Below are 60,334 nucleotides of genomic sequence, written 5' to 3' on the forward strand. Positions count from 1 at the left end.
ATCTAAATAAATGGAGTAACACATTATAGTTATGAATTAGAAGACTTATAGTAAAGATGTCAATAAGCTGATAAGCAGGTTTTATATAATTCCTACTAAAAATTCTAACTCAGACTTTAAAGTTTGGCATATAGTGTTTTTATTAGTATTATTTCCCCAAAGTGTTATAACTATAGTATTTTCCCCAATGAAATAAAATTTTTTTTTTTTATTTTAAAGATGTGGGGTACAATTCAGGGTTAGGTCTACACATATTCATTATGCAGGTACCCTTGTTGATGAGGTGTGCCCCTCCTCCCTGGCAGTTTCCCTCAACTGCCAATCTCACTCCCACTCCCCTGGCAGTTTCCCACTACTGCCAATCCCTTTCTTATAGTATTATGATAATTGGTTAAGGTCCTCTTATGAGTGAGAACATATGGTACTCTGTTCTTTGCTTCTGTATAGATCACTGTGTATGATAGACTCTAAGTCCATCCAAGCTGCTGCACAGTTCATATGTTTGTCTTTCTTTCTGGCTGCATAATAGTCCATTGTGTATGTACCACATTTAAAAAAATCTAGTTCAGTTTTGATGGGCAGCACGGTTGGTTCCATATTTTTGCTATTGTGAATAGTGCTGCAATAAACATGCATGTGCAGGTAATCTTTTTTTGGTAGAATGATTGAGTTCCTCTAGGGATATTCCCAATAGAGGGATTGCTGGATCATATGGAAGGTCAATTTCTAGTTTTTTCAGAAATTGCCACACTTTTCCAAAAAGGTTGCACTAGTTTGCATTCCCACCAGCAGTGTAGAAGTGTTCCTTTTTCTCTGCATCCTAGCCAGCATCTGTTGTTGTTTGCTTTATTAATGATGGTCATTCTTTCTGGGGTTAGGTGGTATCTCAGTGTGATTTTGATTTGCATTTCACTGAGGATGAGTGAGGCTGAGCACTTTTTCATGTGTCTGTTGGCTACCTGTATATCTTCTTTTGAGAAGTGTCTATTCATGTCTTTTGCCCACTTTTCAGTGGGGCTGTTTGTTTTTTTCCTTTCGGCATGTTTTTTTCCTTTCGGCATGTAGATCCTAGACGTTAGGCCTTTTTCAATATACAGTTGGCAAATATTTTTTCCATTCTGTGGGCTGTCTCCCCACTCTCTTGATGGTTTCTTTAGCTTTGCAGAAGATTTTCAGTTTGATGAGGTCCCACTTATCTATCTTATCTCTTATGGCATGGGCACTTGGGGTTTTGATCAGGAATTGGTTGCCAGTTTCGATTTCCATAAGGGTGTCTCCTGCATTTTCTAAGATTCTTATAGTTTGTGGTTTTACATTTAGGTGAAAAATTTTAAATAGCTTTATGGAGGTATAGTTGACATATAAAACTGCTTGTATTTAATACATATAGTTTGTTTATTTTTGACAGATACATATACCTGTGAAACCATAAACTGCTTATATTTAAAGCATACAGTTTGTTAAGTTTTGACATATGTATATACCTGTGATACCATCATTTCTATCAAGGTAATTAACATGTTCATCAACCTCCTAAATTTTCTCTTGCTCCCTTGTAATCTCCCTTACTTTCCCCTTGGGTCCCCCATAAACCTTCCCACTACATCCCTAAGCAACCACCGATCCACTTTCTAACACTATAGTTTTCATTTTCTAGAATTTAATATACATAGAATCATAGAGTATGTATGTTTTTGGGGAGACTGCTTTCAATCAGCATAATTATCTTGAGATGCATCCTTTTTTGTGTTAATAGTTTCTTTTTATTGCTGAGTAATATTCTGTTTTCCAGATATTCCATAATCTGTTTACGCATTTACCTGTTGATGGGCATTTGGGTTCTTTCCAGTTTTTGTCTATTACAGATAAATATGCTGTGAATATTTATGTACAAGTCTTCATATGGACATATGCTTTCTTTTATTTTACATAAATACCTAGGAGTGGAATGGCTGAATTATATAGATAATTTCTTAACTTTTGAAGAAGTTGCCAAATGGTTTTCCAAAGTGGTTGTACCATTTTACATATCACTAGCAGATAAGAGAGGTTCAGTTCCCCTACCTCTTGGTCAACACTTTGTTTTTTTATCCATTGTAATAAGTACGTGCTGGTATCTCATTGTGTTTTAATTAATCTTCTTCTAATGACTAATGATGTTAAATTTTTTTTCAGATGCCTTTTTGTCATCTGTATATTTTTAAAAGAGAAATGTTGGTTTAAACCTTTTGCTTTTATAAATAATAAGTTGTTTCCTTTTCATTGGATTTTTAGATATGTTTATATAGTCTGGAAACAAGTTTAAACAAAAATTTTTTTAAATTTTAAAATGTGGAGTACAATTCAGGATTCGGTATACAAGTGGTCATTGTACAAGTAAAGTTTGTGCCTCCCTTTGGTCCCTGCTTTGCCTGGTTTGAGATCAGGTACACTTATTGATGTTGTATCCTCCCCGCCCCCCCGTGCAGTATCCTGCTGCCAATCCCTTTCTTATCGTATTATGGTAAATGTTCAGGGTCTGCTTATGAATGAGCACATGTGATACTCTGTTCTTTGTTTCAGTGATAGATCACTGAGTATGATAGACTCTAAATCCATCCAAGTTGCTGCAAAGTCCATATGTTTGTCCTTCTTTATGGCTGTGTAATATTCCATTGTTTATATGTACCACATTTTTTATCCAGTTCAGTTTTGTTGGGCAGCACAGTTGGTTCCATGTTTTTGTTATTGTGAATAGTGCTGCAATAAACGTGTGTGCAGGTATCTTTTTGTAGAATGATTCAAGTTCCTCCAGGTATATTCCCAGTAGGGGGGTTGCTGGGTCAGATGGAAGGTCAATGTCTAGTTCCTTCAGAAATTACCACACTGGTTTCCAAAGAGGTTGCTCTAGTTTGCATTCCCACCAGTAGTGTAGAAGTATTCCTTTTTCTCCACATCCTTGCCAGCATCTATTGTTTGCTTTATTAATAGTGGCCATTCTTCCTGGGGTTAGATGGCATCTCAGTGTGGTTTTGATTTGCATTTCTCTGAGGATGAGTGAGGCTGAGCACTTTTTCATGTGTCTGTTGGCTGCCTGTATATCTTCTTTTGAGAAATGTCTATTCATGTCTTTGCCTACTTTTTGATGGGGCTGTTTGCTTTATTCCTTTTGGCACGTTTGAGTTCCTTGTAGATGCTGTATGTTAGACCTTTGTCAGATATACATTTGGCCAATATTTTTTTCCATTCTGTGGGCTGTCTCCCTGCTCTCCTGATGGTTTGTTTTGTTTTGCAGAAGCTTTTCAGTTTGATGAGCCCCCACTTGTCTGTCTTTGAAAGGTCAGGGGAGGGTAGATGCTAGAAGGTAGGAGGAGTGTATAAAGTACAGTCTTTGTCTAGACAGCATTTTTGTTTTGCTGCTTCCCCTCTTTATGAAGGCCAGACTCCACCAAGGCTTTTTGTCTTATTCTTTGACCCTCTTTTCATAAGTTCATTCTCACTCTCTCTCTAAAAATCCTGCTTACATTATTACCTTTAATAAATCTGGAATCCATCCACTTCTCAGTGTCTCCCACTTCTATTTTTCTGGTCTAAGCCACTGCCTTTTTTTGTCTTTTATTTTACTGTGGGCTCCTAACTAGTTTCCCAGTTTGCTCCTTTGCTCCCTTCAGTCTATTCTCAACACAGCACCCAGAATGATTCTTTTAAAATGTATGTTAATATCACTGCTCTGCTCAAAACCCTCCAAAGTTTTCCCACCTCACTCTGAGTAAAGGCAAAAGTCCTTAGAGTGGCCCTGGGACCCTACATGATCTGACTCCCCAGTTCCTCTCTCGTCACGTAACTGTCTGCCTTGCTCATTCTCTTCCAGCTGCACTGGCTTCATCCCTGCCCCTGCAACTTGCCTACTGGCCCCGTCTTAGGTCCTTGGTATTTTCTGATCTTTTCTCTGCCTGGAAATGCTCTGTGCTTATATACTCACATGGCTACTCTTTTGCTTCTTTCAAGTCTCTGCTCAACTGTCTTCTTACTAAAGAGGACTTCCCGGACTACTCTCTATAAAATAGCAACTGCCTCCCCCTACTTTTAAATTTCCCATTAGCCCTTATTATCTGACACATCACACAGTTACAAATGTACTAAATGCCTTTCTTTCCTTGTTCTTGCTTCTGGAGAGTAGGAACAATGTTTTGTTCACTGCTATGCCCACAGAACTTAGAACAGTACCTGACACACAGTAGGTGTTCAACATCTACTTGTGAAATGAGTAAATGAATGGCTCCACCTGCCAGGGCAGCCTCAGGGAGTGTTTTTGTTTTTCTTAGTAATTTGTAACAATCTAGAGAGATTTAATGAAACAAGCCCAGCAAAAGATATTTGTGTGTTGTGGGGGATGGGTGGGAAAGGGCCTGCTGGGTGGTGATGGAAGTATACAATACGAAATGCTCTGCAAAGCCATATATAATATCCAACTGTTAATTGCTAGGTGAGAACTATATGTGAATATTGATCATTTTACAAATAAAAATATGAAAGTGGTTTAATTTATAATTTGACGGTAGTTTTTATTTATTCAGCATTAAGAGAAAAATAAACATCATAAAACAAGTGACCAAAGGTATCACATTTTGTGCGTGTCTTCAGCCACTTGGCAACATCAGGCAGATGTGTTTACTCTGCACTGATTTTTGTGTGAACCTCCCGGTTTCTCACCCGCAGTTTGTTGACCTGTGATTCCGCGATGTCAGCCCGTTCCTCGGCCTCTTCCAGCTCGTGCTGGAGCTTGCGGAATTTAGATAGATTAGCATTGGATTGTTCCTCCTAAGAGTAGAGATGAAATGGTGAGAATTAGACTTTGTAGTTCCCATTGCACTTGACACAAGACAGGATTATTTCTTCAAATCAAATAATTCCTTCTTATGGTCAATTCGCCATGTCTGACTTCAAATCTAGACAGAATTTTTAACTTCAATTACATTTTTTACTTTAAAGAATGAAAGGAGAAATAGTTTTGAAGTGGAAGGGGACAGCCACATGTAAAGCACATTATCGGTTCATGATGTCTGTCTTGTGTGGAAAGGAGGAAGAGACCCGTGTATTTTTTATAGCGTTCAGTAAGTAAATATAAGGTCAAATCATAACTTTGGGGAAATCTCACTTAAAAATATATATATTTTCACTCTGTTGTATAGAGAAAGGGAAATAAGTGAGGCTGGGAAAAGGGAAAAGTCTACCTCTGTTGGTTTGACTTACTACCACTGTGTTTTCCTTTTCTTCTTCCTTTTCCTCCCTTCCTACCTGTCACATGTGTCTGGAATAATGGAGGGACAACCAGGAAAAACATAGTTGTAGAATCCTCAAACATGTTCTTATAGTAGCTACAGTAACTGTGGGGAGAAGAACTCTAGCTGATGACACTGATAGTGAATGAGTCAGTTGGGGCAAAAGATTTATATTTGGCTTGTGAGAACACCTGATTTTGTGTATGTCCAGAAGAAGAGGAATATTTATCACAGTGATAATTAGAGTTTCTACTATATATTCTTTGCAGCTATCAAGCAAGTAGGTTATTTGGAACTCCCTCCTTTCAACCCTTACAAGTTATTTAATAATAAAAATATCGCCTTTTGAAGTCTTATTCTGTAATTAGGATTTGGGGGACAGATTCATATTTATAAAATCACCCCTCTTAAAATATGAGTGGTAGATTTTTATTTTGTCTCCTTCTTTCTTAACAAATTCTTTTAATGCACTTTCTACTACAAAAACAAGTTTCCTTCTTTCCTCAAGGGCTTAAAGATACTTACAGCTTCCTCAGCTTGTCTCTTATATGATTTCACCTTTGCCTGTAATTTATCTACCAAGTCCTGCAGCCTGAGAACATTCTTGCGATCTTCTTCAGTCTGAAAGTTTGAAAACAATCTGCATTCAGCTCAAATAAATAAGCCTACTATGGGTCCTAAAATAAATTGTTTAGTATGATGGCAGGTGGACCTGGGGTAGAACTTGATCAACTCTGAGGTTTTCTTCATAGAATTCCCAGTAGCACTCTTGTTAAATGTTTACAATGTGTAGGCACTGTATTAGGGAATTGCACATATCTTCCCTAATCTTTACCTCCCTATGCTGGAAAATAGATGCTGTTTTCCCTGTATTACAGGTGAAGAAACAAAGATTTAGAGTTTTAAGTTTAAAAAACAAGAGATACTGAAACCAGTATATCTGACTTTAAAACCTGTATTCTTTCCTCTCATATGCTATTTTCTCAAGGCCTCCCTCTGTGATAAGCAACTGTGTCTTTTACCCCTTATATGTATCAAGTGAATCTGTATCTGTGAGTGCCACATAAATAGTCATCAGTTTTTCAATTTCCCTTGGGCAGGAAGACTGGATATTCTGGAAAGCGATTCCCTTTACCTGGTAGGTGAGTTCCTTTACTCTCCTTTCATGTTTACGTAAACCTTTAACAGCCTCTGCATTACGTTTCTGTTCATTTTCAACCTCTCCTTCAAGCTCACGTACCTGTAGCCAAGAAAGATGTGTATATGGTCAGTCTTGGGGGATATTAAGTATCCCAGGTCTACTGAAGGTTTGGGGTATGTGTCCCCAGCCCCAGGACAGGATGGGAGTCCATATGTAGGACAAGAGAAGGGTAGGAGAAGTGTTCTTTTTCCCTTCCCAGATTCAGAGCAATCAAGACACCCACTCTGGCCTCCAGTTTCTGGATCTGCTTCTTCCCACCCTTCAGTGCCAGCTGCTCAGCCTCATCCAAACGGTGCTGCAGGTCCTTCACCGTCTGTTCCAGATTCTTCTTCATCCGCTCCAAGTGAGCACTGGTGTCCTGCTCCTTCTTCAGCTCCTCGGCCATCATGGCTGCCTAATTAGCAAATAAATCAAGAAAACAATGAAACCTGATGATAGCAGGTCGTGCATGTGTATCAGCAAAACAAACGCTCATCTTGCTCACATCAGTAATGGCCTTCTTAGCCTTCTCTTCTGCATTGCGCGATTCTTGGATTACTTCTTCCACTTCGGTCTGGAGTTGCGAAACATCATTTTCCAGTTTCTTCTTGGTGTTGATGAGGCTGGTATTCTGTTAAAAATAGTAAAAATTTACAAGATTTGCAGTTTGTCCTCTTGGGATTTTATAAATGTCTTAGGACAGGGGACCTACTAGCAATGTTTCACTACACTTTAAGTATTTGTTCAGTGCAAATATTTTGCAAGGTTGGAATCCCCTCCCTGAATCTTCCCCAGTGTCCATCTAATTTATGCATAAGGACTTCTCAGGTTTAAAAATGCCTGTGTTGGTGGACATTAATTAATTTCTCTTTCAATTATATTTCAACCAGACATCACTAGTTATTCTATTCTTAAGAGGTTGGAGATGTTAGAAAACAGATTATTTTTGTGCATGGCAAGTACTGAGAATTTCTCAATTAGGAGGAATCTCTTCTCTGTGAATTTTTAAGGTTTGCTCCCTTGGAGAATACTGAATTTGTCTTATAAAAATATATTTTTAAAATTCAACTCAGTGGTTCTCAAAGGTAAGCAATACTGCCTCAATGGGTATGTGAAAATATTTAGGGGGTAGATGTTTTTGACTGTCAAAGTGACTAGGGAGTGCTACTGCATTTAATGCCTGGGAAAATCAGGGATGCTAAATGTCCTGCAAGGCATGGGGACAGTAAACCCAACCATGTTAAATGCTTGTGTGCCCTGATGAGAAACATTGCATGGAACATGTTTAGATTTTGGAGTCAACAGGTAATCTTTACTCAATTTTATTATACCTCATGGTTTCCAAATAATCTAAAGAGCCAAACCTTATTTTTAAATAAAAAATAATAGCCCTTTTGGGGGGAGCAGATAATCTAATACAAGGCAGAAATAGGAACACACACACACACACACCGCGCATAATTCGATTACCCCAAGACAACCATAATGAATATTTTAAAGCATATCCCCCATCCTTGTTTATATACACATATTTATAAGAATGGGATACTTTCACTTTATAATTCTGGTTTATCCCCTACCAGTACACCAGCATTTGTTTGATGGGAGGGCCTCACCTGGGTGTGCAGGAGCTGGACACGCTCACTGGCATCCAGAAGCTCCTGTTCTGCAATTTTCCTGCTCCGCTCTGTCTGTTCCAGAGTGGCCCGCAGCTCCTCGATCTCAGCCTGCAGCAGGTTAGCTCTGCGCTCCACGATCGCCAGCTGTTCTTTCAGGTCCTCCTGGCCCCGGAGAGCGTCATCCAGGTGGAGCTGGGTTTCCTGTTAAGATTTTTTTTTTAAGGCCTTAGAGGTTCTGAAGAGGATTTGGGAGAATATACTGGTGCCGGGAACAGGAGATGACATGCCTGATCTTTGCTTAGGGTGAAAGCGAATTATCAGGAGATATAGATTCTTTTTCTGTTTTGGCCATTAACTGTTTTTCGTTTCCTGTGTGTCACTGATGGCTATCATTTATAGACCATTTTCTATATGTTCTACCTGGTATTGGATATCTGTTATTTCATTTGATACCCACAGTTACCCTGTGAGGTTGGTAGTTTCTTGCTTTGAAGAAAAAAACAGAGTTCTGAGAAGTTGAATAACTTGCTTAAAATCAGGCAGCTAGTAAATGACAAATCTAGGACTCAGCCTCAGGTCTGTCTGGAGCCCAAGTCTGTGTACTTTCTCCCATATCATATCTTAATCTCTGGGCTTCTGTTTTTTCTTCTACATAAAACTTCCTTAAAATATTATAAGTTAAGATAGACGACAGGTAACTTCCCTGACTCATCTGAGACGCTAATGTGGACCCATTTACCTTCAGGATGCCTTGAGTGTTCCTGTAGTTCCTTAAGCTCTCTGCAGCCAAGCGATTGGCATGGTTCAGCTGGATTTCCATTTCATTCAGATCTCCTTCCATTTTCTTCTTGACTCTCAGAGCATCATTTCTGCTTCTAATCTCTGCATCCAGTGTGCTCTGCATTGTCTCCACAACTCTAATGTGGTTTCTCTTCAGCTGGTCAATTTCCTCATCTTTTTCTGCAATTTTTCTATCAACATCAGACTTGACTTGGTTCAACTCAAGCTGGATACGCAGAATCTTTCCTTCTTCATGTTCAAGAGATGCCTTAACAAAACAAAACAGGGGTCAATTAATGAAAAAGAACTTGAATATTTGGAGTATATTTCCTTGTGAGCCAAAGTCTTGCTAATGTCAGTTTGTTTCAGTTTGTCTAATTTTACAAAGCAAAATACAGTAGTTCCAGAAACCTGCTAGGTAAATCATCATTTGCTTGTTTAGTCTCAGATTATATAGGGCAGCTCTGCAATAAAGGTGTTTTGCACTATACAAATATTGTTCATATTAGTACTAACAAAATTATATGATTAAACTTGTATATGGCAAACATAAACCCTCAGTATGCTTTGTAGATTAAAATGTTCATTTGTGATATACTAATCCCTGCTGTAAAAACAATCAGTTTTTAAATATATTTATATTTTTTTCTGATTATATAATACATACTCATTGTAGGGTGTGGGAGCAATACAAAAAACAAAGAAAAACTACTTATTGTGCCCCCACTCAGAGATAATCATTTTAATGTGATGTATTTTTTCCTACTTTTGTATATTTTTACATAATCAAAGTTATATTATATATGAAAACTTATGTCTTAATAAATTACTGCACATTGTAAATTTTTCCCCATAACAATAATATTTATTGGCTAGATAAAATTCCATGATATGGAGCCGGGCTCGGTGGCTCAGCCTGTAATCCCGCGCCTTTGGGAGGCTGAGGTGAGTGGATTGCCTGAGCCCGCGGGTTTGAGACCCGCCTGGGCAGTGAGATCTCATCTCTACAATAAATCAAAAAATCAGCCAGGCATGGTAGTGCATGTCTGTAATTCCAGCTACTTGGAAGGCTGAGGCGGAAGGATCGCTGAATCCCAGCAGGTCGAGGCTGCGGTGGCCGGGAGCGGCCACTGCACTCCAGTTTGGGTGACAGAGTGAGACTCCAACTCAAAAAAAAAAAAAAAAAAAAATTCCATGATATGGCTGTTCTATAATTTGCTTATTTTTGTTCTTAGATTTGACATCTTTGTTTTAAAGCTTTGCCTTCACTTAAGATTATTTTCTTGGGATAACTTCTTAGAATTATAATTGATGGGTCAGAGTATTTGCATTTTTTTTACCCCCCAACACCCACCCCGAGTATTTGCATTTTTAAGGTTTTTGAAAACTATTGCAAATCATTCTTCATAAAAGTCTTATGAATTTAAATTGTCACCAGCTCCATGGTAATGCATCCATCTCACAGTACCATTGCTCACTTTGAGTGTTTTTACAGAGGTTTGTCTTTTTCTTTTTTTCCCCCACAAAACATAACACAGGATAATATGTACCTCTGCTTCCTCTAAGGCAGCCTGAATTTCACATTTCTCTTGTTCCACTTGCTTCTTTATTTTCTCTAACTCGTGAATTTGCTTTCCTCCCTCTGCAATCTGCTCTGTGAGGTCAGAAATCTCCTCTGTGGATAAACAGACAGGGGAGTAGAGGTCAGAAAGATAGCAGCAAGGAAAGGTCCTCCCAAGGCTGCGTGGGGTAGGAATGTCATGAGGACTCACGCTGCAAGTTCTTATTTTCTCTTCTTAGCGTTTCAAGTTGGTCCAGGGATTCCTCATAGGCATTCTTCACCTTGAACAGCTCAGTGCTGAGAGAACGCGACTCCTTTTGGGAGGCTTCAAGTTCAGCCTGAGTTTCCTCATACTTCTGTTTCCATTCTGAGAGGACCTGAAAAGCAATAAACTATCAGCAAATGCAAGGAGAAAGGAAGACCAAAGCAAGCACTCATAAAGTTTAAGTGGGCTGGGCCACCTTGTCAAAGTTCCTTTGCTTCTTATCAAGAGCCGCGCAGGCTGCATTCGATCTTTCCACATCAAGCATGAGGTCTTCAACTTCATTCTGGAGCCGCTGCTTTGTCTTTTCAAGGGAAGCACACTTGGCATTCACTGCTTCTACGTGTTCTTCAGCTTCCTGCAGACGCTGGGCCAGCTTCTTCCTGAAAAGTTAGGCAGTCAGGGGAGTAGCCAAGACCAGGAGCAAAGTGATAACCTCCTTGGTCTCTTTTCACAGTACTGTTTCTATACTGGCAGATAGCATATGGCTTTCAAAACTGTGGTAGCCAGAATTGCTTTCTAAATTGATAAACTGTGTGTAAAGGTCCAAAATGGTGAACAGTTGAAATCAAGTCCTTGGTATGTTTTTGAATTCTTAGAGGCTGCCGTTGGTGCTTCTATTTTATGTACCTTGCTCCATAAGCAATTCAGGATTTCAAGACTTCTAGTTGAGTATGGTTGTAGAAAATGATTAGCCAGGACAAATTTGTTGATTTATTTATATTCTTTCACATTCTAAAAAGGCGTTGAGGCTAACTAAATATTTTATTGGGCAGAAATATAGTGAGCATATTCATTTGCATTCTCAGACTATCCATATCTCTTTATGTACTCTTTCTCTAGAGAATAGCCAGTTTCTTCTAATCATATATATTTGGACACTCTCACCAGATAAATAAATTGATGAATAAATCAGGACAATTCATGCAGTTGAAGCAAAGGCAGGCTTTTTTTTCCTTTCCAAATTGTCAACATTCTTGCTTCTTTGCTAATTGTGTGCCAAGTATACATCCTTAAGGTACAGAAAAGCCTTTGGTTCTGATGGCCAAGAAGATCAACTTGAAGGTCTCCTTTGGTCCATATGTAGACTAAGACTTTACATTATTTAGACCAGTCCTAGATATTATGTACAGTTTGGTGATGCCAGCATGAGTTTTAAGAGGTATGTCTGTCTGCTCAGTGCTTAAGAAGGTGAGCACTGGAATTAGAACATCTGGGTCCAATCCCAGCTGTACCAATTAAGTATACACCCTTAGGTTAGTTGATTAACATCTCACAGCCTCAATTTCATCATTTGTAAAATGAGGATAAGAAAAATGATACTGGCCAGGCGCGGTAGCTCAGTCTCTAATCCCAGTACTCTGGGAGGCCAAGGCGAGTAGATTGCCTGAGCCTGAGGGTTCGAGATCAACCCAGGCAACTTGGCGAGACCTTGTCTCTACAATAAATAAAAAAATTAGCTGAGCTTGCTTGTGTGCCTGTAGTTCTGGCTACTTGGAAGCCTGGGGTAGAAGGATCGCTGGAACCCAGCAGGTCGACTCTGGGGAGTCGTGAGCATGCCACTGCACTTCAGCCTGGGCGTTGGAGTGAGACTCCAACTCAAAAAAAAGGAAAAATGATACCAACATACTAATGTTAAGAAAACTAATGAGCTGATTATCTATAGTACTATAGAGATACAGATATAGTATGTGCACAATAAATGCTAGCTTTTGTTATTGTTATGTCATCCTCAACATCATCAGCTGCTTCCAGGGGTTGCTGAGTTGAGCAGCTGAGAAATGACGTCTTTTTCCTTTTCTATCGTTCACACCACATACTTGGCCTCCTCCAGCTCCTCTGTGCGCTGGATGGCATCTGTCTCATATTTGGTCCTCCACTGGGCGACCTCACTGTTGGCCTTGGACAGGGCCCTCTGCAGCTCGGCCTTGCCTTCCTGCTCCTCCTCATACTGTTCCCGCAGCAGGTCACAGTCATGGCGGGAGGACTGCAGGGCATGCGCCAGGGCATTCTTGGCCTGCAGAAGGCAGCAGTTAGTGACTTATATTCATGCATTCAATGATATTTAATTGATACACCCCAAGTAGAACCTAACTGGACATGTTTAGATGTGATTAGTCAAGATCTTTGGTAAAACTCACTTTAGTTTCTTCCTCTAGCTGACGTTTCAGCTCCTCAATCTGCTGAGTAGATGCTTGTTTGCTCCTTGAAAGCTGAGAGACTAAAGCATCTTTCTCATCTAGCTGTCGGGAATATTCACCTAAGAATAACAGAAGTAAAGGAATTTTTTAATGGCATAAATTATAAACCTATTATACATATATGTATATAAATGTATATTCAAGTTGTATGCCCCTTTTGTGAGCTGTTTGGAACAAGAAGTGTTTCCAGAGTTCAGGTTTTTTTGGATTTTGGAATATTTGCATTATACTTACTGGTTCGGCATCTATAATCCAAAAAATCTGAAATCTGAAATTCTACGATGAGTATTGCCTTTGGGCATCATGTTGGCACTCAAAAATTTCAGATTTTGGAGCATTTTGAATTTTGGAATTTTGAATTAGGGCTACTCAAACTGTGTGTATGTATGTGTACAATATACATTACCTGTTTTTAAATATTGTTATAGAACAGATTAGAACTGGAGATTTAAAAGCAGAATTGCCATAGTAGTACCACAAGTAAACTTTGCTTAGTCTTGCTTTCTTTTTTTTCTTTTTGACCTTCTCAGCAAATTCTGATCATTTGTTTATCCCCTTCTAAAATGGAAGTATTGCTCTTTGTTAGATTTCCTGGAATCCTTTTTATCTAGTTCATGGTTTCAGGACCCAGAGAAGGTATCTTTACCTGCTTCTGTCTGCAGGCGTGCCCTCTGTGCTGTCAGGTCATTGATCAGCCGCTGCTGCTCTTCTTCCCTAGTCTTCAGTTCACTCACTTGATCTTCTAGAGTTCGGCACATTTTTTCAAGGTTTCCCTACAGGACATGTGGTAATAAAAAATGAGACATTTAATGCAGTTTTAAAAAGGTTAAAACTCGATTCTTAAGATATTTTTAGAGTGAATAAATTTTGTCATGTGAGTAGAAAGTTAAGACATATACTCTATGGAACATGCCAGAATTCAAGCGTGGCGAGTACATAATGTCCCCAAATTGATCACTGTTGTCAATATATTGTTAATGATATTGACACTTGCTTATAGTGAGTTTTGAAATTATCTTTTATTTTTGAAATTATCTTAATTGGTCATAATCAGCATTTAACAAAATGAAATAGAATGGAATATTTTAGGATAGGAAATACTTGAGTAGTGCTATAAAATACCTGCAAACAATGTTTAATGACAGAGAAAAATGAGTGTTCTTGTAAGTTATTACCACTTTTTTAGGCAGTATTGATTACCTTGGCTTTGGAAATGACCTCTGCATTACTACTAAGGTCGTCAATCTCCATCTTCAGCTCGCTCTTCTCCTTCTCCAGTTTTTGCTTGACCCGCTGCAGGTTGTCAATCTGCTCCCCAAGCTCAGCCATACTGTCTGCATGTTTTTTGCGAAGAGCAGCTGCTGTGGCTTCATGTTGCAGGGTGGCCTCCTCTAGGTCCCTGCGCAGTTTCTGGAACTCAGACTCTCTCTTCTGGTTTAATTCCACCTGAGCAGAAGTTGCCCCACCGGCTTCTTCTAGCCTCTCGCTGATCTCTTCCAGTTCCCGGGAGAGGTCAGAGCGCTGCTTCTCTGCTTTGGCTCGGGAGGCCCGCTCTGCCTCGATTTCCTCCTCCAGCTCCTCAATGCGGGCCTGGGAGTGAAAGTTAGCACATTAGCACTAACTCATCTCAACTTTAGTCTTGTGTGTGTGTGTGTGTGTGTGTGTGTGTGTGTGTGTGTGTGTGTGTGTGTGTGTGTGTGTGCGCGCATGCGTGTGTGTATACAGAAAAAATAAAGATTAAGTGAGTCACCTGCAACTCTTTGATCTTCTTCTGTAGTTGAATTTCTACTGCTTGCTCATCTTCAATTTTGCTTATCAAATTGCTAATTTCAAATTCTTTCCTTTAGAGAGAGGAACAAGACATATTAATACTCATATGAATTGAAATGTGGTATCTCATAGATTTTTTTTCTTTTAAGAAGCTCCTACTTTTTAAGCTTTTCATCAAGTTGCTGCTTGTCATTTTCTATATCCATTGTGGATTCTTGGGCTAATTTGAGATCACCCTCCAGTTTCCTCTTTGCTCTTTCTAGATCCATTCGAAGTTTTTTTTCTTGTTCCAGAGACCCTTCAAGCTGTTGAAAAGGTAAATATGTTAAAAATGAAAAGTAATTAAAAAAAAAATCTTTCAAAAGAATATTAAAAATATCATCCACTTACATCATCCACTTGCTGTTCCAGCTTGGTTTTAGCTTTGGTCAGGCTGTTGACTTTGTCCTCCTCTGCCTGCAGGTCATCCAGGGTCTGCTGGTGGGCCTCTTGGAGGGCTTTCTTCTCCTTGGTCAGCTTAGCGATGGTTTCGTCAAGGCCTGCCATCTCTTCTGTGAGGTTTTTCACCTACAAAGGTTAAGAGAGCAGCTTAGTTGCTATATAGCAGCTTAGTTAGGTAGCAACAGCCCTTTATAATGTTGGAGAATATGATCCATACCTTATTTTCCGTGGCATGTTTCTCCTTCTCAACCTTGGCCAGTGTCAGCTCAAGGTCATCAATGTCTTTCTTGAGTTCTGAACATTCATCCTCCAGTTTCCTCTTCTTGGCTGTCAGCTCAGCATTGATCTCTTCCTCATCCTCAGCTCTTTCAGTCACCTCTTTGATTTTGGCTTCTAGCTGGATTTTGTTTTTAATCAGTTGCTCACACCTTTCCTCTGCATCAGCTAAGCTATCTGCTTCCTGTGGAGAGATTCATTCAGATATTTGAGAGTTTGTTACTTATTTTGAAACTCGTTTTGTGTAAAAATAATAGTATTTTAGTGACTTTTGTTGGATTTTTCAGTATGAAGATAAATTCAGTTTAATTGAACATAATTCCATGGCCTGGTGGATATAGTTAATTAGAAGTAAAACTATAGCTTTAGAAGTAAACTAATTTGAAAAATGATTCATGGATTAGAATCAGTAACTATTTAAAAAATAGTATGCAGAACAGTAGAAAGATCTCCAGATAAGATCAAAGGAAGGCTGGGTTCTTGTCCCCATATAACCTCCATATGTATGACCTTGGACAAGTTGCTTTATTCTTCTTATTGTCAATTTTTATACAAATAAGGAGATTGGAATAAGTGATTGCCAGGAGTTTTTCAGCTATAGTATTCAAATTAGTGAAATTGATTAACTTTGGTTTTCCTTATTTCCTATTTTCTTCCTACAACTTGTTTTTAGATTGAATTAAAAAAAGAAAAGAAGAAAATTTATTTCCATGGCATTTCATACACTAAAACCTTCCTGATAGTCTATAACGGTGCTATAATTGTCCAAAATTTACTTTTCTATTTAAAGCATTATCTATAGTCTCAGAATGAATTTTAAAATGTATAAGAACATGTAATTCTGAGAAATTGTATAGCTCAATGAAGTTTTCATAAGTGACTAATTAAAGGGCTCAAATAAATATCAGTTCATTCACGAACTTATGGAATTACTCCATCCTGGGGAATTTCACTTCCCAGTGTTTGTTTTGTTCATAGTTTAAGTTTTTAAAATGTTTAAGTGAATGATAATGGGGACTACCCAAGTGGGATTCCTTTTTTTTTGTATTTAATAGGGATACATTCAATACATATTTACTTATGAACTCACGGTACTATGAAAAGAGGTTAAGATGGCAAGGTGGTGGTTAAGATGGAGAGGTGGTGGTCTAGATGGAGAGGTGGTGGTCTAAGATGGAGAGGTGGTGGTGTTATGTTTTTAGAAAAATGTAACTTTCGTATAAATAAAGCTATGAGGAGGAAAAGTTAAAAGTAGCTTTAAAAATTTAGGGAAACTGTCTTTTTTTTTTTTAAACAGGTTACTTCATGAGATTGGTTTTTTTTTTGTTGTTAGTTGGAGTCTCATTCTGTCACCCAGACTGGAGTGCACTGGCATGCTCCTGGCCACCACAGCCTTAACCTGCTGGGCTACAACGATCCTTCAGCTTCAGCCTTCCAAGTAGCTGGAACTACAAGCGTGTGCTACCATGCCCAGCTAATTTTTTTGATTATATTGTAGAGATGAAGTCTTGCCAAATTGGCCAGGTGGGTCTCGAACCTGTGGGCTCAGGAAATCCATTCACCCCAGCCTCCCAAAGTCCTGGGATTACAGGCTGAGCCACCGAGCCCGGCTTGTTTGGCTTATTGAAGCAAGGAAATGGAAGATTATGTTTGGCCAAGGTGCTAGTACCAAACTTATACCCCACCCTGAATTCCTTCCTGAATCAATAAGCAGAGGCCTTAAAAACTCAAGATTTGTCTCACAGGAAGAATCAGGGAGGACACATTGCTTTACCTTACACACTGGTAGTTCAGTTCAAATAAATACAAATGAGTGTATTGAGCTAAATCTTGGGAGTTGGGGAAAGGAGATATAGAGACAAAGTTATCCTTCTTTTTTGAATTTAAATGCAATCTTATAGACTTGCATTTAGAAAATTGGACTATACTTTTAATACTGGAATGAAGCAGCCAAGGTGAAATATTTAATATTTGGGAACTTGGTTTTAAACTGTTTCTTTCATGACTGTTAAATTTTATGATATTATTGAATAAATTCTTCAATATTTCCTTTTCCCTTTATAACTTTGAAGTAGTCATGCCTGTCTTTTGTTGTAAAATATTGAAAGATAAGTGAAATACTAAAAAAAGCAACTTGAGATTTCTTTTTTCAAGAAAAAGCCATCTGTAAATCCAAAGTGTATGAGTATCCCAGAACAGCTTTAATAACATGGTGCCTTCAAAATATGGAGTACTCACAGATTGAACCTGGAGTTGCAGGTCATTTTTCTCTTTCAAAAGAGTGACCATTTTTTCCTCCAATTCCTTCCTTTTTGCCTCTGACTTGGCAAGTTCATCTTTGGTTTTCTGGAATTCTTCCTTCATAGTGGCCATCTCCTTCTCAGTCTCCGCACTCTTGAGGAGGGGCTTGATCTTGAAGAAGAGTTTCATCCAGGGCCAGTGCTTGACGTTCATGAAAGCACGGACATTATATTGGATGCAGAAAAGAGCTTCTCTGTAATGACATAAAAATAGTGTAGATTGATTTTATTGATATTATTATGTATTACACACAAAATCCCCTTTTAATGAATGCCTCCCACATATGCATGATATATCAAGTTCTGAATCTACTATATATGAGCTTTACACACACACACACATACGCATACACTCTCTCACACTCACACTCATAGTCAGTAGTCCTCAGTATAACCACTTTGCTATTGTCAATATTGTTCATATTGAATAAATCTGTGTTCAATCCTTGTCAAACTAGCAAGGAAGCTTACTTTATTGGGTGAATACTTTAAATGTATGAGCAGCACACATCACTTGGCATATTATAATGTTAGAATTTGGTAGTGGGCATGGCAATTATAAGTTGATTGTGCTGATTGACTTGTAAGCAAATGGATGTGAACTGTGAAATGGCAGAGGTTGCTTTCTGAATTGCCCTACTTATACTGACTTATTATTTGTCATCTCTTCCTTGAAGCCGCTCCTCTCATTCTGAACACCACTGAATTGTCCACTCTATAAACTTCTTTTGTTATCTTCCTCCTCAGTTATCCACTGGCTTGTCTCTGATTTTTTCAGGTGCCTGTCTTATCTGCTTAATTAGATTGTTAATATTCAGAGGGCATTTAGCATTGGTTACACTCCAAAATTTGTTTTATTTAAATAAAATGGAAAGAATATCAATAAGAAATATTCCTTCTGCAAACTATAGTCATAGACTGGCTAGGTCTGACTACCTTGTAGCAATCTACAGATCTCTTCAAGCTTGTTAATGGAAATTCTATTTCTATAGGTCCAATCTTTGATTATTGTGACTTTGTGAAAGCAGATACCATGACACAAACCATAATGTAGACACATAGAAAAGACACAGGAGCACTTATAATGCAGACCTAATTAGTACATGTGAGCAAAATGAATGCACAATGTGTGTGTAAGGAGAAAGAATGCAGTAGTGCTGGGCAAATAAGCTGGAGGAAGTTAATTACAGAAAGGAGAAATGGAATTTTTGAATTGGTAAATAGATAAATTAGGATGAGGGGAGAGGGCTTGTCAAACATAAGAATAGGAGATAAATTGTTTAACCTGCTGAAAAAGACTATGTGGTTGAACATGATAGATGAGGTAGGAAATAGAGAGGCCCTTGACAGCCAAGCAAGGCAACTGGCATGATGAAAATGGTGCTTACTGCAAACTATTCCCGCAGCTGTATGTGAAATAGATGGAAAGGGAGAAACTAGGGGTAGGAGAGAGGTTGTGGAGGGAATCCAACAGTGAGGGCTGAAGCAAAGGCTGATGTGATGTTGGGGTGAGTTCTGAACTTGGAGAGAGGAACATATTAGCCACACGGTGAATGAATGAGGAAGGCTGACTGATAGTCCCTAAGGGACCTTATAGTTGTGGTATTCTGTGGTTATTACCTTCTTTGCAACATCTTCTGATATTCTACCCTCATTAGGAATCCCCTACAGACGGCTTGTGTTCTTGTTATAATCTGGGCCAATTTTTCATCTCTCATTTCTTCCAAAAGACCCAGAAGGCCAGCTTTGAAGAAAACCTGGAGAAAGGGAGAGTCACAAATCATCCTCATACCACAGGAAATGGCAGAAGTTACGGGAATCAGGTGTAAATAAATAACAGCCATACCTTGGTATGTCCAAATTTATATTGGGTATGATCAATATCAATAGAGGCAAGAAGTTTCTCAGAGGCTTTCTTGCTGTCAATGAACTGTCCCTCTGGAATAGCACTTGCATTTAAAATCTTGTATCTGTTCAGTTAAACAAAGACTGGTTAGGAAAGTGTGATCATCATATGTAATCAAATGACACCAAAGTAAATATCAATAAAAATCTGAGAGCAAAAGTGAAAGTAGAAAACCCAACTGTCCTTTAAGGTTAGATAGTAAAACAGTATGGTTTTTTGTTGCATGTCTTCTTCCTGTTATTCTTCTAACCTGTTACTCTCTCCTACTGCCACAAGACCATGTTATTTGACTTCTTAGTATTATAATAGACACTAGTAAGGATTTGTGAAATACAATGAACAGAGGACAACAATTAAGATGATAAAAATATTCACAGCATTCAGTGAACTACAACAAAGAAGACTGACCTTTGTTTAAAATCCCCATATAAGATTCTGCTTGGGAATCCTTTTCTACAGATGCGAATGCCTTCTAGTACACCATTGCACCTCAGCTGGTGCAGGACAAGTTCATGTTCCATCGCCCCTACAAAGATAGAAGAATATTTACCACTAGGCATTTAATTTTCAAACTTGTGCCTGTTTATTATTTCATGCACTGTGCCTTACCAGGAGTTTTGGTTTCATTGGGAATGATACAGCGTACAAAGTGAGGGTGTGTGCTCCTCAGATTGGTCATCAGTTTATTTAAATTTTCCTAGAAAGCCAAACAGAAGAGACTTTGTGAGAAAGTTCACTTCAGATTTTTTTTTTTGTATTTATATGGCGTGAACCTAGGCAGTCTTTCAACGACTAGGCAAAAGTCCGAAGGCTGCAATTGTTTTGTATTTTGAAGTTCTCAAGAGTTATAGCCTGTGAAATAACCAAAAGGCCAAGTGCTGGGAATAAATGTATATATCAAGGTATTCATTTATAACACCTAGGACCTGTCTCATAAACAAACTGCAGATTTTAGCCTTGATGCACGGTAAGTGTTCTCAACTAGGAATCGGAAGACAAAAGACAAAAGATTATGGCCTTACTCTACCACCAATGGGCTGCTGACTCTATAAAACCACTTGTGACTCTCTGGACCTTATTTGAACATAGTTGAGATTATCTTTGAGGTCTCTTTTGTCTCTCTCGGTGCTAAAAATTTTCACAGAAGCAGTTTACAGTGTTAGCAACTGTCCTAACTTTTGCCATTTCTTCCTCAAGTTTATTATTCCCTGGGACCTCTAACCTCTTGCTTAGTTTTTGGAAGAGTTTAAAATCGTGAGACTATGAAGAAGGACCACCCCCCAAAACAGAATTCATTTTTTTAAAAATGTGTATTTATTACTCTTACATGTTTAAACTTCAGTCACCTTCAAAGTACTCTCTGTTTGATGCAATGCACCTATCAAGATGCTTTTTCCATTGCTCAGAAGTTTTTAAACTCATTCATTTTGATGCCTTTTGGTGCTTCTGCTATTTTCATTTCACCTTTTTCACACTGGCAAAATGTTTTCCTTTGATAACTTTTTTCATCCAGGGAAACAGAAAAAAGTCACTCAGGGCAAGATTGAGTGAATAGGGAGGGTGGGGCACGGGGATCATGCCATTTTTAGTAAAAAACTGCTAAACACTCAGTGTGGTGTGGCCAGGTGCATAGTCATGGTGGAAAAACCAGTCACCTGTTGGCCACAACTCAGGACATGCCTTCTGCAAATTGTGGTGCAACCTTCTTAGAACTTACAGATAAAGACTTTAGTTGACCGCTTGATCCAGAGGAACAAATTCTGTCTGAGTGTACTACAAGGGCCTTGTCCCTTGATAATTCTGGGGTTGTTTTTGGGTCCCCCCCCCATGTATAACCTTGTGTGGGTGGATCTTGGATACCTGAGAATACTTATTGTATGAAGTATATACAGGGAATTATTCCAGAAATAGAGTAATTGATTATAATATAGGATGATATTTCACTCAGCTATAGAAATATTTCTAAATATTTCTTAGATGTACTCTTAAGAAGGGAGATTTTTTTCACATCTTAGTTAAACATTAGGAAATGAAGAAAATAAGTAATGTAAGTTTCTACTCTTGAAAACATGTACAAGGACAAGCTGATGGAATAAGAGTCTAACTGGTAAGATAATGCAGATTAGTAGTGAGAAAGAAAAAGAACAAGAGCAGTGTACTTGTTTAGGTCATGGGTCATAGTTCATGTATTATATCTGCATTTTAGTTTTAAAAGGAATGAGACTTAGCCATATACATTTTGATAAAGCAGACATTAGTCTAGACATTTAGCATACTCCCCTTCAGAATAACCAGTTTTTAAACTACATGAGAAAATAATATTATTTTGTAGTAAAATTATTTTTTTTTAATGTTAAGAGATGCTTTCTATCTAAATGATTCATTTAAATAACTAGGCTTGACTTTAGATAAATTTCAGCTGTAATAAAAAATTAAATCCACCTCAGAGGAAAAATATATGTTTCGGTAGAAGATATCCTAAAGAATGTATCTTAGACTCATTCTCAAAGAGGAACTCAGGAACATTCTTGAAGGGCAACATTAAGTGGAATAAGAATAGAACTTTCCACAGGGACAACTTTGAAGTTTAGCTATACTTTTTTAGAAGTCAGCTTCATTATATGATTAGAAAGCTTCTAAGTATACTTTGGCATTCCTGAATACATTAGATAATCATAATAGGGAATAATGGGTAAAGTATCCGTCCCAATAGGAGTAGTATTTCTTTGGCTATGCCCTGACAAGAATGACATTTGAAGTGGTTCCTATTAACATTTCATTCCCTCATAATTTGTTCTAATTATGATAATTCATAGAAACTAAATAGATATTTTGATTTAAATTTGTACTTTACCCTGAAAAGGGCAGACACAGTTTGGAAAGAAGAGCCTTTCTTCTTAGCAGCTTTCTTTGCGCCACCATCTGAGATAAAAACAAACCCCATCAATTAGAGTAGACTACCAGAGGCTTATATGAACATATATTATATGAACATTCTGCAGGAATAACTTTAATTTAGATTAAGGGCACAGAAAGTACCTGTTTCAGCACTAGCATATGTGGAGAAGAGACTGGCTAGAGTCTTCATTGCAGACTTCTGGTACAGTCCAACCACAGTGTCATTCAGGGGGTCCTTATTTTTGTCAAGCCAGCCAGTAATGTTGTAGTCCACTGTGCCAGCATAATGAATCAGGGAGAAGTGGGCCTCAGCCTTGCCTTTGACCACCTTGGGCTTTTGGAAGTTGGCAGACTTGCCCAGGTGCTGGTCGTAGAGCTTGTTCTTGAAGGAGGTGTCTGTTGCCTTAGGGAACATGCACTCCTCTTCCAGGATGGAGAAGATGCCTAGTGGCTGGGTTCAGAAAAGTAGACATTGGTGTTTACCTTATTTCTCTCAAAAGATATAGATATAGTGGCTGTCATCTGATTGAATTATGAGCACCTTCAATTAAATATATGTATGAAATAAACCAGGGTCATAGTCTAAAAAGTCCCTTTATTAGCACTGGAATGGTTTTTCCACCATTCTTTCTTACATTCAATCTGTAGCGTTATTTTCCAGTTAAAAACATAGCTGGATACAAACTTCAAATGTCAGCACAGCATGTGAGTGACTTGTTAAAATGCTATATATTTATCACACATTTTTCCCATTAAATGAATGAACCTATTGTCAAAGTTTTATTTTGCTATGAAAAGGACTTAGAATGATGTTGACTCTATATGCAATAATTAAACAGTAAAAGTAACACAAACTTTATTTAAGATATTTTGTTCATTTAATCTTTATAAAGATAAATTATGAAGTAGCATGTGCAATTTGACTTCTTCGAAAGTCAACCAGAGTGAAGGGTGACTTGAACCCTCTCCCCAAACCCTGCATCTTGCGTGTCTGAGGAGCCCTCCCAATGTCCCTCAGAAGGAGATCAGAGGGACAGAGCAGTGCCTCTCCCATTTAGAGCCACAGATAGACTGCCAGCGCCCTGCCTGGTAGCCTACCCAATGTTCCCTGAAATTGCAGGGTTGGGCCCCAGGACTTTAAGATACATTTTTTAAGGTGTCACCTTGTTTCTTAAGAAGACTAACCCTGAATTGTACCCCACATCTTTATAATAAAAATTAAAAAAAAAGAAGAGCTCTCGTGCCATGATGATTCTGCCTTGCTGAGTAACTTTCATGATTAGCTTCCATAAAAGCATTAACGTATTATGTGAACATTAATTTTTATTTAGAAAAAAATATTTGTTTTTATTATTGACATCTTATATCATAATGGAGTTAGATGAAGAAATAATTAGGACAGTTCTAGTGAAGCTCACCATCTCAAATCGAGTTTTCAGTGCTGCTTTGAAGTTGGATTTGACTCAGTGTAAGAATAAAAATGGTAGAAACAAAACTAAACATTCTCAGTTTCTTCTTATGTAAAAGTTGAAAATAGGAACTCATTTCTAGATAGTAACTTCTCAGTTTGTTCAGATCTCAAGCTATTTGAGATTACAGTAATATTTCCTAGAAGTGCTTAAGACATCTGGGAAATGTATCCTCATAATCTGACCTTTCTTTAGAAGTCAAACTGACCTTCTCGATGAGCTCAATGCAGGCAGCCAGGTCCATCCCGAAGTCGATGAACGTCCACTCGATGCCTTCCTTCTTGTACTCCTCCTGCTCCAGCACGAACATGTGGTGGTTGAAAAACTGTTGCAGTTTCTCGTTGGTGAAGTTGATGCACAGCTGCTCCAGGCTGTTAAACTGTACAAAACAGTAGAGATTTCCAACATTGAGTTTTTTATAGTAATAAAATTTATTGCTGAAAAAAATTTTTATTGGAAAAATGTGGAATGTAGTAATGAGATACAATTCAAATTAATTGTTATTTCTTCAAAATTCCCTGGGTAAAAATGATCATTACTGATACAAGCCTTTTTCATGAATTCTGGGCATTATTTAGGGGCCCAAGTATCAATTATGGTACTGGTATATTTCACTTTTTCTCCTCTAGGATTGTATGGTCAAGAATATACATTAAAAATGCAGTCATGGTGCTGTGTGTGCTATGGATCAGACTTAAGGGTCAGGGGGGAAGTGATTTATTGGAAAGCCTCACTTCTTTTATCACCCCCACTTTCCAGTTCAAGATAAAGTTCACATTTTTACCTTTAGCTGTCACGTTATAAAGGAAAGCTTGTCTTAAGACCTTTAGTATAAAGGTCTTGATGTATAAAGTGAAGTGAATGAGCTAATTTCTTATCTATTCATATCAAACATTTGGCAAATCCCTCTTGTCAAGTGTGATGAAAGTAGGGACGTGCTATAGGATAGCGACTGAAGATCTAAAAGAGTCTTTGTAATAATTTACTCCCTCCTTTTATAGATGATGAAGCTGATGCCCTGGAGGTAAAATAGTTTGTGTATGATAAAGCTGGAAAAATAAAGACTATCATCTATCTCTGAGTTCCTATGTTTTCTCCTCCATGGAAGATGCTTTGTGTATGAACCAAATGCTACAGATCTGGGTTCCTGTTCTGGCTTTGCCTTTTATGCCTGTGGGATCTTTAGCTAGTGTTTTGATTTCCTTTCATCTCAGTTTTCTCCATATGTAATTAGAGAGGATATTAGCTACTCTTTCTTGGGTTGTTTTGAAGATCAAATAGGTAACATTTTTGAAGTCCCTAGTATAGTGCCAGAAATATGTTGACTGCTCAGTAAGTATTAGCTGTTATTATTATTATAGTCTATTAACCGTCTAGATATTTTGGAGATAACTCTTGCTCTAGGTGCAATGTTGGAGCAAGCAATACGGATACTATAAATGTAAGTGAGTAATAATAATATCTAGTACATCAAGGCCCACAATTGTCTCCCTCTCACTTTTTGTTAATTTGAAGATAACGCACATCAAAGATCTCAAAGCCAGCAATGTCCAAAACCCCGATGAAGTACTGCCTGGGCTGCTTGGTGTCCAGTTGCTGGTTGATGCGGGTGACCATCCACAGGAACATCTTCTCATAGACGGCTTTGGCCAGTGCACCCACTGCATTGTAAACCTTCACAGATAGAGTAGTGTTTGTTGACATTATTCAAGACATGTTGTAAAGGCTCAGGATATATGTGACTCATTAAGGTCAAGCACTTACCTGCTGCACAGTCTGGCCTTTGGTGACATACTCATTGCCAACTTTGACCCTGGGATAGCACAGGGCTTTGAGCAGGTCAGCAGAGTTCAGACTCTGGAGATAGGCTGCCTTGTCAGCAACTACAGAGACATAATTCAGAAAATTTTGTTTAATGAGACATATTCTGTTTAACCTAATCTTTCCATTTTTCTTCAACGCAATTTCTTTATTATTAAAAAAAAGTTTTAAACAAGTCTATGGAAGGCCAAATGAGATTCTCTGTACTTTAGAGCATGTGCTTGACGCTAAATGGTTGATCAGTTACACTGGCCTTTAGTGACTTATTGCAAGTAGGTTTTGAGAAATCTTTCATTAACAATAAACATATGTACACGGTTTATTCCAGTTGTTTATGCAGAGTAGAAGCCATAGTCCCTGTTTTTAAGATATATTAAATGTAGTTGTAGATAAATATTCACTGTTAAGATGGAGTAAAATTCAGAATATTTGGAATCTGAAAATGTGGGAATTAAAGTTTACTGGTGACCCCTACAATGTCTCTTTCTAAAATTAGGTCAATGACTATGATGTAAATAAATCCCACATTTATGTCAGCAGAAGTAACTGCTGAAAAGTTTAGAGGAAAGAGGGAGAATGGCAAGTTGAGGTGGTCAGGAAGGGCTTTAAGGGCACAAAACTAGCTTTCTGTGGTAGGTTCTGTACATTGGGCTTTCCATATGTAAAGTGTATGATTTTTCTTTCTCAATTCCTTTTTTATCTTACTTGCTGCCCATATTGGCTATAGACAATTTATATATAGACAACACACACATGCATACAAATGTCTCTAGGGGCATCGTTCACCCCCAGTCCCATGTTTGGGCAAATTCTCTCTTGCCAGTCACTAGGTTTTCTTAGTGCTAAAATAGACCAGTATGCAAAATTATCTCGTATAACTTTCATTGGCAACGGAAAGCAGGAGCACTATTTAATCTCATTCTGTCTTACAGGTTGTGCTTATAAGTGGCTATTAGGGTTCATTGTAACTTGTTTGGGTTGGATAGAAATGGTGGAGATAGGGAGAGATAAGGAAGGGAGGAGGCGAGAAAGGATGCAGTGTGTGTATATGCCTTTCAGAAGTTCAGTTACAAAGGAAATGTGAGTGTAGAACAGATTTTTTTCCCTATATTTTCTGATTTAAACCTACATAGAGGTTTGTTTTGTACCTTCAGTGCCATCTGGCTCAGCTTGCTCCTCACGCTGCTTTTGCTTGAATTTCATGTTCCCATAATGCATCACAGCCCCTGTGAGTTTATAGATGGACATTTTTTCTTCAGGAGTAAAACCCAGGATGTCAATGGCACTCTGCCAGGAGAAATGACAGGACAAAAGTTAGGACAGAAGAGAATAACTTACAGGAAAATTTAAATTTGTACTGTGTCCTTAACCCATACCTACAGCAGGCTGTTACTGTCATTCCTATACATAATGACTTTTTAAGAATAAAATCCGTGGATAACTTACATCAGTGGCCATCAACTCTTCTTGGTCATCAATGCTGGGGACTGTGATCTCCCCTTGACTGACAAAGGCATAGTCATATGGGTTGGTGGTGATCAGGAGCATTTCTAGGTACACAGAATTCAGGGTATATGCTTTATATTAGACATTGTTAATAAAATTATTAACTTTCATTTATGAATGTAAATTCTTCCTTACCAATTAGTTCTGGCTTCTTATTGGAAGTGATCTGATAAAAAATATGGTAGCTTCTTTCTGCCTTCAGCTGGAAAGTAACTCTAGACTTTTCTAAAAGATCTGGAAAGAGAGGGAGATAGATATTGAGTATGAAAAAAAAATCAATGCTTCTGAGACATTACATGATCCTCAGTCAGTATCTTTGGTCAAAATGGGGGCCATTACATTTGGCTCCAATGAGGTTTCATTTTGATACAACCCTGTGGTTGTATATAGAATTGTAGATGGATAAGGTGATTGCCCATGATTCTCACTAAGAGCAGCAACTGGAGCATACTTGCTCTAGGACAAATACAGTTTCACGTGGAGAATCTGTGACTTCTGTATTTTAGTTGATCCCTAATATCTCCTCCTTCTTTGGATTGCCTCAGATTCAATGTGTGGTAGACTATTTTGGAAACATCTCCCAAAACTCAGATAAGAGCAAATTACAGAGAGGTATTGGGAACCCATAGGTAGCCTAGTATTGTCCTGAAGAAAAATCATAGTTGCTTCTGAGGCAGGAACTTCTCTAGGATGTGCTACACAGAACTATCAGTCTGAGGTTGAGATAAGCACAGCATTCAGTATAAATCTGGCGTTAGCTCACAGGCAATACTGGCAGCAGACCTCTCTTTCACAGGTTTCATGCACAGAAAGTGTTGCAAAATATCCTTGCAAATGAAATCACTTGTCTTTCTGTTTTGATTTTCAGTGATCTTGTTACTCACATGTTTCAATATCTGCAGATGCCAGCTTCCCTGTAGTACCGAAGTGGATTCTAATGAATTTACCCTTGAAAAGATAAGGATTATTTAGTATTAGAAAACAGAAGCACACAGAGAGATACAAGTGAGATAATAATTTAGACATGACTACTCTAGAAGTTAAGGGCTGAGAAGACCCTTCTGTGACCAAGAGACTTACAAAGCGAGAGGAGTTGTCATTCCTCACTGTCTTGGCATTGCCAAAGGCCTCCAGCAGGGGGTTGGCACTGATGATTTGATCTTCCAGAGTCCCCTGCAAGGGATGGAACAATTTTCACATCTGGGGATCTAGACTTCTGAGAGCCCTGCCAGAGTCTTGATTCTGACTCTGGCTATCAGACCCACCTGCATTTTGCCAGATTCCTCCTTCTTTTTTTCCCCAGTAACTGCAATTGTTGCAAAGTACTGGATAACACGCTTGGTGTTCACAGTCTTCCCAGCCCCGGATTCTCCACTGCCAAACAGAAATCAGAGATAAGATCAGAACTATGGCCCATACTGTCAACATCTAAGACAAACACTGCAAATCAGAGAAGAAGAAAAAAATCACATACGTGATCAGGATGGACTGGTTCTCACGATCTGTGAAAGAAATAAAGATTATTGGTTTAAAAATGCACATTCAGTGTGAAGATTATTGAACTAGTTCAGATCAAACACAGCTTGTTCTTTTTAACTTTTTGAAGATGTCACCTATTTTGGTCAAAACAGCCAACTGCCCCTTGGTGTAAAATTTGTGAACATGAGAGGCAAAGAATAATCTGCTCCCTTTTTGTATTGAATTTTTTATTGTGGTAAAATAAACATAACATCACATTTACCATCTTAACCATTTTAAAGTGTACAGTTCAGTGGTATTAAGTACATTCATAATGTTGTACAACTATCACCACCCTCCATCGCCATAATTCTTTTCATCTTGTAAAACTGAAACTCTGTGTCTATTAAACTCTAAATCCTCATTCCCCATTCCACCCAGGCCCTGGCAACCACCATTCTACTTTCTGTCTCTATTAATTTGACTGCTTACATACCTCATATAAGCAGAATAATATAGTATTTGTCTTTTATGCGACTGGCTAATTTCATTCGGTATAATGTCTTCAAGATTTATCCATGTTGTAGGATGGGTCAGAATTTCCTTGTTTTTTAAGGCAGAATAATATCCCATTGTGTGCATACCTATATATTTGGCTTATTCATTCATCTATTGATGGACACTTGGGTTACTGCTATGGCCATGAGTGTACAAATGTGCTTTCAGTTCTTTCGGTTATATACTTAGAAGTGGAATTGCTGGATCATATTGTAATTCTCTTTCTGATTTGTTGAGGAACTGTCATTATATTTTCTACAGCAGCTGCATCATTTTGCATTCCCACAAACAGTGCACAAGAGTTCTACTTTCTCCACATTCTTGTCAGCATTTGTTATTTTCCATTAAAAAAAAAAACAAGTGGTCATCCTAATAGATGTGGGATGTATATTTTGTTAATTTTAAACACTTTTATTATGAAAAATTTCAAACATATACAGAAGTAGAGACAATAATATGATGAGCTTTCATGTGCCTATCATATAGATGAGACAGTTATTAACATTTGGCCAATTTTATATCATTTATACACCATCCCAATCTCACTGGATTATTTTAATGAAAACTCCAGGCATCATATAATTTTATTTGTAAATACTTCAATAAGAATCATAGACTTCTGAAGTCATAAGAGATCTTAGAAATTGCTCAGGCTAACTCTTTCACTTAACGATAAAGACGTTGAGACTCAGAGAGGAATAAGTGGCTTTTCTGATATGAAGTATATAGCTAGTTAAGGTCAAAGATATTTAGGTCTTTGATTTCTAGTTTTTATATTTTTCTGCTACCTGGCCTCTTTCTAGCTTTTAATATCACTATTTGACTGTTAGTAATACTAAATAAGGAAAGGGCCTGGAATAGTGAATGTTTGTGTTTATTTGCTTTTATTTTCCTTTTAGCCTTATTTACATTTCTAAAATATAAAATAAAGTAAAACAAATGTCTCTATTCATGTGACTGATACTTATTTTTATCAATTTGCAGATTTTTTAAATCTCTAAGTTTATACTGACAGATTTTAGAGAATTCTAAAATCTAAAAATCTATTCAGGGAAAATAGTTACAAATCTGGATGATATTTAGATGTAGATATAGGCATAGATTTTAGAGAAATGTAACATCCTATTCAGAGAAGTAGATGCAGATTTTGGATCATATTGAGGATGATTTTTTTGCCTGGTATAAGCAAAATCATGGAAGATCACATCACATCTAGTGGGAGCATAGATAAGAAAATAATATTCTGGTCTTTTTTGGAAATGCTGAAGTAACATTGACCAGATCAAATGCCAGGGTTCTGCATGATTTTACATGGAAGTCATGTTTGGGAGCCATAGTAACCATGGCTTTGGAGCAGCCCCAAAGCCTGGGGAGTGGGGACATCAGTGGGGGTGGTGGTGAACATAGCTGTGTAAATGCAGCTGCTGAGTATTAAAACCTCTGAAATGAGCCAGCATTTGGATACTTTCTGGGAGGTAGTTAGCTTCTGTTGACAACCAAAGAACAGTTTACTGGCATAGAACCTTTGTAGGATTGCTGGCCAATTTGTAATGGGAGATTCCTATTTTATCTCTTTCTCTCCCCCTTTAGAAGACAATTTTAAAACAACTGAAGAAAAAAACAAAAAAGAAAACCTCTTAGTTTCCAAAATTCCATGGAACAACAGGAAACTCAGGAATTTAGAATATTTCCAAAGGCAATACATTTGGTGTATGAAGATAAAATGTTTTAATGTTGCATTTGAGCCTATACATATCAAAGCTGGTTGCGTATGCTTTGATAAAGGAGGAATAACAGACTTTTATACAATTCTTAAAAATTTTTCTAAGAAAACAGTCTTTTTACCTCAAAGAAAAAATATTTTCTTTCATTCTAACAGAAAAGTGCTTCAAAATCTTTGTGAAGAAAGTCATAGATCTTTCATTACTCATGTTCTACCCTAAAGGCTGGCAATATTATCTGCATCATTCAAAAATAAAGACAATAATTCACATAGCTTTCTAGTTATGGTTGATAATTCTCTTCCTTGATTGCTGTGTTTGTGAATATATTTGAACTTTTTTCTATCTAATTTGCAAAGTAAAAAGATATGGAAAGCAATAATATGTTTACAGAGATCTGGTAATTGTTTCACCTAGGTTTCTTCTTACTAGCTGTGTAATAAGCATGGGCAGGACAATAAATTCAGTGAACTTCACTTTTATTCCTCTGTAAAATGAAGATGGCTGCCATAAAGAATGCATCACTACTGTGAAAGTTCTTTGAAAACAATTAAGCCCCATGTGACTGGAATGTATCATTACAATAAGGCTGGGAAGAGATCGATCAAAGATTCTATTTACACATTTCTGTAAATAGAGGCCTCTTTCACTCACCCGTCAGCATGAACTGATAGGCGTTGTCCGAGATGGAGAAGATGTGGGGCGGGGCCTCCTGGCGCTTTTTGCCTCGGTAGGCAGCCACCACCTCGGGATTGTACACCGGCAGCCACTTGTAGGGGTTGACGGTGACACAGAAGAGGCCTGAGTAAGTCTGTGAGAAAATCAGAACATTCAATATGTGGATCTTGCTTTTATTCAGAGGATTAAATGGAATGAAATGATTAAGGGCACTCACGTAGATCATCCAGGCTGCATAGCGCTCTTTGAGGTTATACAGCACTCCAGGTTCATGTAGATGGGTCATCATAGCCATGTCCTCAATTTTGTCGTATTTTGGAGGGTTCATAGGGAAGATTTGGTCTTCTCTGACAGTTAGAGTCTGACAAGTAATCAAGAGACCAGTTTGTTTTAACAACTGGTGGGACTGGGCTTGGTGGCTCAGCCTATAATCCCAGCACTTTGGGAAGTCGAGGCGAGTGGATTGCTTGAGCCCGAGGGCTCGAGACCAGACCTGGCGAACTTGGTGAGACCTCGTCTCTACAATAAATTAAAAAAAATTAGCCGGGCGTGGGAGCTCGCACCTGTGGTTCCAGCCACTTGGAAGGCTGAGGTGAAAGGCTCGCCGGAGCCCAGCAGGTTGACGCTGGGGTGACCATGAGTGTGCCACTACTCTCCAGCCTGGGCGATGGAGTGAGACTCCAACTCAAAAAACAACAAAAAACCCCAGTTGGTGGTAGGGTTTGTGTTTGCCTGCTTATTTTGGTATAAAACTATAGTTTGTACATACTTTGCATTATATTATTCAATATTCTTTTAGAAGACAAAAATAATTCATTTTGGAGTTTGACGTTAAGAGAATCTGTTTCCTATGATGAGCTATGACTACCTTTGTAAAAGATTTTTTCCTCCCACATTCTTTTTCTCATCCCAGATTTATTTATCAGTTTATATGCTTTTATTTTTAGTGGTTAAATTTTTTATTGTCCTTTTATTCATAATAAGAGTGGAATTCTTACATTTTTTAAATCTCTAAACTGTAACAATCTCTATAGCAAAAACTGTTGAATTGCTTTATAGCAATTGTAATTATTTAATCCCCATTTCTTTTTTCTGCATGATATTTGCATATGCCGTATTGCGGGAAGCAATGGGGATATTATTATATTATTTAACTAAGTAAATATTTAACTTTGGATAGAGGGAGCTAGTTTTAATTTCTCTCAAGTTTGGAGATTCAGATCAGAAAGTGGGGACTTGAAGGAAAATGGTGAAGGCTGATACTTGGGTTGAAGACCCATGAAGAGTTGGGAAGGGGAGACATGAGATTACTGCTGTGAATTCCCCTTGCCTTCCAAATCTAATGTCTATATGCTGACTAGAAGGGTGTTTGTATTGGCAATGGGTTTAGGGATTCCCATGAGTTGGGCTTCAACTTTTGAAATGAAGTGGATTAGAGAAATTAAAGTAAATTAGAGAAATAAAGTGGAAAGTATTTTTCCCTGATGTTTTCACTTACTGCTCCACCTTCAGTCTTTACAGTTACTTTCCCTCCTTCTTTGCTTTGTATGGTGCTCTTCACATAGGATTCCTTGGGCTCCGCCACAAAGACAGATGTTTTAGCATCAAAAGGCTTGTTTTGGGCCTCAATCCGCTCCTTTTCTGATTTTCGAAGATAGGGAGCGGCTTCCCCAAAAACAGCCATCTCAGCGTCCGAACTTGCACTCATGGCTGCGATTTGTTTCGCAAAGGATCCTGCCTGGGGGACAACACAGAAGAGAGAGAGAAATAAACAGAAGTTATAAATGTGAGTTAGGATTTGAAGTGAAAGAAGGTTGAGCATAGCTGTGTGGTAGCCATTCCTCCAATCTGACTTTCCCCAGTGTTCTCACATAGTCTCAAAGATTAGTTTGGAATGAGACTGTAATTTGAGACTTCATTTTTAGGACTGCAAATTTCCTTTCCAGATTACATATCTTGATCCTCAGGGATAGAGTAACTACAATTGAATTAGAGCGGAATTCTTACATTTTTTTTTTAATCTCTAAACTGTAACAATCTCTATAGCAAAAACTGTTGATGGATTGTTTTATAGCAACTGTAATTATTTAATCCCCATTTCTTTTTCTGCATGCTATTTGCATATGCCATATGCTAGGACAATCATATAGTTAGAAAATAAGTGTGTCTTGTTTAAATGAAAGTTAATATGTTCAAAGCTATCGAAAACATCTTTGCCTTTTAAGATAGCTATTTTCTCTAATCGACCAAATAATGATTTTTAACATCTACTTTATGTTGCTATTGGGTATTATATCTTTCAGTGGGTTGTTAGAAGAACCTTATAATACATTTTAGTACTCTGAATTTTTTTGTCATTTGTTTTGTTACTAAGAAACTTAGCATTGCCTTAATTCCAAAATCTTTTCTGACAGTCTCTTTTTGACATGAGAGATTTCAACTGTCACTTAACAAATCTAATCAGAGAAATGAGAGCTTCAGCATGAAGGCCCTTCGTTCCACATAAATTCCATGGGGTTTTTCTTTTAAGAGTACATCACATTCATGTAAGCCATTGTCTTCTGATTGAAGACACATCTCTGCAATATTGACGTGTTAGAGTCATTGAGTTTTTCCTTTATTTAGGGTAATAAATTACGTAGGAAAGGGCAGGTTTTCTGTTACATTTATCATGGTGTTTGGCCCCTTGTGACCTTGTAACCTTTTAAATGACTAATAATAAGTCTTTCTAATGATAAATAACAGTGAATTATCAAAAGTAGCAAAAATATTATAGTTTTTAACAAGGTGTTTGTTTGGGTTTATATTTTTGGTAAGAATTTCTCATAACATCAGTAAGGTTACCTGATCTCAAACCAGGCAAAGTGGGACCAAAGGAAGGCCCAGACGCTACCTGTATTATGACCACTTGTATACCTAATCCTGAGTTGTACCTCACATCTTTAAAATAAAAAAAAAAACTAAAAAAGAATATTTCTGGGGTGTTTAAAAATGTTTATAAAATGTCTTAAGTGTTCAGTGTTTTGCAGGAGAAGAAGGTTGACATGGACTTTTCTGTTGCCTCTGGACAGTTCTAAGGCACAGTTGAGAACTCACTGTCAAAGCTAATTCTGTCCTAAATGGTCTTTTAATCCTGAAACTCAAATGAGGGTAGTCTGAGAACAAGGCACTCTGAAAAGGGATTTTCTAGCATTTATAAACAGGCATTTGAAAATATGCTCTCCTGACATCATTGTAAAAACATGGAAATGTTTTGTTAATGTTAAGAATTGTTCAAAACTCCATTAGACCGTATCCCCTCTGTTATCAATAAATGAATAAATCTGTCTTACCTCTGGAGTTCCAGATGAAAATGCAGGTTCAAAAGTGTCCCACACTGTAAAACAACAAGTTTCTTGTTAGTGGTGCTCTGAAATTCTAGTAAAAGAGTTACAGAATTAAAATTTTCCTACCCTAAAGTTTGGCTCTATGAAAACAGAAGTCAAAGTTGAGAGGAACAGAGTCATGCTCAGAGATAGCTGTGGGTTCAAGCCCTTTCTGTCTACAGGGATTCTTCAAGTCCCAAGACCCTCATCACTTACCTCTGGGTTCTTGATGGAGGTAAGGAACAAGGGTTAGTCCTGCTTATATAGGAACTAAAGTGCTGATACTGCAGCTACCTCTTCTTTGTTAGGGCAAGACATTTGGCAACATGAGCCTTCAGCATAGTTTGTAGTGACATTTGGCATGTTTGGATATAATTAGAAATATTCATATCATTTTGAGTATGTGGACCAATCTCTATAAATAATTTGACAGGGACCAATCTGCTGGCAGAGAATGCTTTCTAGTGTGCTGGGAAGGAAATCTTTGACCGTGCCTCGTGGGGCCCCAAAGTAAGTTGTTAAGAGCTATATTCAATTTGGCAAACCCTTTCATGCATGCCTCTGGTAACTGAATGATCAGATACACTGGGAACACATTGCTGTCAGGGCCTTAACCACAATTTTTACCATAGGAACCCCTCCCTCCCACTCATTCCCTTGGACCACTGCCAAGGCTCACTCTTGGAGTCCTGGCTTGGGTAACAGAGTCAGTCTGAAGATTCTATACCGAGTCTCCACCATTGAGCCAGTGCCCACCCAGCCAACACTGAAAAAAATTATTAGAAAATAATATGTATTCATTGTAGAAAAAAATACAGGTAAGCAAAGAGAAAAATATCTGTAACCTATTATGCAGAAATAAATTAAGATATAGGCGTACAGGTGGGATCATATTATACACTTGTATATAGTACATATGTCTTATAATCTGCTTTATAATTAATATATCATAGGCAATTTTCATGCCACTAAGGTAATTTACCTTATTTTTAAAACAAATTATATTATGATTGTCCTTTTAAATTAAAATCTTTTCTTTTTTTAAAGTCAGGTAGATTGAAGTATAATTTACATACAGCCAAATTCACCCTTTTTAGATGATAGTTATATGAGGCTTGATTGCTTGTATCTTTAAAAAATTTTAAAACTTTATAGTAATATTCACTTATTTTGTTATATGGTCCTGAAAGTTTACACATACATTGATTCATGCAACCACCACTGCAGATAAGATGCAGAACGATCTAGTTCTATGAGTTTGAAAAATACATGCAGTTGTATAACCTCTTACATTTTAATTAGATAAAAATTAAAGACTTGTAGATTAAGATAAAATTCTTCTTTGGTGAACACTCACAATGCTGGTACCTCACTCCTTTCCCAAGATAACCATCTATACCAACTTGGTTTGTAATATTCCAGACATTTTCTGTGTGTTTACATATGTATTTTTTTGGGAAAACACTAGGATACTTGTGTACATATCTTATATAAGATAAGGGTGTCCTTATCTTTTTTTTAAACTTTTATTGTGTTGTATTATATTTTTTACTTTTATTGTTTCATGAAATATATTTGCTATATACTTTATATCTAGTTTGCCAATAATTTTGATCACAAAAATGAATTAAACAGTTCCATTTCTAGGTATATGCCCAAGAGAAACATTGAAAACATGTTTATATAAAAACTTGTGCATGAAGTTCACAGCAACATTATTCATAATAGCCCCTAACTGGAAACAATCAAATGTCCATCAACTGACAAGCAGATCTGTGTTTTTACACAAGAATGTTATTCAGCCATAAGAAGGAATGAAATATTGATAGATGTTACAAGATGGATGAACCTCAAAAATATTATGGTAAGGGAAAGAAGCCTCACACAAATGGCCCATATTTGATTATTCCATTCACTTAATATGTCCAGAATAGGCAAATTCACAGAGAAAGAAAGTTTTAGTGATTGCCAGAGAATGGGGAGAGAAGAGAATGAGGAGTGACTGAAAACGGACTTGGAGTTTTTTTGAGGGAGTGATGAAAATAACTTTGAGGAGCTACTAAAAACCACTGAATTGTACACTTTAATTGGTGAATTTTATGTTATATAAATTATGTCTAAAAAGAATCTATTATATTTATCAAAGTTTTTTTCTATATCTATTGAGATTACTGTGTTTCTCCTCTAACCTTTTATTGTAGTGAATTACATAGTAGATTTTTTTTTTCATTTTACCATCATAAAACTTATTGATGTATTATTGCTTAACTCCCTGCTGCTTTCAGTTTGCTGATTTTCATTGGAATTTTTCCATCTGAATTCATATATGACTAGATCAAAGTTTTCTTTTTTGTGCTATCATTTTTCTGGTGTTTGTGCCAGGGTCATTTAGTCCTGTAAAATAAATTGAGTAATTTCCCATTTGCTTCTGTTTTCTGCAATAATGTGCTTGATATGTGAAAGATCTGTTGTGTAGGCCCAGTGGGAATGAGAGATGTGGTTCCTGTTTTTGTGTGTGTACATGTAAGTAATAAGACAATTCAAATAGTATGTGGGTAAGAACATTATCAGCACCCCAAAAACTTCTCGTGATCTTTTGTAACATAACTCTTATTTCCCTCCCCCAGAGGTTACTACGAGTTCTCCTTTTGTGAGAATAATTGCTCAGCTTTTCTTTATGGTTTTAATATTTGTATATGCACTTCTAAACAGTGTAGTTTAGTTTTGCCTTTTTTTGAGCTTCCTATGAATACAACTTTATTTATTCTTTTTTTTTTTTGGAGTCTCATTCTGTCGCCCCGACTGGAGTGCAGTGGCCACTCCCGGCCACGGCAACCTCGACCTGCCTGGCTCCGGAGATCCTTCCGCCTCAGCCTGCCAAGTAGCCGGAACTACAGGAACGTGCTACCACGCCTGGCTAATTTTTTATTTTATTTTATTTATTTTTATACATATTTTTTGAGTTGGAGTCTCACTCTGTCGCCCCGACTGGAGTGCAGTGGCTGCTCCCGGCCACCGCAGCCTCGACCTACTGGGCTCGGGCGATCTTTCTGACTCAGCCTTCCCAGTAGCTGAAACTATAGGCGCGCGCTACCACGCCTGGCTAATTTTTTGATTTATTGTAGAGAAGAGGTCTCGCCAAGTTGCCCAGGCGGGTCTCGAACTCACGGGCTCAGGCAATCCACTCACCTCAGCCTCCCAAAGTGCGGGATTACAGGCTGAGCCACCGAGCCCGGCTTATTTATTCTTTAGTATCTCACTTCCTTTGCCCAAAATTATTGTGAGATTTTCCACAAAGTTGCATATAACCATGTTTTATATCCATCGCTGTATAGTAGCATACTATATGATAATGTGACAATTTATTCATTGTACTGCAGATAAATTTTGGGGCTGTTCCCAGTTTGTTTTGCTGTAGTTTTGCATTTTATTTTATTTTCAATTATTTTTGTATGATGAACATTAACTGTTACTTGTATATATCTCATTCTAGAAATAGTTAAGATTTCTTTTGTGGCTTTGTACATGGGTCAGTTCTGTTTGGTTTAAAACAACTTTATTTAGGTAGAATTACATACCTTAAAGTATTTAAGTATACAATTCAATGAGTTTAAACTTATATAGTTATGCAACCATTACAATCTACTTTTAGGACACTTCATCAATCTAAAAAGTTCCCTTGTGCTTGTTTGCAATCAATTCCCATTCAACCTCAAACCCCAGGCGACCACTGATCTTTATAGTTTTGTCTTTTTTAGATATTTTATATAAATGAAATCTTATAATATGTTGTCTTTTGTGTCTGGCATCTTTCCCTTAGCATGTTTTTGGGTTTCATCCATGTTGTTGCATTTGTCGGTAGCTCATTCTTTTTTATTGCTGAATAGTAGTCCATTGTATAGAAGTGCCACATTTTGTTTATCAGTTTACTAGTTGATGGACATTTGAATTCTTTCTTGTTTTTGGTGATTGTGGATAATGCTCTCATTAATATTCCATACAAGTTGTTGTGTGGACATTTATTTTCATCTTTTTCCATAAATGGTTATTGGGTATTAAAAGAAATGGCAAAGAGATTTGGAAGTAATAGGCAAAGGATAAAGCTATTTCTCTGAATGGAGAATTGCAATAGTAGAGTTTCTATTAAAAGAAAGCAAGTTTCTGGGAATAAAAAGCTTTTATCACAATGAAGTAAAAAGCCACCCTACCTGACACCAAAACATAATTTGAAAATGGAAATTAAACAGTATAATGTTAGTGTAGGTGATGACTAGTAGTAGATCAGTAGAACATGATACAGTCCAGAAATGGACTCTTGCATATATAGAAAGTTAATATAAGGTGCCATTTGCACTCACTAGGGGAAAGGAAAAACAATTCAATGAATTAAGATTGAGATGTCACATTTGAAAAACATTAAATTACTTCCTTGCCTAATCTATTTATAAAAATAAGTTCCAGATGAATTAATGTCTAAGGCATGAAAATAAAGCAAAACTATAAAAGTAATTTGCCACAGACCAGCACCAGCTGGGTTCAGGGTACCCCAAAAGTGGAGACGGCGTCGGCGATTGGGGGGAAGAATAGAGAGAGAGAGAAAGAAAGAGACTGGACTCCGGTCTAGTACAGAAGCGATGTGTGTTATTGGGAATTACAACGGGTCTTTTGTACACAAAGTCAGATGTGGGAGGGGCGTCCCCCACCCACCAGAAACCTTAATCCATGAAAACTTAATCAATGATTGCCTTTAAACCCTTTTCATATGATAATCTTAAAATCCCATAACAAAGGATAACCTAATCTGTGACTGACATATTCTATAAATCTTTTTTATCCTAAGCTGATTGATTTATGCCAAGTTAAACAATTCTATAGAAGCTTAAGTATTTACAAACGAAAGTGGCCCATCCCAGAATGTTTGGAATGTGGCCCAGTCCAAAGTTCACAGTGGGCTACCTGCAAGTAACCCAGCCGCATTCTTTCAACAAAATGGCTGTCTTCTAAAACTATATTCTACAATTTACACCTTCAATAAATCCTAAGATCATGACCCAGAAGCCTGTGACCAATACTAAGGCTCTTAAATGTGACATGAGTTTGAATTATAAGTTGTGTGAAAGCCAAAACTGCAGTTTGCGAAAGAATGGGAGCAATGAGCTTCTAAAGTTAGCTTGTGTTCGTCCCGGTCTCAGAGTTTTTATGTTTTGAGCTCACAGGAGCTTAATATGGTTAGTGCTGAGTAGAAAGGGGGAGGAAATGGGGTCAATAGCTCCCGAATGCATCCTAGTGGTCTTGGGGTCAATGGCCCTTCCTGATCCCTAACACTCAGTGGGCCTCCGTGGCCGGCTCCCAATAGTAATTGAAGAAATTATAGGAGAATATGTTTATGTCCTATGGGTAGGGGAGATTTTTAATAATACAAAAGACTGCACATTTAAAAAGTTGACCACATCAAAATCTAAAACTTCTCGATTATGAAAGAAAGTTTCCATAAACAAATTGAAAGATAACTGTCAAGTTAGGAAAAACTGTTATTAACATATATCTGATATACATTCTGGGGGTGCCAAAAAATATATACACATTTTAAGAGATATTAGGAGATGTTTGCTGTAATCAGAGGTGTCTGTATGCTGATGGTAACCACTTGGAGCATCTCTTGTAATTGCAGAAGTCGAGCATGACTTATATTCACCTTTTTGAGTATTGCAATTTTAATACAGTTTTTTCCTTACTTAAAATGTGTATATATTCTTTTGGCACCTCTGTATACTTGAAGGAGATATATATCCATATATTTTTATATATTTATTCATATGTATATGTGTCTCCTTCAAATAAAAAAGAAAAGAAGATATATGCAAATAAAAAATAGACAAATGATTTAAATAGATAATTACTGGAAGAAGCAATACACATAGCCAATAAACATGAAAACATACTCAACATCAAGAGGTGGAAGATCAAATAACAAAAAGCTAGTGAGTTTACACATCAGGTAGAGAAAAAAAAAGTTAATAGTGACAAATTGTGGTGGTGTGGGGAGGTAGATGCTGCCATATGCTGTAAGCGTGTAAATTTCCAGGGCAATTTGTGTCATCTTTCAAAATTTAAAAGTATAGTAATTTCACATCTCACTTTCTTTCCTATAAAAGTATATTGAAATAGGAAGGTATACTCAAGGCTGTGCATTTAGCTTTTCTTCTAATAGCAAATTTTCATAAGCAACCTAACTGTCCATCCAGTTACTTTGTAATTTAATTAAGTGGCCAACTGTTTAGTGATGGTGCTCTGATGATGCGATCAGTGGCTGAAACTTGACACTCATTTTGATCAGATACTTGGATCAGCATAACGCATTTTCTGCTGGTTTTCTTTGAGATTAATACTGAAGATTGAAAACCTCATTTTAAATAGCAATAAGCAATGAAGTAAAGCATTTTAATGGATAATATATATAAGAAAACTAAACTTTGAGATACATTTTGCCAGAGTTCAATTATTGGTATATTCCAACCCTTCTCTAACATAGTTATTTCTTCATCATTCTTGTATGACAACTCATTTCTTTTATCTTAGAGTAAAGGCTTTCCAAGGTCTGGCTTATATCCCTTGTCCTTGCTCTTCTTGCAGTATCCACTTACAACTAAGCCCAGAGCGAACATTAAGTTACCGTATCTAATGATCCTTCTGTTCTAAGAATCCTTGCCAGAAATTAGCTTACAATTCCTAAGATTCCCTTTGCCCTAAGAGTTCCTCTATTTTCTCTCTCCAGTGCATAAAAGCAGATGAATTATAATCACTTAAGACATCTCTACCTCTTCTAATGTAAAACTCTGTGATTATCTTCTCTTCAACCAAAGGAAATAACTTTTTTTTCATATAATTCTTGCCAGAGAGGAATATTATTTAGATTCATTTATGTTCTTGCATGTATTAATAGTTCATTTCTTTTTATTGGTGAGTAATACTCCATTGTGAGGATATACTATATTTTGTTCATCTGTTCTCTTGCTGATAGATATTTTCCTTATCTTTTTGTGGACATGTCATGTATTTCTTTTGGCTGAATAACAAGGAGTGGAATTGTTGGATAAAGAGATAAGTATATATTTGATTTATAAGAAATGGCTAAACAATTTTTTCAAAATAATTGTATTATTTTATATTCTCACTAGCAATGTGTGGGAGATGTATTTGCTCAACATTCTGACCGACATTTGTCTTGTTAGTCTTTATGAATTTAGTCATTTTTGTTGGGTTATAGTGGAACTTCTTTGCAGTTTTAATATGTATTTTCCTAGGCCAATGATACTAAGCAACTTTTAATGTGGTTATTAGACCTTCATGTATTCTCTTTATGAAATGTCTGAGACTTTTGCTCATTTTAATTGGATTGCTTTCTTTTTAATATTGTTTTATATGTGTTCTTTATATACAAGTAATTTGTTGAATATATGTATTGCATATATTTTTTCCCAGTCTGTGAGTTGCCTTTTTGTGTTCTTAACAGTACCTTGATGAACAGTAGCTTTAATTTTGAAGAGGGCCAGTTTTTCTTTTATATTCAGTGATTGCTGTATTCCTTTTAAGAATTTTTGCCCAAGATCACAAAGGTAGTCTTCTATGTTTCCTTCTAGTAGATTTATAATTTTAGGATTTACTTTTAGGTCTATTATCTATCTTGAATTAATTATTATATATGATATGAGTTATTTTTCTCCATGCACATATCTAATTGATCCAGCATCATCTGTTACAAAGACTTTTCTTTCCACATTGAATTGCATTAGCAACTTAGTGAAAAGTTAGATAGATAGATAGATAGATGGAGTCTATTTCCAAACTCTCTAATTTTCTCTGTTTTATTCCACTGATATAGTTTTCTACTTTTACACTAATATCACACTATCTTAATTACCATAGCTTTATAATAAGTTTTAAAGTCTGCTGGGCAAGTTTGCAAGTTCTTCGACTTTTAAAAAAATTCCCTTTATATATATATATATATTTTTTTTTTTTCTTTTTCTTTTTTTTTAGTTGGAGTCTCACTCCATCACCCAGGCTGGGATGCAGTGGCATGCTCACAGCCACCTCAGCATCGACTTGCTGGGCTCTGGTGATCCTTCTGCCTCAGCCTTACAAGTTGCCGGAATTATAGGTATGCACTTCCATGACTGGCTAATTTTTGATTTATTGTAGAGATGAGGTCTCACTGAGTTGCCCAGGGTGGTCTCAAACCCCTGGGCTCAGGCAATCCTCCTGCCTTGGACTCCCAAAGTGCTGGGATTACAGGCTGAACCACTGAGCCCAAACTTTTTTAATTTTAAATTTTCAACATGTGGGGTACAATTCAGGGTTAAGTGTACAAATGTTCATTATGCAGGTACCCTTGTTGATGAGGTGGACCCCCCCACCCCGGCAGTTTCCCACTACTGCCAATCTCTTTCTTATAGTATTACGATAGTTGTTCAAGGTCTGCTTATGAATGAGAACAAGTGATACTCAGTTCTTTGTTTCTGCGATAGATTACTTAGTATTATAGCCTCTAAGTCCATTCAAATTGCTGTGGAGTTCATAATTTTGTCCTTCTTTATGACTGTGCAATATTCCATAATGTATATGTACCACATTTTTTTTAACCAGTCCTCTTTTGATAGGCAGCAATGGTTGGTTCTAGGTTTTTGCTATTGTGAATAATGCTGCAATAAACATGCATGTGTAGGTATCTTTTTCACAGAGTGATTTGAGTTCCTCCAGGCATATTCTCAGTAGGGGGATTGCGGGGTTGTATGGGAGGTCGATTTTTATCTTTTAGGAATTGCCACACTGCTTTCTACAGAGGCTGTATTCGTTTACACTCCTACTAAGAGTGTAGAAGTGTTCCCCTTTCACCACACCCTCTCCAGCAACTGTTTTTTTTTTTTTTTTTTAGATATTGAAGATGGACTTTCTGATTGGAGTTAGGTGGTATCTCAGTGTGGTTTTAGTTTGCATTTCTTTGATGACTAGTGAGGCTGAGCATTTTATCATATATCTGTTGGCTGCTCATATGTCTTCTTTTGAGAAGTGCCTATTCATATCTTTTGCCCACTTTGTAATGGGGCTGTTTTTTTTCTTTTCGGCATGCTTGAGTTCCTTGTAGATCCTAAATACACAGTTAGCGAATATTTTTTCCCAGTCTGTGGGCTGTCTCCCCACTCTCTCAATGGTTTCTCTGGCTTTGCAAAAGTTTGTCAGTTTGATGAAGTCCCACTTGTTTATCTTTCTTTTATGGCATGGGCACTTGGGGTTTTGATCAGGAATTGGTTGCCAGTTTCAATTTCCGTAAGCATGTCTCCTGCATTTTCTAAGGCTCTTATAGTTTGAGGTTTTATGTTTAGATCTTTGATCTATTTAGAGTTGATTTTTGGGTATGGGGATAGGTACGGATCTTGTTTTAATCTTCTGCATGTGGTCAGCCAGTTTTCCTAGCACCATTTATTGAATAGGTTATCCTCTCCCCAGGAGTTGATGGTGAAGGCTTTGTCAAAGATGAGTTCACTGAGAAATTGATGTTTTGCTTCTGTAATCTCTGTCCTGTTCTATTAGTTTTTATGTCTGTTCTTGTACCAACACCAGGCTGTTTTGATTATTGTAGCTTTATAATAAAGCTTAACGTCTGAGAGTGTGATGCCTCCTGCTTTATTTATTTATTTATTTTGTTGAGGATTGTTTTGGCAATCCGTGGTTGTTTATGTTTCCATATGAATTCCTGTATTGTGGTTTCCAGGTCTGAGAAGAATGCTGCTGGTAATTTAATGGGTATTGCACTAAATCTGTAGATTGCCTTGGGTAGGATGGACATCTTAGCAATGTTGATTCTTTTAATCCACGTGCTTGGAATATTTTTCCATTTGTTTGTGTCATCTTTGAATTTTTGAGCAGTGTTTTGTAGTTTTTGTTATAAGGTCTTTGACTTCTCTGGTTAGGAAGATGCCAAGGTATTTCATTTTTTAGTGACTATTGTGAATAGGACTGTGCTTTTTATTTGGATTTCTGTTTGTTTATTGTTGGTATATAGAACTGTGTTTGACTTTTGCCACATTCATTTTATACCCTGAGACTTTTCCAAAGTCCTTTATCAGTGCAAGGAGGTTTTTGACAGATTCTCTTGGGCTTTTGAGGTATAGAATCATGTCATCAGCAAAGAGGGATGACTTAACTTCCTCTTTTCCTATTTGGATACCCCTGATTTCCTTCTCTTGTCTGATTGCTCTAGCTAGGACTTCCAATACTATGTTGAACAGAAGGGGTGAGAGTGGGCATCCTTGTCTTGTTCCAGTTTTCAGGGGAAATGGTTCCAATTTCTTCTTTGAGTAATGTGATAAATCACTGTAGTACCAATACTGAATGATAGACACCTTAGTTTTGTCTGACCTAAATGTTTTCTTAATGAAAAAGCAACTCATCTACAAAACACATCAGTAATTGCAGATCTGCTCTAGTTATATATTTGGTCCTCAGTTACCCCTGTCTTTCATTCCTGCCTTGTTTACATCCCAGAGACATTGTGAGGACAAAATGAAATAACCATCTATAGTTAGTTTTAAAATGGTAAAGCAAATTCCTGAACTTCATGACTGCCAGAGGATTACCAGAAGCAGCACTACCATGAAATGACAATTCAGTCATTCTTCACAGTTCTAGTGAAGTACTTGAATCCATGGTGAGTTGTACCTACTGAGCACACATTGAAGGATTTGAATACAGTCTATGCCTGGTAACATCACTGCCATCAAGCTGGGAGGCTGCCATCAAGCTGGGAGGCATGAGGCAGACATTTCAGAAGAGGTCATCAAGTGCTTTGTGCAGAAGGAATTCAGATTCCTTTTGACCACTGACAAAGCAGTCCTTAGTGAAGTGTTTGTCACTTTGGCTTCCAGAGGTCTGTTAGATTCAGCCTGGGAATGATGATTTAAATGATGGTTGTGTTCTCAAGAGCATCCATGGAGACACAGAGAAAATGGGACAATACTTTTCCAATGCTATTCCAGAACAATGATTTAAAATTCAGTTTCCTTAAGAACAGAATCCATGGTGAGCAGGGAATATGTAGCAGAATCTTTTCAATGCTATCCAGGAAGAATGATGTTAAAGTGGTTGCCTTCTTGACCGAATCTGTGGAGAACTGAAGGGTTGGTTTGTCGCTGGAGGGCCTTGTAATTGGTGTTGCTACTGGCTACCCCAAGTTCTTCAACTTTGTGCTACTTCTTTTTCAAGTTTGCTTTGAGTATTCTAGGTCCTTTATATTCCCATGTATATTTTAATATCCACTTGCCAATTTCTACCCAAAAAAAAGCATGATAGAATTTTGATTTGGTTTACATTAAATCTATAGATCAATTTGTGGAGAACTGACAGATTTACAATATTGAGTTTTCTAATCCAAGAACATGATGTCTGTGTTGCTTTTAGTTCTAATTTTATTACACAGAAAATGTTTACTCTTTCATTTCTTCATTAAGATGTCTGGGCTGTGCTTTTTTTGTAGGTGCCTCTTATTAGATTGAGAAAGTTTCTTTTGTTGCCAGTTTGCTAAGAATTTCTTTTATGACTGCATATTAAACATCATCAAATGCTTTATTGCATCTCTTGAGATGATATATGATTTTCTCTTTTACTCTATGAATGCTATGAATTATTTATTTTTGAATACTAAACCCACCTTTTAGTCCTGTGATAAATTCCACTTGGTCATGATTTATTATTGTTGTTGTTAATATTATTTCATATACAGGCATGTGCTGCATAATTATGTTTGGTCAAAAATGGTCCGCACATATGACAATGATCCCATAAGATTATAATACTGTATTTTTGCTGTACCTTTTCTATGTTTAGATATACATATACTTATAATTGTATAATAATTGCCTACAGTATTCAGTACAGTAGCATGCTGTCCAGGTTTGTAGTCTAGAAGCAACAGGCTAAGCCATATAGCCTACAGGTGTAGTAGGCTCTACCATCTAGGTTTGTATAAGTACACACTATATTTGCAGAATGAAATTGGCTACTGATGCATTTCTCAGAGCATGTCCCTGTTGGTAAGTGACACATGACTGTATGGTGTATTTGATTTGCAAAATCTTGTTGAAGATTTTTGCGTCCATGAAGAATATTGGACTGCAATTTTCTGTATTGTTCTTCTATTTAATTAAATTCTTCTTTAATTTTCATTATTTCCTTCTTTCTACTTGCTGTAAATTTAGTTTTCTCTTCTTTCCCCCTCTCTGCCTTAAGGTGGCAAGTTAATCTATTGATTTGAGGTCTTTCTTCTTTCTTAATATAGACATTTCTCAATATAAAATGATCTGTAAGCATGACTTTAGCCTCATCGCATACATTTTTTGTGTTGTATATTCGTTTTCATTCATCTCAAAGTATTTTCTGGATTTCCTTTTGCTTTTTGTTGACATACTATTATTCAGTAGTGTGTTGATTAATTTCCACATATTTTTGAGTTTCCCAATTTTTTTTCTCTTATTGATTTAGACTTTCATTCCATTTTAGTCAGAGAGCATACTTTGTATTATTTCTGTCCTTGTAAGTTTACTGAGATTTATTTTACAGCCTAGCATATGGTCTGTCCTGGAGAATGTTCCATTTGCACTTGAGAAGAATGTATATTCCATTGTTGATGGGTGGAGTGTTCTATAGATATGTTAGGTCTAGTTGGTTTATAATGTTTTCCAAGTCTTCTTTTTTCCTTATTGATTTTCTGTTTAGTTTTTCCATCCATTATTTTACGTGGGGTATTGAAGTCATCAACTATTATTATTGAATTGTCTATTTTCCCCTTTATTTCTGCCAATTTTTGTTTCATGTGTTTTGGTGCTTCTATTACTGGGTGCAAATGTGTGTATGAGTGTTATATCTTCTTGTTAGATTTATCTTTGTATTATTTTATCATTATAAAATATCTCTCTTCATCTCTTTTAAAGCCTGTTTTGTCTTCTATCAGTGCAGTCGCTCCCAGCTTTCTTATGGTTGCAGTTTGCAAGATATATATATTTTTTGTCTTTTTACTTTTAATTTATTTGTGTCTTTGCATTTAAAGTGTGACTTTTTTTGACAGCATATAGTGTGATCATGTTTTTTAAAATCCAGTCTGACAATCTGTTTTTTATTGTTTTATCTATTTGCATTTAATGTTATTATTGATGTAGTTGTAATTATTTTCTGTGTACCTCATGCCTTTTTTGTTTCTCTGTTCTTACTGCTTTCTTTTGCATTAACTGAGTAGCATTTTAACTTTAATACTTTTTATTGTATTTTAAAAGAGTTTCTCTAGGCTTTACCATATACTGTACATCTTAACTTATCAAAATCAGTTTCAGATTTATACTAGTCTAATTCCAGTGACATATAGAAATGTTATGCCTACATAGCTCTATTCCCTTTCTTCTAGTCATAGTATTATTATATATCATATCTTTTAATGTTGCAAAGCCAACAGTATATTGTTAAAATTATTACTTGACTATCACTATTTGTGATCATTTTCTTAGTCCAATACAGCTTTACTCCCACACATTTTCTTTATGCTGCACTGGCAAGTATGTTACACATATATTACATTTCTTTATTTTATAAGTCTGATCATACATTTTGTATGTATTATACCATGCAGTTAATTTTTTTTTTTTTTTTTGTGAGAAAAAGTCTTACTCTGTCCCCCAGGCTGGAGTGCAGTGGCATGATCATGGCTCACCACAACCTTCAACCCCTGGGCTCAGGTGATCCTTCTGCCTCAGCCTCCCAAGTAGCTAGGACTACAGGTGTGTGCCATTAAACCTGGCTAATTATTCTATTTTTTGTAGAGACAGGGTCTCACTATGTTGCACAAGCTGCTCTTGAACTCCTGCTCTCAAACATTTTTCCCACTTCAACCTCCCAAAATACTGGGATTATAGGCCTTAGCCATTGCACCTGGCTTCATGCAATTAATTTTTAAATAAATTAAAAAAAGAAAAGAGAAAATATGCATTTATACTGTCTATAATTACATAATTACCTTTTCTGATTCTCATTGTGTGTGTGTGTGTGTGTGTGTGTGTGTGTGTGTGTGTGTGTGTATTAATTGCTGTCTGGGATCGCTTGTTTTCTACTTGAAGAATTTCCTTTAGTATTTCTTGTAAGACAAGTCTACTAGCAGCACATCTTCTCAATTTTTGTTTATCTGGCTGAGTTTTTATTTCACCTTCATTTTTGAAAGATAATTTTTCTAGGTATAGGATTTTTGGTTGAGAGCGTTTTTGTTTTTGTCTTTCAACACTTTGAATATGTTACCGTTTTAGCCTCTGTTATTTCAACTGAGAAGTCAATTGCTAATTATTTTGTTCCCTTGTAGGTAATGACTCATTTTTTCTCTTACTGTTTTTGAGATTTTCTCCTTGTCTTTAACTTCTAGTATTTTTACTATAATGTATCTGTTTTTAGATCTAGTTGCATATATCTTACTTGGAGTTTGTTGAATTCCCTTTCTCTCTCTCTTCTCCTTCTGGTATTTTCATTATGTATATATTGGTGTGCTTAATAATATCCTACGATTTCTCTGAGACTGTTTTTCATTGTTCTTTTTTTCTCTGCTGTAAATGAAATCAGTTCCTTTGGGCAAAGATTTGGAGCTCTGTTTTATGAACTGCTTTCTACCTCCCCCAACCTCCCCTCCCCAAGCATAATCTGAGTCTGGGCTCTGGAGCTGGTGATGGGGATAATTATAAGCTTCTGTCTTACTGACACCTCCACTCTGGGAACTGAGCCCTTGGTGGGAATGAGCAGCAGCCTGAAATCCTCTTGGCTTGTCTCCTCTGGTGTGGAACCGTCACCTCAAAGCCAGGTCAAGGATAATCAGGAGCCCAATATTCTCAGCCCACTGTACCCAAGGAAGAACCTCTGTATCTTTAGTGGTGACTGGACCCACCTCTCAATCACATTTTCCCAGATTTTAGCTTCAGAAACAAGTAGCTGGAGGCAGGATGAAAAATAGTAATGTATTGCTCTTCCTGTGAAGAAAGCCCTCTGGCTGGAGCTTGAGGGAAAAGCTACCCTGTGTTTTTGGCTGTAGCAATCTGAAGTGTTGTCCCTACCTCCCTGAGCTGGGATGGTGGGAGACAGCAAGTGATTTTGGTTTAATACCATAGACTCTTACCTTTCTTACTGAATTTTCATAAATTTTCTTGATAAATGTTTCTTTATTTTCTGTTTTTCTTAGGACTATTTTCAGAGACATTGTATTAAAAAAATATATCTTCACTAGTTTCACTGGGAACATCAGTGGAGCTCCTCATGTTGTCATACTGGAAGTTGATCCTCCCTATAGTATTTGTATGTGTTTCTTTGTATGTCATTTTTAGTAGGTGTATATGTTAAATTATATGTATCTAATTACTGTCTTCTGTTGTTATGTTACCAGTTCAAATGAAGCATTAAAATTTATCTTCCTTTAAGTCCCTTTATTCTCCTCCATTTATAATGTAAATGTCTTAAATATTTCCTGTATATACATTTACAGCCACACTAGGCAGTGATCTAATTTTTGTTTCAGTGTTTAAACATGATCTAGAAAACTAAAGTAGAGAAAACCTTTGTGTCTACTCTTATTTTTGCATGTTGTACTTTTTCTTCCTTTTTAATGTTCTAAATTTCCTTTCATTGCTTTTTCCTTTCTGTTTAGAGAACTTCCTTTAGACATTCTTTTAGGGTATACCTGCTGGTGACAGATTCTTTCTGTTTTCCTTAATCTCAGAGTGTCTTGATTTTTCTTTTATTCCTGAAACTTACTTTTGCTGGGCTTAAGATTCTGTGTTGACAGTTGTTTTCTTTTAGAAACTGAAAAATATTGTAGCACTTCTTTCTGGTTTTCATGTTTTCTGGTGATAAATCCTCTGTCATCTAATTTTTTTTTCTCCTGTAGTAAGATGTCATTTTTCTCTGGCTGCTTCCAAAATTTTGCTTTGCCTTTCACATGCATAAATTTTTGATATTCCTTAAATGTGGATTTCTTTGAGTTTATCCTACATAGATAAACTCCTTCTTGAATCTGTAGTTAATGTCACTTGACAAATGTGTACATTTTCAGCCATTATTTATTTAAGTACTTTTTCAGCCCCACCCTCTCTCCTCTTTCCAGCACTCTAATAACAAAAATGTTAGATCTTATGTTATGAGGCTTTGTTTATTTTTTCATTTATTTTCATTCAGTTATTCAAATTAGGTACTTCTATTATTCTATATATAAGTTCACTGATTCCTCTGTCCCTTCCATTTTTCTGTTGAACCCATACACTGAGCTTTTAATTTTGGTTATTGTATTTTTCAGTTCCAAAATTTCCACTTTAAAAAAATCTTACATTTCTTTGCTGAGACCTTCTATTTATCTGTTTGCTTCAAGCATGTTCATAGTTACTCTCTGAATCATTTTTATTATGTCTATTTAAAAATTTTTATCAGATAATTTATACCTGTTTCATATTGACTTTGACTTTTTTCATTCATTCATTTTATTTTCATTCAGTGTGAGAGTGAGATTTCCTTGGTATGAAGAATGAGTTTCAGTTGAAACCTGGACATTTTTGTACTATGTTTTTGGACTTTGGATCTTATTTAAACCCTTTTTAGGTGGCTTTCTGTGACACTGCTCTGATAAGGAAAAGGGGACTGGTGGTACCACATTATTGCTTGCAGGTGGAGGTAAAAGCCCAGTTTCTTTTTTGCTGACACCTTGAGGGGTTCTCCTATTGCTTCTGGATGGGGGGTAAGCTCATTATCACTGGGCAATGGTGAAAGTGCTGACTTTCCTCCATGCCTCTTCTGACAGTGGGAAGGACAAGAGGTGTCTTGTTAGCTCTACTTCCAGGTAGGTGGCAGTCCAGGATTCTAATGCAGTCACTACTGACATCAGTGGTGGGGGACATTACTGGCCAGAAGAAATGAATATATTATTTTCCTATTTGGCCTCTTTTAATATCACTCCAGTGGGGGTGTTGGGACAACTTATTGCAGCCTCATAAAGTTGGAAGTACATATAACCTTTTCACTTGACTTTTTTGCTGGACATGAAGTGGAGTCACAGTTTTTTCTCTATTGTTTAGTTCAAGTAGAACAGCTATTGTCTAAAAGTTTTCTATCTTGTAGATCCTGGATGTTAAGCCTTTGTCATATATACAGTTGGCAAATATTTTTTCCCATTCTGTGGGCTGTCTCCTCACTGTCTTGATGGTTTCTTTTGCTTTGCGGAAGCTTTTCAGTTTGATGAGGTCCCACTTGTCTATCTGATCTCTTATGTCATGGACTTTTAGGGTTTTGATCAGGATTTGGTTGCCTGTTCCAATGTCTGTAAGGGTGTCTCCTCCATGTTCTAAGATTCTTTTAGTTTGAGGTTTTACATGTAGGTTTTTGATCCATTTAGAATTGATTTTTGTGTTATGGTGATAGGTAAGGATCCTGTTTCATTCTTCTGCATGTGGTCAGCCAGTTTTACTGGATAGGTTCTCCTCTCCCCAGTGGTTGTTGGTGGAGGCTTTGTTGAAGATGAGTTGGTTGGAAAATTGAGGTGTTGCTTCTGGAATCTCTATCCTGTTCCACTGATCTATACGCCTGTTCTTGTACCTGTTTTGATTATTATAGTCCTATAATAAAGTTTAAAGTCTGGAAGTGTACTACCTTCCACTTTGTTTCTTTTGCTGAAGGTTGTTTTGGCTATTCATGGTCATTTTTATTTCCATATGATTTTCTGTATTGTCATTTCCAGGTCTTTGGATGTTGGTAATTTGGTGGGTATTGTGTTGAATCTGTAAATTGCCTTCGGTAGGATGGACATTTTAACAATATTGATTATTCCAATCCATGGACATGGAATAGTTTTCCATTTGTTTGTGTCTTCTTTGGTTTCTTCGAGCAGTGTTTTGTAAGAAACTCAAACATTCTGAAAGGAAAAAAAAATAGCCCTATTAAAAAGTGAGCAAAAGATATGAATAGACACTTCTCAAAACAAGACATATGAGCAGCCAACAGATACATGAAAAAATGCTCAGCCCCAGGCTGGGCTCGGTGGCTCAGCCTGTAATCCCATGCTTTGGGAGGCCAAGGTGAGTGGATTGCCTGAGCCCGCGGGTTCGAGACCTGCCTGGGCAACTTGGCGAGACCTCATCTCTACAATAAATCAAAAAATTAGCTGGGTGTGGTAGCGCACGCCTGTAATTCTGGCTACTTGGAAGGCTGAGACGGAAGGATCGCTGGAGCCCAGCAGGTCGAGGCTGCGGTGGCCGGGAGCGGCCACTGCACTCCAGCAGTCTGGGCAACAGAGTGAGAATCCAACTCAAAAAAAAAAAATGTTCAGTCTCACTAATCATTAAAGAAAAGCAAATCAAAACCACACTGAGATACCACCTAACTCCAACTGGATGGCCATCATTAATAAATAAAAAAACAACAGGTACTGGATAGGATGCAGAGAAAAGGGAACACGTCTACACTGTTGGTGGGAGTGTAAATTAGTACAACTTCTATGGAAAACAATGTGGCAATTCCTAAAAGATCTAAAAATCAATCTTCCATATGACCCAGCAATCTCTCTTCTGGCAACATATCCAGAGGAACTCAAATCATTCTACAAAAAAGATGCCTGTGCATGCATGTTTATTGCAGCACTATTCACAATAGCAAAAACATGGAACCAACACTGCTACCCATAGAAAATTGACTGGATAAAAAAAGTGGCACATGTACATGATGGGATATCACTCAGTCATAAAGAAGGGCAAAATTATGGACTTTGCAGCAACTTGGATGGATTTAGAGTCTATCATACTCAGTGATCTAGCACAGAAACAAAGAATAGAGTACCACATATTTTCACTCATAAGTGGACCCTGAACATTTATCATAATACTACAAGAAAGGAATTGGCAGTAGTGAGACACTGCCAGGGGAGAGAGGGCACATAACATCACTAAGGGTACCTGATCCTAAACCAGATGAAGCCCAAACTTCAACTGTACTTTGACTACTTTTGTACCTAATCTTGAACTATGCCCTCACATCTTTAACATAAAATAATAATAAAAGCCGGGCTCGGTGGCTCAGCCTATAATCCCGCGCCTTTGGAAGGCTGAGGTGAGTGGATTGCCTTAGCCCGCGGGTTCGAGACCCGCCTGGGCAGCAAGACCTCATCTCTACAATAAATCAAAAAATCAGCCGGGCATGGTAGCGAATGCTTGTAATTCCGGCTACTTGGAAGGCTGAGGCGGAAGGATCACCGGAGCCCAGCAGGTCGAGGCTGCGGTGGCCGGGAGCGGCCACTGCACTCCAGTCTGGACGACAGAGTGAGACTCCAACTCAAAAAAAAAAAATAATAATAATAATATAAAATTAATAGTTTTCTATCTTGCTAGGCTGCCTGTTTCTTTGTCTTTGACTAGAGAAAAGGCTTTTGTTGGAACTTTTAAAATCTGCACTCAGTTATGTTTTTATGTTTTCTGTTTCTTTAGCTCCAAAAGTGGGGCATATAAGGCAAAACAAAAACAAAAACAAAACAAAACAAAAAAACAAACTCAGGAAACTTACTATCATGTTCCTTGGGTCGTGAGGTCTCTAACCTTTTCATCTTTTTAAAAAAATCTTTCATAGTCTCTTATGTTAGATTTATGTATAATGTCCAGGGATTTTTTGTTGTACTTCTTGAGAGGAATAGGAAAAAAAGAACAACTATTCCATCTTTCTGAAAGTGGAATACTCCTTATGGATCTTTTTTCTGTAATTCTTTCAATCATTAAGGAAGGAGTGTTAAAATATCCTCCACTTTATGATTAATTTTTGGATAATTCACATAAAATACTAGCACCATGCCTAGTACAGATTAAGTTCTTATTAAATGTATTTTATTCATCCACAAATATTTCCTGAGTTCTTGGTATGTGCCAGGCAGTGTCCACTTCATCAGATTTTCAATATTGAGAAAAACAAATTCTCTGCCCTTTTGGAGAATACATTTTAGCAGAGGGAGACAGATATTAAATAAATAAATTAATAGTTAAGTGATGATAAAGGTCATGGACAGATACAATGTAAATCAAGGAGATAGGACATATAATCAGTATATCAGGGAGAACTGGTTGCCTTTTGATACTGAGTAGCCAGTAAGATCTCTCTAATAAGGTATAATTTGACCAGAATCTTGCACGCATTAAGGAGCAAGCCATATGGATATCTGGGGGAAGAACAGAGACCCTTCCTCTCCTTGATTCCAACCTAGACCTACTTCATTTCTAAGGGAATAATGTCATCAGCACCTTTCACTTGTCAGGGTAGGGTGGAAACCCAGAACAATGTATTACTTCCAGGATGAAAAATTAGAAGATATTGCTCTAGGTCTGGCTTTATCATTTATTAGTCATGCAATGTTTGACAAACCATCATCCCCTTTTTACTTCAGTTTCCAAAAAGATTCTATCTCACATGGTTGAGAGAAACTGGTGTCTGAAAAATTGCACATAAAAGCACTTTGCAAATGAAAAAGATTCTATAGATGTAAAATAGTATAGTTATGTCATTATTACTGACAGTTCTGTCCAACTTAAAATCAAGAGCTCAGATTGGATTTCAAAGATTATTTTTAGCTTCTCTTCATCTTATGGATGTAAAAACTGAGGCCCAGAAAAGCTATGGCTTAATTCATGTGGTTTAATTTATTATATAAATGTGGGACTATGGAATATGGTATATAGTTTCTTTGTGAAAGATTTGGTAATCATATAAAGATGTGGTTTTCAGAATGAGATACCTGAACGAGCAGCATCAGCATCACCTGGGAACTTGTTAGAAATGCAAATTGTTTGGCCCCAACCTAGACCAATTGAATTAGAAACTCTGGAGATCCAGGTCCCAGCAATCTGTGTTTTAACAAGCCCTCCAGCACCATTTACTGAATAGGGTCTCCTCTTTCCAGTGGTTGTTGTTGAGAAATCAAGGTTTCACTTTTGGAATCTCTGTCTCGTTACATTGGTGTATATGCCTGTTCTTGTACCAGTACCAGACTGTTTTGATTATTGCAGCCTTATAATAAAGTTTAAAGTCTGGAAGTGTGATACCTCCCACTTTATTTCTTTTGTTGAGGAATATTTTGACTATTTGTGGTTGTTTTGTTTCCATATGATTGTCTGTATTGTCATTTCCAGGTCTGAAAAGAGTAATATTGGTAATTTAATGAGTATTGTGTTGAATCTGTAGCGTGCCTTGGGTAGAATTCCAATCCATGAATATAGAATATTTTTCCATTTGTTTGTGTCTTCTTTTATTTCTTTGAGGAGTGTTTTGTAGTTTTCATTTTAAAGGTCTTTCTGCAGAAGAATAAAACAGGACCGTATCTATCACCATACAACTCACAATGGATTAAAGACCTAAATGTAAAACCTCAAGAATCTTAGAAGAAAACACAAGAGATACTCTTATGCACATTGGAATAGGCAACCATTCTTGATCATAACCCACAAGCATATACCATAGAAGCGAAGATAGACAAATGAGATCTCATCAAATTGAAAAGCTTTTGCAAAGCAAAAGAAACCATCAAGAGAGTGGAGATATAGCCCACAGAATGAGAAAAAATACTTGCTAACTGTTTAACTGACAAAGGCCTAACATCCAGGATCTAAAGGGAATTCAAACGAGTTGAAAGGAAAAAACAAATAGCCCTATTAAAAAGTGGGCAAAAGACATGAATAGACACTTCTCAAAAGAAGACATAACAACAACCAACAGATACATGAAAAAATGCTCAACCTTACCAGTCATTAAAAGTATGCAAATCAAAACCACATTGAGATACCACCTAACTCTAGTCAGGATGGTCATCATTAACAACTCAAAAAACAACAGATGCTGGAAAGGATGCATAGAAAAGGAAACACTTCTACATTATTGGTGGGAGTGTAAACAGTGTGGTGATTTTTAAAAGAACTAGAAATTGACCTTCCATACAACCCAGCAATTCCCCTCCTGGGAGTATAACTTAGAGGAACTCAAATCATTCTACAAAAAAGATACCTGTATATGCATGTCTATTGCAGCACTATTCACAATAGCAAAAACATGGAACCAAACCTGCTATCCTTTGGAAATGGACTGGATTTTTTTAAAAAAAGTGGTACATATACATGATGGACTATTTTGCAGCCATACAGAAGAACAAAATTGTGAACTTTGTAGCAACCTGGATGGATTTCGAGTCTATCATACTCAATGACCTATCACAGAAACAAAGAACTGAATACCACATGTTCTCACTCATAAGTGGGTCCTGAACATTTATCATAATGCTACAAGAGAGGGATCCGTAGTTGCGGGCACTGCCAGGAAAGTGGGAGGTGGGTGTGGCACATAACATCACTAAGGGTACCTGAACCTAAACCAGGGGAAGGGAAGACCAGTGGAAAGCCCAAATTTCATCTGCACATCACTTATTTGCCTAATCCTGACTTGTGCCCCACATCTTTGAAATAAAGGGGAAAAGAAGGACAACAACAACAACAAACAAACAAGCCCTTCAGATTCTTTTACTTGCTAATTTTGAGAACCACTGATTTAGAGGTTCACAAATCTCTTGATTCATTTAGCCACATTGAATAGCTGACCTTCGTAGAGCATTTAAAATTCTTCCCTTCATCTCCTGCTTTAGGGGTACCTTTTCTTCAGGCACATTTCAAGGAACCTCTTTCTTTAGGTGCTTTCTTAGTTGATTAGCCAATGGCTCTAGTTAGTGTGTTGGTTGAAATTAGCACAATTTTCAATGTAAAAAGAGATTAAATAAAGTCACCATCCTCCAGTTCCCAATAATTCAACCTCTAGTGGTATAAGATTTGGACATAAGATAGATATAAGAAGAGTTACTGTTTTAGAGTGAAGAATCTTGAGATGTCTCATATTCTTGATATCTGTTTGATTATTTGAACACTTACAAATGGAGTGGAAAGAAAATTATTTGTAACATTTTCAATATCAGTATGGTAATGGTCACAGAAATTGCTTCCAGTTACCATGGACTTTAAGTTCTCAAACATAAAGAAGACAAGAAAGTAACCTTATTACAGATTCTTCGAAGGTTTTATTAGGGTAATGATGCCTGACTGGTTACCAAAAACACTAGTGCATGGTCATCTCTGCCTAGTTCCCTGTGTGTACATTTTAAATAGTCTTATCTATAAGAGAAAAATTCCCTTGCTTTTTATAACATTTAACAATTTTCTTCCAGCCTCAGTTTTTTTATGTCACAATAAGTCTTAGTGCTATGATCAGGAAGGAATCAAACTTAAACGACCTCCATTGTTCCTCATTCAAATTTGTTGTTCTTGGAGACAGCCTTCTGCCTTCTCCTTGCATGCATCCTGTTTGGGTTCTCAAATCCAGTATCACTAGATTAGAAACAGTCCCCAAATCTCAATAATGCCTCATGTCAATTAAAGAAAAGGCAAAGCATGTAATAAGCCATTCTAAATTTTCATGTGTGGCTTTGTGGTATAAATTTGACTATAAGCCGGGCTCAGTGGCTCACCCTGTAATCCTGCGCCTTTGGGAGGCTGAGGTGAGTGGATTGTCTGAGCCTGTGGGTTCGAGACCCGCCTGGGCGCGAGACCTCATCTCTACAATAAATCAAAAAATCAGCTGGGTGTGGTAGCGCATGCTTGTAATTCCGGCTACTTGGAAGGCTGAGGCGGAAGGATCACTGGAGCCCAGCAGGTCGAGGCTGTGGTGGCCGGGAGCGGCCACTGCACTCCAGTCTGGGTGACAGAGTGAGACTCCAACTCAAAAAACAAACAAACAAACACAAACAAAAACAATAAATTTGACTATAAACCCCCTAATCTGTGAGAAAGATGAGGAAGAATATTGACCAGAATAACTGTGACTCTGTATGCTTGCTACTTTAATCAAGGAACCTAGAATAATTGACTCATATGTGATGGAATCTACTCTCAACTCTCTACATAATCTATTATTTAAATAAGTTAGAAAACAGAATAATTAAGCAATTGCCCAATGCTTTTGAGGTTAATAGATTAACTCTACGGAGCTTAATTAAAATGTGATAATAAATGTCTGCTCTAGGCAGGATATTTCATTAGTCTTGATCATGGTCTAGATGAAGTATTCCTCACAGTTATTTTCTACCCCTTTTAAAATTTTCTTCTTATGAAGCAAGCTTCTCATGACTAATTAGGATTCCGACACTGGGGAAGGAGATTTCCCAAAACAGCCTTCCCATTAGAAAAGACTGACTTAGAAAAGGCTACACCACTGTAAAATACTAAATTACAGCCACACAGTGAAGCCAAATTTTAAGTTTTAAGAAAGTATCAAAGAAAAAATCACTCTGGCAATGGCTATTTCAGTCATATTCTTTTGGAAATTAAGAAGTAAATTCCCTTTATGATTCCTCTTCAAAATATGTAAGATACTGAGAAAAGTCAGTTTCCTTGGTAAGTAAAATTGTATGTAGAAATTAGAATGCCAATAGTAAGATTAATATAAAAAATTCTGTCCATTTTTCTTGGAAAGGAAACATTCAGGAGAAAATAATTTCTTTCAAAAGGAAATGAAATCTATAACCACAAAGTAATTGGGAGGTTTGAATGCTGTGAAACTGTTGAAGTTCTTTAGTACTTTGCCAGCTCTTTCTTTGTACTGGTATTAGAACCCTACTTTCATTCTGCATTCTTATTCATTTCGATCACTGTCATCTCTAATTTGGACCATTTTATTAGCCTTCTCTATGTCTTTGTAGGTTCTGATCTTTCCCATCGTATGCATTTCCCCGGCTGCTTCTAGAATTGTCAGCTCTCCTCCTGAAGAAATTTGACGAGTTGAAAACATGTTCTAATTCTTCACCACTGCATATAGGCCATATCCTTCACGGTCAGGCCTTCACTTCTATATCTGGTCTCATCTGCTACCCTTTGCTCATGAAGCCTATGCTTAAACTGCTCTGAAATCTCATGCTTGTTTTCTCTTCTTAGAATGACCGTATTCTTTTCTCTTTCACTTGGTAATCGTCTACTCATCTTTTGGGAATTAGCTCACAGTCTCCTTGAGAAACCTTTCTAGACTCCCCCAGGTTAGCAGCTCACTCTGTTTTGCCACACTTGATTTTACTACTTGTCAGAGTATATATGTGGCACAGTATCTGTTTGAATTGTTCTCTTTCCCACTGATTGAGTGCCTCAAAGACAGGGATGACAGTCATATCCTTGGTACCCATTTCTGT

General features: G+C 37.1%; 1 protein-coding gene across 1 annotated transcript; it reads right to left on the reverse strand.

The window, feature by feature from the left end:
- Window positions 1-4,531: 4,531 nt before the first annotated feature.
- On the reverse strand, window positions 4,532-35,259 carry LOC103252144 (myosin-8). The gene is made up of 40 exons (XM_008050755.2): window positions 35,248-35,259; window positions 34,999-35,042; window positions 33,165-33,404; window positions 31,884-32,027; window positions 31,643-31,799; window positions 28,726-28,753; window positions 28,517-28,625; window positions 28,332-28,424; window positions 28,136-28,199; window positions 27,387-27,485; window positions 27,192-27,295; window positions 26,894-27,032; window positions 25,689-25,807; window positions 25,449-25,598; window positions 24,133-24,303; window positions 22,597-22,906; window positions 22,412-22,479; window positions 20,167-20,254; window positions 19,966-20,083; window positions 19,498-19,621; window positions 19,272-19,408; window positions 17,590-17,845; window positions 15,293-15,535; window positions 15,025-15,201; window positions 14,794-14,939; window positions 14,615-14,705; window positions 14,065-14,454; window positions 13,511-13,637; window positions 12,805-12,923; window positions 12,484-12,680; window positions 10,863-11,046; window positions 10,613-10,778; window positions 10,391-10,515; window positions 8,800-9,108; window positions 8,058-8,261; window positions 6,947-7,072; window positions 6,686-6,856; window positions 6,397-6,501; window positions 5,787-5,882; window positions 4,532-4,800 (listed from the first exon to the last, which is right to left on the reverse strand). Exons 3-40 carry the CDS (start codon window positions 33,372-33,374, stop codon window positions 4,651-4,653), a joined length of 5,814 nt encoding a protein of 1,937 aa, XP_008048946.1. The 5' UTR covers window positions 33,375-33,404; window positions 34,999-35,042; window positions 35,248-35,259; the 3' UTR covers window positions 4,532-4,650.
- Window positions 35,260-60,334: the final 25,075 nt, after the last annotated feature.

This window comes from Carlito syrichta, unplaced genomic scaffold, assembly GCF_000164805.1.
Source record: "Carlito syrichta isolate Samal-C Ts95f unplaced genomic scaffold, Tarsius_syrichta-2.0.1 Scaffold153648, whole genome shotgun sequence".
Lineage (NCBI taxonomy): Eukaryota > Metazoa > Chordata > Mammalia > Primates > Tarsiidae > Carlito > Carlito syrichta.

Bases quoted from the DNA above. Each gene is read 5' to 3' on its own strand.
- LOC103252144 (XM_008050755.2), bottom strand. From the start codon at position 33,374: ATGAGTGCAAGTTCGGACGCTGAGATGGCTGTTTTTGGGGAAGCCGCT. The intron at 17,846-19,271 runs GTAATAACCACA...ATGTCATTACAG, and splicing joins CAGAAGATGTTGCAAAGAAG to AGAAGCTCTTTTCTGCATCC. The intron at 15,536-17,589 runs GTGAGTACTCCA...ATCTCTCCACAG, and splicing joins TGCAACTCCAGGTTCAATCT to GAAGCAGATAGCTTAGCTGA.